Genomic DNA, 72,089 nt, shown 5'->3' on the forward strand with positions numbered 1-72,089 from the left:
TTCTTTTTCACTGATGACAAGCTTTCATGCAAATCACTGTTTTCCTTTTTTTACATCTTGCAGAGCCTTTCGTAGCTCACATGCAGAGAGCGAGGAAATACTTTTGTTGCTCTCATGCTCGACTGCATTTTCTTCGAAAGAAGAGGTACTATCTCGACTCAGTTCTGCAGAGTCTACATGGTCAGCCTCTGTAGCAACAGTTAAGGAGGAGTAGGTGCCTTCTTCGCCAGCAGGTCGACATTTGGCAGGCCGTCTCGTAGGCAGCTTAGGTTGAGCTGAATTAATAATAATAAAAAAAACACAAGCCTCAATGTTTTCTGCATTAACTAGAAATAACTGAAATAGTACGCTGCAGTACAATTATTACTCACATCAAAATCAAACAGCTTGGGCAAAGCTGTAGACTTTAACAGGCGGCATCCATTCTGTCGATTTCTCTCGAACTGGTCCTCTTCAAAGTTGGGCTAAAAAATAAATAAAACACTAAATGTGATTATTCACATTTGTTTGGATTGATACAAACAAATACTTGTAAGAAAACCAGTTATTTAAGGTGCTTAAAAGAAAGTTTTCATAAAAATGTTGCTGTATTACCGAACCTCGCACATTTCCAAACAATGGACAGGCTATGACAGACGCCGAGCCAGAAAGACAAGAAAAAATTTCTCCCATAATGTGCATTAGCTCCACGTTTACATGAGCGCATCATGCTTAGGCATTTAGCTCCGTTACAGAATAGTAACCACGATTCGGAATGAACATGCAACTATAAGGTTGGCTTATGAACAGCGTAGTGCAAATATACCCGCAACCATAACATTGACTACATCGCTTTTGAATAGTATTGTGCAAAGATATATTAATCTAAAAAAATCATCTATGCACTGACATGAGAGCCACAATGCATCTACTGAGAGCTCAGAGAAAACGGCAGGGCTTCGAGTGGCACCAGCACAGCAGCTGCGCTCTCCAGATGAAGCAGTGTATGCCTTCAGTCGCAAATAACGAGCATTTAACCTTTGTTTTGTCTATTTTCACTCAACGCAGAAGTAGCTCCGCTGTCTAAATACTTGCAACGGGAACTTCTCTGCAAAAGTAACACCTGTGCTTCCCGTGAAAATATAAAACAGGTGTGCGACGTTACGATATTTTGCTAATGTTACAGTATTCCACGACTAAAAAGCATCCTTGTCTGACTCTACAATCAGGGCACTACTTGCATAGAAAAGCAAAGTTCAAAACGAAAAACATGCTCGCGCCCGTACGTATGTGTGTACCCATACGCTACCTTCACAGCAGTGGCGAACACGAGTATGCTTTTGTTGCGAAATACGGGTTGATAAGACTTAACTGTCTTGCATTTTACCTTGCAAATATATGAGCTGTCAGTTGCTTTCCAACTATCCTGCTTTACTTGAGCTTCCCATTTCTTTCTTCGCTTCGAGTTCCGGGGGAAGCGAGAACAATGCAGGCCTTTATGTGTTGACCTGGAGCAAAGCAGAAATTTGGGCAAGTTGGTACGTATCCATTTTGAAACAGCGCAACAAAGACGGGACGTGGAAACTGAGGTGTAAAGACAAACATGCGCTGCTTTTTTTGTGCACATGTTAGAGCCCATTGAACTAGAAATAACATTGAGTAAAGCAGAAATTTGGGCAAGTTGGTACGTATCCATTTTGAAACAGCGCAACAAAGACGGGACGTGGAAACTGAGGTGTAAAGACAAGTCAGCGCATGTTTGTCTTTACACCTCAGTTTCCACGTCCCGTCTTTGTTGCGCTGTTTCAAAATGGACCTGGAGCACATTGGCACACAACAGCCCGTCATGATGGCTTGGTGGACTAGACATGCTTGTCAGTCATGCGGTCAAGCACTCTCAAACAAGTAGAACCACCAGCGAGTCATTCGCAGCTACTGTGCCTCGAACAACACTAGCTCAGCTGCGACCACTCCAACTGCCCGGTGTGATTCAATATGGTGTCGTAGTGAGAAAGAGGTGGTGTGGGGGTGGTCAAAGGATGGCACCACCTTGAACGGCAGCGCAGGCGTCGAGGCACCCTAGGTTCGAGAACCACATCTTGCCACCTGGTATCAGGTTAAAGAAGTGAAGTGAACTGACCTCTGGTCCAACCAAAAGGTGGCGCTGCCGGCATGCAAGCAAGTGTTGCCTTTGCCCTATCATCACACCGCTCAGTGGTGTGATGATAGGGCAAAACATTTGCAGCTATGACAAGTGATGGTGCTCACTTGCCATAGCTGCAAATGTTTTTTTTGGTGTCCGTTCTTGATCGTTATCCAATGAAGAGATTCTGCACAATTTAGCTAAATGTTCTATAACAACGGTAGAAAAGACTAGCGAGGAATAAACAACTTCGTAAAGTCGAGTAATTTGTTGTATGGAGGTTCGTTATAGGCAGGTTTCGCTATGTTATGATGCCATGAAAAATCCGAATAGTCAAGCACGTCTGTGAAAAAAGGTGTCCAAGAAATCGATTGTCAACTACAGTTAAACCTCGTTAAACGAATTGATAAAAATCAACAGTTTACTTTGTTATAATGAAGTTTCGTTGCATTGAAATTTTGTACATATTTTTTTTCTCAAAGAGCATAAATGATCCATTACACTTTACAGTGCCAACTGCTGATACAAGGATATCTATTTGTAGCCTGTAGTGTAGTAGACCGAAATGTCTTACAGGGTCTCTGTTACTATCTTTGGTTTGGCACCGCATTCAACATGACCTTCTAATGGTGCCAGGCAAGTGTCTCGGCAGAAATAAAGCAAACAATCATGGGATCATCCAGCATATATTCTGGCACCTTGTTTTTGAACACTATTACGGCTACTTCAGTTTGGCAAGAGGTACAGATGCAACATCCAGCCTAAAAATGTACAGTGTAGCTTACATGACCCGCATTACATCACGTAACTGGAGCTCGTGCTTAATCAAATCTAATGACAATATCGTATGTCACATGCGCTACCGTCATCACGTGAGCGCAAGAACCGCTTACGGATAACAACAGAAGGTAGCGCAGCTTTACCAGGGCAAAGTGGCCTTTTGCATCTGTCAGCATGTGAAGCTGGTGGGGCAGGGAATTCTTGTGCAACAGCCTCCATGTGGAGCATTGCCGCCCCTGCTCCTTGCTTGGGGCAGCCTGTCTGCAAGGCGCCAAGCCTCTGCGCTGCACTGTGCGCGGTTTACATTGGCATTCCCATACTAGGTCACTGGCTTCCCGGAGACGAACTTCGCCGCTGGAGTATTCTTCTTCTGTTCTAGACTTATAATATGTAAGAGTGGCTACATTAGCATCTTTCAGCGCAGTTGCAGTGTAGTGCACACAAGCGTTTTGCTCAAGAGAGATTGAAAGTATTCACTTTCTCAAGTTCTTCACGTTGTCTGCAATGAAGTGCTGGAGAATGAGGTTGAATCTATCTGTGACACTTTGTATTTTGAAGTCCTTTCCTGTGGCGGCACGCAGGATCATGGCAATCTCTGCCCATTTAGTGGCATTGCACATGGCGTTTGTTTCCAAAACGGCCTTTAAAATAAGGGCCTAGTGGGCTGTCCAGAAGCGGCTGTGCTTTATATTGTGTGCCGCAGGTAAAGGTATTGCTATGCTGGTTGCGACCATTGCTTCCTTCCCTCGGGACCCCTTGGGGTGCTTTAGGCTTAGCTTGGCTCGTCTTGTGTGTTTCGATCAAATCTCATGAGGTGCTTGCGCAGCATGTGATGTGTGCGAGGTTATGGTAATTTGGACGGCAGACCCCATACGTCTGCATGCACAGTAGGCATCCGATAAAACGGTATATGTCTCCGATAATATGTCTCTGGCATGCTAAAAATGTCTAATAAATGCCTGCCTGCTGGAATACCCATGATTGCCACCATAATAATGGGCACATACTAACTTACCAACATACCAACTAACAAAATGACTGACCATACTCACTGCATAGTAACAATGGTCCTAAAAGAATCTGAAAAGGGCTCTTCATGGTTGCTGCACCTGCCATTCCATTGTCCTGTATATTGGACATAGTTTTCATTGTTAGATCTCTGGAGGATATGGCATTTGTGAAGCATGAAATTTGCAAAAACAGTAGCGTGAAATCAAATTGGCCTCACAACAAACCATGCCGGCCGAGCTAACATGTGCAAGCACCAGTGATAACTGCACGGGCTTTGTGAACCACATGCTCAACCTAATGAAACATATTCAGTTGATGTCAGCGTTTGTCCTGCGTGTATCTCCTTTCTTTCTTTGTCCTGTGTATTTCACTCTGAAAAAATATGCTGTCCACGTACCAAGACCAACTAGCTTGTCTTACCACTTTAATTAACTGAAAATACATGGGAAAGAAATCAATTTTTAGTCATTTATGGGTGAAACCAACTCCACGCGGTAATACATTGTTACTAATGTTACCGTGCGAAACAAAAAACATGCAGTGGAAATTTTCTGGTCTGCACCCTTTAAACGAATATAGACAACAAAGAGGTGCATTACACTGGTTACCATTATCTCTTAAATCTTGCAGCGTAGTCTAAAGTCCCCCATGGTGCACCTCGTTTGTAATGGCATATCTTCTACTGTGACTCCTCACATTCTGTGAACCGCTACTAGATATCTGTATCGCTGGCAGCTGCTGAGAGCGGTTTCATATTCTTCGCAATTCATGTAATACAGCAAATTGTAAGGAACATCAACACGGCACCTTGGCACTGTAAATTATGAAAGCACAAAAAAAGTGCCATCACTAAGGTGTTAAAATTTTTGAACTGCCTTTCACTGGTTCCTGCTGTCAAATACAGGAAAGGAAACATGTTGGAGCAGTCGAGATTTGATTCTCATCAGTGTGCATAATAACAAGACAGAAACACACGGGCCCCAATGGGCTCTGCATGTTTGCCCTGTATATGGTACGGACAGCAAGTCTCCATATTAACGAGGCATGAATGCTTTTAAAAAGTTTTGTCCCCAGAAAAATTGTCCACAACTCGAGTCGTTTATATAATTGGGGTCGTATTAACAGGGCATGACTGTATATAGATTAGATGGCAGTTAAAAAGGCGCAGTATCACATGTAATGGAAATCAAAGAAAATGCTATCCTTGTTTAGTCAGGTACAACTCAAGAACAAAGTAGCTTTTCCCCACCAAAGGACCGCCTTCCAGCCAATGGCGTCGGCTGATTCTCATGAGCATGCTAGTGTGACAGTGCAGGGAGTGGCAGGTGAAAGGGGATGGTGCCCTCCCTGAATTGTCAGGCTGGCAGGTTCATGAGAATTGGCCGATGCCACTGGCTGGAAGATGGTCCTTTGTCGGGTAAAAGCCGCTTTATTCTTGAGTTGTATCCGACTATATGCAGAGATACTCTCTGTGGGAGTATATACAGGAATGCTGGTTGACGTTACTTGGAGGACAGTATGAAGAGATTAACAGACATTTTGGCGTAGTATTCACATCCCAGCACTTTTTGACCCACACTTGCTAGGCTTTTGCAGTTTCAGCAAAAGCCATGCATTCTTTTCTCAAATTGCAAACCTTAGCCTGCACAAATAAAAAATGGCTAATGGCCTTTGATGCCACATTATGGCATGACGGGAATTTGGCAAAGGACTGGAATTTGCCTTCAGCTGCCTTTTTCAGGCTGTCTAAATGACACTTCGACTCCAGCAGAGAGCCTCATCGGCACGAAAGAGCTGCTCCAGAGAGACCTTAAGTGGGTTTAGCTCTTGCCTTATGTAGCACTTTAGGGCCACGATGTTAGGCACCTCCTTATCTCAATCAATGATGCTGGCACGGCACTGCTGGCACAGCTTGTACGTGTGGACAGCTACATTAGCAACATACGCTAGCCTATCCTTTTCTTCCTTGCATAGCTCTAGCACTCCATTTAGACTTATGTTCACGATGTCGTCCACAGAGTGTTGTGTGAACTCCTGTCTGTTAGTCAAGAAGGCCAGAAGATTGTGTGAATCATCACTTGAATACGAGCTCTGCCATCTAGGTTGTGAAAAATGTGCCAGCACAATTATCCTATATGTGGCCTTGAACTCTCTGGCTTGTTGAATGGGAGTCTTCGGTCTGACAGTGCTTTATAGGTTTTCGAGGACATCCTGGCTCAGCTTGCTCAGCATTGGGAACGTGAAATTTTGTATAACAGTATAATACTCCGTGTGCTGTAAGGCACATAATGCTGATAATACAACGCCTGTTTGAACCAGCTTCCAAGATCCTTTTCCTAGCTTGTCGGTGATTAGCAGGTCTGTGAAAATGGTCACAAACTCTTCAAGAAAGCTTTTATCTTCATCTTCCTTCTGTGGGCAGATTTTGCTTAGGGCAGTTTTTCTTGTTTGTGAGCTCATAATTGTTAACCACCTGAAAACCTGTCCTATTAAAAATTCAGTTGTGAGAGCTTTCTTAGCCAGATGGTTGTTCTGCACCAGGTACCGCAGTCCTGCAGCAGTGGCGTGGTGCAACAGGGTATGTGCTGATGCCACATTCATTTTCTCGAAATGATTGGGGTCCAAGTCCCAGAGCTTCAAGCAAGGCATGAGCTCTAGTTTGTGCCTGGCACTAATTTCACAAGCTTGCTTTATGGATTCCTGCAAAATCCATAAAACAACTTGAGAGCCCCCGCAACAGTGGTAATGCATGGTTACTCTGGTGCATTAATGAATAAAAGTGCCTTTGGCTACATATATCTGCCCTTTTAACTAACTGTAAAAGCTGTAAAAGCAGAGGCCTATTGTGCATGGTGTACAAAAACCTTACTGAAAACATTATCAGCATCAGAACAAAGCCTGATATTTGCCTTTAAATTAGAGAAATGTAGAACGAATTCTATTAAGGGAACAATTACTCAGTAGCATCGACCGAAGCGCAGCCATGCTGCTTCCGCATGAATTTCATGGCTTCAGACGCGTTGAGCAAGGTGACAGTGGGCTACTGAAATGTTCGCACGGAGGGCAGGAAGCTTGAAACAAACGGGAACAACAGAATGATTCAGAATTGCAGAACACATTCAACTCCCTTGAGGCCAGGTGCAACAGTGGACAGTACTTCAAGGATGATAGTGGTCTTCTCAGATATAGTAACAAAGCAGACGAATTGACAGGGCACTCAGTGGGTCCAAATTCTGTTAAAGGCAAATCGTTGCGGTTGTATCACGAGGTGCTATGTGCAGGCCACCCAGGGGCGCACAAAATGCTCCAGAGGCTAAGCAGAGATTACTTGTAGCCTGGAACGAGAAAAGGTGTGCTAGAATATTGCTACCGGTGCCGCTCTTGTGCTGTCCACAAAACACCTAAAAACATGAAGCATGCACCCATGCAGGCATTTGAAGAACTGTCAAGATCATTTCAGTATTCAGCAATGGACATAGTAGGCCCCCTTCCGACTACTACGACGGGCCACAAATACATATTAGTGTGTCGACCACTTGAGTCGTTACGCAGAGGCTTTCCCGTTAACCGACTAGAAAGCAGAAACAGCTGCCCACACCTTCATAGAGGGTGTGGTGCTAAGACACAGGGTGCCTGAGCAACTTTTGACTGACCAGTGCACCAGTTCTGTCTCTCGAGTAATGAAGGAGTTATATGAGTTATTAGGCATGACCAAGCTGCAGACTACCGCGTATCACCTGGAGTGAAATGGGGCTGTCGAAAGACTGAACCAGACCTTAGTAAAGATGTCTTATTACGTTGCACTTGATCGGCACGACTGGGCCCGACGGCTACCTTTCGCTGTATTCGCCTACAATACTTTGGTACATGAGGGAACCTACGAAACCTCCTTCTTCCTCCTCCACAGGCATGATGAAACAATCCCTAGCGTGGCTAGCGAAACACCAGGAACCCATTATGGGATTTTAGAGGACTGTTGTGCAGAGCTAGCCCAGCGACTTTCACTGTCTCACGAAATCACATCAGAGGCTCTAAAGAGAGCTGCCGCGAAGAGGAAAACCCATTTCGACAAAAACGAACATCAGAGTATTCTCAACGTTTGTGACAGGGTATACGTGAGTTGGAATCACAAATGCCTGGTCAGGCAGAGAAACTGGTGCCGAAGAGGAAAGGACCCTTTTCGCATTGTTGAAAAACTCTCAAGTCTGACATGCAGGGTAAGAGGGATTAAGTTCAAGGACGAAAAAATTGTGCATGTGGGCAAACTAAAAAATGACAACGGGTGACGAAAACATAGACTCGGGGGAGATGCAAGAGAAGTCAAGCGTACACGAGTAAATCACAGCTCATCACCTCGGAACGGTTGCCCAGTGACAAGCCCTCCCATCGAAGTTGGGAATTGAAGTTGGCTTTTATCGTTAGAATACCAGCTCCTGATCACAAAAATGCCACTCTTTCTGAAAACAAAGCTCTTGTAAGGTAGAAAATAGCAAGAACCAAAATACAGGTATCGCTGCCACAGGCCAATCTCGCAAGTACGATTGTGATGTCATAGGACAAGAGACGCCACTTTGGAGGAATTTTCCTTACTCCATGGATGCCACGAATCTCTGAGGCTGACAAAGGAAGGTTGCGTGGCTCAATATTGAAGGAAGTTTTGTTTTGAAATCGATAGTGCACTTTTATCACACAAGGAAGACAGACAAAAGACAACCTGAATGTTGGAAGCAAAGAAAACCAATGCTTGGTGGTGCCACACGCGGCCAGGAGAGTTTCGGTTTGTTATGGCGCTTCGCGTCTATGGGCTTTGCGCGCCCCATGGTTTTGTTTTTGACGTGCCGAACAGCAGAGGAACTCGAAGTGCCGCTTCAAGTGCTAGTTAACCTTTGAAGGAGCCTGTTAAGGCTGGTCAGATGATCGCCACGGTCAATGAAAAACTAAGATAGCACGATGGTCGGTGATCGTACAAGGCAGTTAGCAGTATAAAGAGCACTTGTGTCTTCGTATGCTTGCCCGGCGAAACGTTCCCGGCTGTGCCAGTCAACTTCAAACTACATAACGGAAATTGTTTATTAGGGACGGGAGACAAGATACACGGCAGTTCAGAAAAAGAGATTTGGAACCTGCAGAGACCGTGACTCCGCTCTCCTCCAAATGGTTTGTTTGCGGCTCCATTCAATAGCTTTGGCAGTTGGGTAGAGCTGTTCTCTTCGAGTTCTTGGCTAATTTAATCCATTCACAGTACACATCTGAAGGTACCTGCAAGTGGGCGAGAGAGCCCGATCCAGTGGACCTCGTATTTCGTGCGTCGGTTTTAGTTTCAAGCCACCAAGTTTAAATGCGAGTGCCCTTGAGCACCCATAAATTTTTTTTGTGGTGAAAAAAAATAAATAACCTGGCCCTTGCAACCGTGAGAAACCTCCTCGAAGCTGCCTGCTGCACCGTTCAACAGCGCCGTTCAAGAAATCACAATCCATTGCCCCCAAAACCTTAGCCAGCCTCTGATGGGTGCGATGCACCGACCTTGTCCTCGCCCCTTACATCTCCCCGCACTGAGGTAAAGATAATTAATGAGCAACGGCTGCTCACTGAGGAAGGGGGAAACGACCCGCCAGCACCTAATCTAACTGTGCTCGCTCAAAAGCATCGCACGCTCTATGGGGCTGAGGTCGCCGAAATGCAGGCCAGAGTTTTTGCGAGAACTTCATTGTCGTATTCGCGAACAGGATCCATCGTAACGCTGGCAAGGCACGGGTGCAAACGTAAACGAAGCAATGGTAGCGACCCCCAATAGATGCCTTCAGCGTGCGGTGGTGGTAGATTTCATTTCGGCTGCTGATAGATCGAACCGCTAGCCGCCAGAAATCACGGAGTCTGCGTTTATGTCACGTTAACGTCACTCCGTCCTGTGACGTCATAAGAGGACGCCGTGACATCGTAAGAGGGCACCGAGTTTGAATCGGAGGGCGGGAAAAACTTTCTTAACTTCGAATCCAAATTTCTTTGAAATAAATGCATCTTTTGCTCCTGGACAAGCTGCTGCAAAGCCATGAAATGCTGAACTATCAGATTTTGCGAACAAAAAAAAATTGATAGAGTTCCCCTCAGTGTCCCTTTAAGTTTACCAGCAGTTGAAATACTGAACTGATGGCTAATCGAACTGGCATTGAAAATGCCCATGTAACATGGGTATTAGACACCTGAGTTAATGAGGCCACTCAATGATCGGCAGATCTCTCCAAGTAGACTAAAAGCATATTGCTGTGCACAGTGGCAAGCAAAAGCTTTTCGCTCTTCATACTTTGTCTTGGGCAATAGTGTAACATAAGAATAGACTTGAGTAAAACTCATGTTGGGAATGTACTAAGGTATTAATCACAACTTAGAACAGAAATCACTTTTAATTGCCATTTTAAGAATATTCTGTCCATATTCCAAGGAGAAATAAAATTGTCACTCATAATGGCCTTGTGATATGACCTTGTGTGGAACCCTTTATAGTTTCCATTTTACTATTCACACGTTATCAATTTTAGGTTAATCATCAAGATTCAAAGCAGTAAGCTTGGTTAGAACACCGAATTAATTAGAAAGCTACTTAGAAGAGTACTCCTCGACGGTAAACTTTGTCTGGGCTGTACTCCTCCAGTGCCGCTCACAGTTCTGCAAGGTCGATGTGTACTGGAAAACCAAAGACTTGAACCACAGTGATTAACGTGCTGTGGTACACGAGACGTGCCCCGGTGCCAGAAACTTAAGTCACGGGACTTTCGAGGGATCGCTAGATGGCACACCTTGGCTTGAAGGTAACCTTGAAGCGGCCTCTTTTTGAAGGTGACCCTGAAGGTGATTTTGAAGTCTTGAATGCCTCCCAACTCAGACTTCAAAAAAAGTACCAGTTCTTTGCAAATGCCCACATTAGACACGCCTTGTGGCATGCGGCTGAAAATCGTGTACAGCCGGAGACATTGCGCCGGCAACGGCATGGCTGCGTTGCTTGCTCACCAGTCTTGAATCAATGCAGTAGTCCTAAGTATGGTGAGGATATTTCTAATTTGATATGTTACTTCGACATCACAGAGGCAGTTTTGTGTGGCACGTACATTAAGGACTTTATTCCAAACAAGCTGAATTAAACAATGAAGCACTCAAGCAATCATGAACAAGAGAATATATATGTCAGAGCACACTGGTTCCATAATTAATCTTTTAAACAGATGTACAGAAATACAACCATTTAAAATGAAATGTGCACACAATGAAATTTATAAGCTTAAGACTGCTGCATGGAAAGAGATGAATGCTTCACTGAAACCACATAAATAGCAGTATACTTTGAAATCTGGGTCAGTTGGTACATGGTCACGAAAAAAACTAGTCAAAAGACGGAACACGGAAGAGACGAGGCACACACAACGACTGGATTTACAACTGCGCTTTATTGAAGGAAACAGTCTCACAGGAAAAGGTGGCAAAGCATGCGCTGCTCAGTCATCAAAAATCTACATTCAAAAGATAAGCCGTGCTCTAGCGCTGTCGCGAAAGTAAGCTTAGTTCCTTCTGCATAAGGGAAATAGAAGGATTGCTGATGCAATCATCTCCTTGCATACTAATGAGGAACGCTTCAAGAATTTCGCACTCGACTTTTCCCTTGCCTCTGCCAACAATACTGACATTACTGACGGGTAGCAGCCGCATTCCCGGCAATGTCGAGGCAAGTTAGCATCGCCAGTAGGGGACAGAGAGTTGTTACAGATTAATACACCGGCCTGTTTTTTCAATGTACACTTTTTCGCAGGTCAGCGGAATCCTGTATACCACACCTGTAGCACAGGTGACATAGCGGTTTTCATGCTGCGTCGAACAGACTGGACTATAAGTCCTGCCACGTGCAACACGTGAGCACAGGCGTGAAAGCTTGCAGGGAGCAGGCAACACAACGTTGACGCCCTGCTTTCCAGCAACCTTTCTGACGCTGTGGGATTTTTTATGCACATAAGGCATGACTTCAATTTTTCTTTTTTCATCTGTCTTTGGGTCAACCCTTTTAATGTCTCGAACCTTTATCTTTTGCAACAGCGTTTCTGCCACTGCCCTCAAAAGCTCTTTCGGAAAACCAGCTGCCTCCAAGCGTTCAAACTGGTTATCGAAGCTTGCCTTCATGCTGTGGTGGCAACTCTTTTGCTGTGCATTAGGGAAGCAAGTTGTAGCAATCCCTCTCTTGACAATCTTGGAGTGAGCTCACTGTGAGCTCATGTGGAGATTGACCACTTCAAGTCGCTTGTGTCAGTGATTGAAGGAATTCCAGTAGCACGAATTATACTCTGCGACCAGGCATTTCCACTGATGCTGCATTTACTCAAGCCATATCTTAATGCTCCAAGTGGTTCCAAGCAGGCAATCTTCAACTATATTCTGTCAAGGCGAATTGTGGAGAATTCGCCCGCTTCAGTTTTATCATGAAGAGAACGCAATGTAAACTGCTGAATGCAAAGCAGGCCATTAGGGCATCCTGCACGCTGCAAAACATCTGCGAAGCTTTTAGAGATGATATGGAGGAGCAGAGGGTGCAGGACGTGCACAACTACAATGCATTGTACGAGTAACCTTCGCACAACGCTGATGCTTGCTCTGGTGAAGGCCAAGATGTAAGGGCCGCACTTGCCGAATACTTCTGGAAACTGGCCCAGTAATCTCGGTGATATACATGCAGCTCAAGCAAACACTTTGTGGGCTTAATGCCTCAGGAATGAAGGAATGAGGCCACTGCTGCGAACCGACACCAGAACAGAACTGCGAGCCGTGGCTGCACGAGCCACGGCCAGGTGCAGTCATTATTTTCTTTGTCGGGTGGCGCGTGCTATCCGGGTTCCTGGCGCCACCCAAGAGATGGCGCTACAGGGCCCCCTCGCTTAGACTGGAAGTCGAAATGGACGGAGGGCCGGCGATGGCACTGGAGCACCAGGTCAGGCGGCAGTGCAAGACTTTCCAGTGCAGCCTCCATGTAAGCCGGCTTAAGACAGTCTCCTCACGGCCATTCTGTAGGAGGCTGGTGGTTTCCGAAAGTGCGGTGGAGAACGCGGAAAGGTTCGTCGTAGGCCAATGTTAGTGGTGCTCGGACAGCGTTGCGGTGCACAAAAACATGGGTCAAAGTGGCCAGGTCAGGGTGCACGAAAATGTTATGGTGGCGGGACGGACGCGATGGAGTAAGCCGGAGGTCTTGAACGCAGTCCAGAAGGTGTTGAAGGAATTCTTGGGGCTGTCCGGGTAGCTGCTGGGATGTAAAGAAGTCTCCTAGAAGATGCAGAGCACTACCATACACCAGCTCTGCAGCTGAGCACTGTAAGTCTTCCTGGATGACGGCCCTTAGACCAAGGAGCATAAGGGGCAAGGAGTCAACCCAGGTGGCACAATTCAGGCGGGCAGCTAGGGTGACCTTCAATTTGCAGTGAAGGCGTTCCACCATTGCCGTTGGCACACCGGTGATATGTAGTGGTACGGCATTGCCTGGCGCCGAGAATATGATTAAGGGAAGCAAACAGGGAGGACTCAAATTGGCGTCCATGGTCGGTTGTCACGGTGCCAGGACAACCAAATCGAGATACCCACGCAGAAATGAAGGCACGGAAAACAGTCGCTGTGGTGATGTAAGGAATGGGGACGGCCTCCGGCCAGCGAGTGAAGCGGTCGACCATGGTCAGGATATAACGGTAGCCTCGAGACACTGGTAGAGGGTCCACGATGTCGAGATGTACATGGTTGAAACGATGGCCAGGTGGTAGCAACGCTTGGGAAGGCGTCTTGGTAGGACGGCAGACCTTGGTCGTCTGGCAGGGCAAACACAGGCGCGTCTAAGTACATCAGCGTTGATGCTGGGCCAAACATAGCACTGGGTGAGAAGGCACTGAGTAGCCCGAATGCCTGGGTGGCATATGTCATCTAGAGAATAGAAGATGGGGTGACATAGCGAAGCCAGAACAAAAGAGCAGGGAAAGTCTGTTGATACATCGCACCACAATGGCTCAGGTGAGCAGGGATGGGGCACGACCCGTAGTCGAAGAGAACGGAGGTTGTTTTGAAATGCGGCGAGCTCACGGTCATTCTGCTGTGCAGAAGAGAATGTGGCCCAGTCGATGGTGGGAGATGGAGTGTCTACCGTGGCTATAGAGAGAGGGCATCAGCAGTGGTGTTGGCGGCACCTTTCACATGGCGGATGTCGATAGTAAACTCTGAGATATAAGAGAGCTGACGAAGTTCGCGAGACATGTACTTCGATGAGTTGGCGCGGAACACATGCCAGTGGCTTATGATCGGTCAGCACGTGCAATTGGCATCCTTTTACAAAATGCTGAAAGTGCTGTATCGCGGAGTAGATGGCTAGTAGCTCTCGCCCGAAGACGCTGTAGCGGGGTCTCAGCAGGAAGTAGCTTCCGAGACTAAAAAGACAATGTTCTCCACTCGGAGTTAATGTACTGCTGTAAGACGGCTCCGACGGCCATGCTGGAGGCATCCACCATCAATCTCGTTAGGGCATTGATGGACAAGAAGCACGGCGTTTGCGACTGCTTGCTTTGCGGCAGTAAAGGCGGCCCGGGCTTCTGACGACCAAATAATGGCGGAGGACGGACCAGCGGTTGACCGGAGGAGGTCGGTGAGCGGGCGAAGCAGCTGTGCACAGGCGGGATAAAGCCTCAGAAAAATTCACCAGCCCCAGGATTGTAGTAAGTGGCGCAGTGTTGTAGGCTGGTGATAATTCTCGATTGTCTGGACTTGGGATGCGAGAGGGCGGGTACCCTCTGAGGATATGTGATGACCCAAAAACTCGAGCTCAGATGCACCAAAAACACACTTGGAGACATTCACAACCAGGCCGTACTGCTTTAGACACTTGAACAAAGCACGTAGGCATTGCTCATAATCATCAGGCGTAGGGCTTGCCGTGAGGTCATCATCAAGGTACGCGAATACAGTCAGTAGGCCCCGCATGACTTCAGCGATGAACCGCTGAAAGGTTTGAGCCGAATTGCATAGCCCAAAAGGCGTCCGCACATACTCAAACAAACCAAAGGGTATCGTGATGGTGGTCTTAGGTATGTCGGCAGGTTTGATGGCAATTTGGTGATGCGCCTTAACTAGGTCAAATTTGCTAACAATGGTGCAGCCGGCGAGGCGCGACGTAAAGTCCTGGATGTGGGGCAGCGGATAGCTGTCGTGGACAGTCTTGGCATTCAACGCCCGATAGTCGCCACAGAGACGCCAGTCACCGTGATCACGCTTGGGCACTAGATGCAGCGGTGACGCCCACGCGCTGGACGACCGGCGTATAATGCCGAGCTGCAGCATGTGGTCGAACTCGCATTTGGCTATAGCTAGACAATCTCCAAAACAAGCGGCGCGGTCGAGCAGCTGCGGGTGGACCCCGGGAGACGATGTGGCTTGTCACCGTATGTTTAGGTTCCTGAGTGAGGTTACATGGCTTGGTGAGCTCCGGGAAATCTGCCAACGCTTTTTTGAACTTAGAGGAAAGTATCAGCGTGCGGATGCCCATGGGAGCAACGTCGGACAAGTCTCCCGAGATGGAGATATCAGTCAGACCGTCGGTAAGGCGACGACGCCGCACGCTGACGTCCAAGTCGAAGTATAAGAGGAAGTCTATGATCGGGTGAACCACGTCTGCGATGTTGAAGCCCTATCGAAAAATGCGGCGAACGCCGAAGTCGAGGGATCATAGTCCGTACGTGGCTATAGACGAGGTGTTGGTAGTATGGAGCAACTGCCCGGATGACATGGAACGATCAGCCTTAGACGGTGGAACCACGCTGATTTCCGCGCCAGTGTCTATAAGGAACCGGGTGCCGGAGAACTTGTCAGTTACTATAAACAGGCGGCTCGGATGACTGCCAAGACCACACGCTGCCGTTAGTGATTCCGGCGGGCGTTTCCCGGCCACGGCCAGGGCGGTGTACACTTCGTGGCCCGGTGTCGAAAACGCCGTTGGTACCAGCAGAGAGACGGAGGGCTGGGACTCCGAGCTTGACGTGTGCGCGAAAGAACCCAATGATCGAGACGAGGTGGCCGGGTCTTCTGGGGTGGGCTGCGGAGTGCGGCGACTGAGGCGGCAAGCTCATCGAGATGGGCCTCAAGGCGCGAAATCGCCGGGTCTGTAGGCGGCAAAACTGCAGTGACGGACGGGGAGGTCGCCCCATGCACGTTATCGGCGAGCTCAGCCAGGCGGTTGAGGGTGACGTCACCAGCCGCCGCAAGGACGAGGCAGATGGGCTGGGGAAGGCGCTGGAGGAAAAGCTCTCGAAGCAACACTGAGTGGTTGGGGATATCGTGCTCCACGAGAAGCTGTCGCATCCGGTGCGGAAGCTGGGAAGGCCGCCGTTCGCCAGGGTCTTCCTCGGTAAGGAGCTGCTGGAGGCGGGTGCATTCTGACGGCATAAATCTCTCCAGCACCTTGGTTTTTGGGTGCTGATATGGTGTAGCACCCATGAGGGCGGAGAGAACGTCGGAGAGCTCACCGGCAACGTCAGGAGGAAGGCTCGAGATGACATGGTAGTATCGCGTCGTCTCTGAGCTGATGAGGGAAAGGCAAAATTCCGCCTCGATCTGGCGGAACCGAACTTGCGGGTTCTGGGGCTAGAAAGGTGGGAGGCGAACTTGCAGTGACGAGACGTCTTGCGGACGTGAGGCCTGTTCCGGGGATGCTGCGGGATCGGTCATTGCTCGTCCTAGGTCGCCAGTTGTAGGCTTAACGCCTCGGGAGCGAAGGAACAAGACCACTGCTGCGAACCGATACCAGAACAGAACTACGAGCCTTGGCTGCACGAGCCACGGCCAGGTGTTGTCTTTATTTTCTTCGCCGGGTGGCGCGCTATCCGGGTTCCTGGTGCCACCCAAGAGAGGCCGCTACAACTTTATTTTTCTAAGTATTTAAGCATAGCCTCAGTGAAACGTTTTTCTGTGGCGGCTGATTCGCGGAGAATGTCCAGCTTAATTCTTCGAAACTCCATCTCTTCTTTCCGGCTTTGATGTCCAAGCACAACTGCCGGTTGGTGTTCGCCAGCTCCGCCAGCAGACTCTTTTGAGTGGCATGCTGGCTTGGTTTCGGTGCTCGGCGGCTTGCTGCCACTGGTTGGGCCCTGCTGCTGTCCTCTGTGCCTGTTGGTGGTGAAGAGGACGAGGGCAGTGCAGCAGACTCGAAGAGCACATCATCTGCTGGTGACGGATGCGTGCGACCAGCAGTGGCATGTTCCCGGTTCTTCATCACCTGATGATGCTGTTGTCCCATTTCGCATGCTATCAATTATCTGAAAAAGCAAAAAATATACTGCATGTAAACCTATTTGTGCTTCCAAGGATACACATGCAGCTCAAGCAAACGCTATCATTTTCTAAGTACTTGAGAAATAATTACTTCTTGCATGCAGTCTTCACAATCTGAACAGGCGTATTAAACCCATTCCTGTATTTAATATTCTACTCTACTTTAGCATTTTGTGGTGACTGACATTTCTCATGTGCAGTTTTCATTCATGTGTACATTTTTATTCAGTCGCAAGAGGCACTATGGCTAATGAATCAATAAATATGCCAAGTTTCCGTGTGTCACGCCATAGAGGATCAATGCTTCTGCTTCCTGATAAGTTATACCCTTGTCACACGGGCATTGTAACCGCGGTTACGCTTAACTGCGGTTAGATGACTTAACCGCGGTTAAACTGTCAAACCACCCCTGCCATACAGGGATTAGTCTCACCACTTGACGACTTGATGATGATCACGTGTTTTCCACTTCGACATAACTAAAATTACAACATTTGCAGCATTTTTTTCTGAAAAATTGCTTAATAACAATTTGCGGCATTTTTTTTTTGCTTGACTATGCGTGTGTAGCAGCTGCAGGTAACTTCAGTGCGCATGAACTTCAGTCTGACGCCGTTTACTAAGCGCAGTCTTTTAACACTGGGTCTAGTCGGCTTCGTAGACATTATAGTAGCCAACTACCACCAGCTCTACCTGCGTGGTTTGTACGAGTTCATTTACGTGCATCGTTGCTTGTGCCCACAGGATTCGAGCAGCAGACGCTATTACCCTGACGCGACGGGATCGCAGCGCCTGCGATGGCTGCGAGCAAACCGGCTTCCGAAAATCGACAGCGTGAAGATGAATTCTGGTTAATGTTTACGGTGCAACAGGCTGCCCTTCAGCGCCAGGGTGTTCAGCTTATAGCTCTCCTAGCCGAAATTGAGCGGACGGAGGAAGAGCGATGATGTGCCGAGATGAGGTGCCGCCAGCTCAAGGCTGCTATTGTGCAATTGTGTCCACGCGAGCGGAGGGTGTGGGCGTACCCGAGAGGGAACTCTTGGTACGAGACGACGGTGCCTCACCTTCCAGACAGCGAATTCAGGACGCATTTCCGGGTGAATCGCAGTACATTTAGGTACATTGTGACCGCATGTGAGTGCATGACAAGACAAGACACAAATATGCGAAAGGCTGTACTGCTGCACAAACGTGTTGCAATCGGCCTTTACCGTCTTGCCACGTCGGGCGAAGACAGAAGCATCAGCAACGCTTTCGGTGTGGGCAGGTCCACAGTAAATGAAATTTTCTGGGAATTCTGCCATGCTGTTGTGCTGCTATTGGAACCAAAGTTTGTGTTGTTCCCGAGAGCTCACGAGTTGGCCGAGCACATGTGCCAGTTTGCTGCAGTGACTGGATTTCTGCTAGGCGTAGGCGCCCTAGATGGATGCCACATCGAGGTGTGCCCACCTAAAGAAAACGCAGTCGACTACTTCAACTACAAAGGATGGTATAGTATCATTCTTTTGGCAGTGGCCGATCACAAGAACAGATGGCTATACGTCAATGCTGGTGCGCCAGGTAAGAATCACGATGCTGGTGTATTTAAAGTCTCAAGGCTCCCGAAACTGTTGAGCAGTGAGCTGTTCAGCAGAGAAGTAAAAATTCTTGATGGCGTGCCAGTTGGGCCTGTCCTGCTCGCCGACCAAGCGTTTCCTCTCCAGACACACATGATGAAGCCTTACTCGTAACCAGGTGCACTAGGATCTCCGACACAGTCATTTAACTATCACCTTTCATCTGCAAGGCGCGTTGTGGAAAATGTGTTCGGAAGATTGAAGGCCCGGTTCCGCATGCTGTTTAAGGGACTAGAGTTCGACATACACAACGTGACCACTGCCATTCGTGCTGCCTGCGTACTTCACAATATATGTGAGCAGATGTCCGATCGCTGTGATGTGGCTTGGCTCGATGCAGCTCAGGCTGAAGAGCAGCGGCGCCCTCAGCCAATAAGTATGCACCAGCAGCCGATGTGATGCACCAGGGGTGGCAGTTCGGGATGCCTTAGCAAAACACATTGCTTCAAATTGAAATATGCCATCAGTGTTGTGTGTTGAGATAGAAGACTGGATTTGATGCATGAAATTAATGTGCAGTACCCTCAGTGGTGCACTGTTGCACAAAACAAGCATGACACGTCACAAGATGATGATAATGTGCAAATTTGTTTTTATTTCTTTTTTTCGGCCAAGAAATCCCCCATCATCTCAACCATTTTGCTTTGAATGCTGTTGGACTCCTGCAGGAGCTCCACAACTTTCTTTTGTAGTTTTCTACTTTTTTTGGCTGCCCTTGATGCTCTGTTTGCCTGCTCACTATGAAAGTGTAGTAGCTGCTGCACTGCAGATGATGACTGCCTCTTTCTGGTCTTGTCTGCACCTGTGATGGCACGCCGGGCACTGGCTGGGGAAACGCTACTTGGCCCAGGGTCAGCAGTGCTGCTCAGTTCACTAGCGCTTACGTCAGCAGCAATAGTATTTAAACTGCTGGTGTCCTCATTTCCTGGCGATGTCTCATTTCCAGTTACGTCATCATTTTCATTAAATGCGACTCTTTCTCCCCGTGACAGGAGCTCCCCATCTTCAGACATTTCAGCCACCACTGGCACCTGCACAAGACAACCACATAACATATAGCATTGTTCCTAGGATGCAATTCTTGCTATGCTGTGCAATATTTACTGGAGGCAAGAATCATCAATTTATAGTGCTCTCTTGCATCCATAACTGGTGTTGAATGTACAAACTCACCGCATTACAAATGAGAAAAATATTGACACTGCTCGTGAGCACAAAATGCCTGTGCAGAATGAATGTGTTAATAGCCTTCTTAAGTTCCAACCACATGTAATAAAGAATTGGCACTGAAATCTGGTGCCTGCATTCCTGTTATGTTATGCTCAACAATACGTATGTTGCACCCTGTAAGGCGTTGGCCGGCCAATAGTATTGAATATAATATAAAATTTCCTGGAAACACCGAGGCCGATGCAGCGGCTGAGCAAATTGAGACTGTCGCATCTGGCCTTCCATTCTTGAGGTGTGAATTGCCCTGCTTTTTGAAGCCATTGCATACTAATATGAGTTCAAAAGAACTAGTTCCAGCCGAATTACAGACTTTCTCATTTAAATTTTATTGATCCTCTGCCACGTTTCGCCATTCCAGCGACTACTCTCATTCATCGCTTGCAGGGGGGAACAGCATACACGAAGCACTCTACATAGGATTGGTTGTGCGGAGAGCCCACAATGTGCATATCGTGTTGACAATAAGAATGCTCAGAACACAACTTTAAATGGATTCTGACAGCGCTGGATAAGAGGCCTTTCAGTCTACAGATTGATAACTTAAAGCAGACAAAAGCTGCGTTTAACATGCTTAGTCGACATAACGTGTCCCTTTTTTTTTTTCAAGTATACTATGCCTTGTGCCTATCAATCATTAAAAGGCACAAGGGCATTTGCAGACATGATGATGTCTCTCCCACAGCAAATATTCTCTCTCCACTATCGACAAGTACATATCTATGCCCATTTTCCTGACAGCTGTAAAATATGGGTTTCTGTATAGTAAAAGCTGCATGCAATGGGTGAATGGTAGGGAATGTCAAGAGTAGTTTGGCACCCATTAAGCATAAAGCGAAAAATAATCCTTCATTTGCACTTTCGCACTGCATTTCAGTTCTGTTCTGCAGTGAAAACAAGAAATGCATAGCTTGGTCAGCAGTGTTTCCTTTACGTGTCTGTGGTGAACCACACAAAGCTTGCACTAAGCTACAGCACCCTCACGGCTGCATGCCGCTACGCAGCGTTCAGACCAGCACTCGAAAGCAGCATGCATAGAGATTACAACTTTACTTACCGATACTTCTTATGCAGGTTATCTATTTTTTGGCGGACCTGCTTGGCGGTATATGGCCCCTCGCCGTGAAGCCCAGCACTCAGCTCCGCTGCAATCGAAGCGTAAATACGTGCGTCTCTCGTGCACGCACGCAGAGCAGGCAAGTTCTCCTCCCAAAGCCGTATTAACCCTTTCAGCCCTGAATTATTTTTATGGCGCGGAAAATTTTTTTTTTTGCCTTAAGTACTCTAATTACCCAACAAAAAGCATGTTACAATCAAATATTACCTTTTGGACTCATTGGTGTTCGAGATTGGATCATGTCCTATATATAGGACATCAGGGCTTGGAGGTTGTCAGAAATCAAAACACAAAGTTGCAATCTGAAGTTTATTTTCAAACAGAAACAGTTGTTTTTAGCTTTTTCTAGCAAAGGCTTAGGCTATTGCGTATGGAAGGCTCGAAAGCAGTTCTTTGCTGCAGATAAGCAAAGGTGCACATTGCACTTTTGGCACTTCACCTTGGGCTTGCCTTTGCATCCTTCAAGCTTGCATCGCTGCTGCTCTTCCTCTACTGAAGGCCAGTGACCAGTTTGGTCGTACCGAATGTCTTGGATTGGCCTCACTTCAATCAAGTTCGGCCTCTTCAGCGGCTGAAGTGGAGAGGAAAATGGCCGTCCGCGCTTCCGTGGCAACCCGGCAGAGCAAGCTTTTGCCAAGCTCTCTATTACATTCAGAGTGAACTCTAGTAAATCCATTTGATCCTTCATCTTGATTTTTTGGTGCTCGGCATGGCGCCTGTATTCCAACCACGAGTTTGTGACGCACAAATTGAAAAAGTGCGTTATTACACGCAGTGTCCATTTCTTCGATCGAATTGAGGTCCTGTAGAGGGGACCCCAAAAAATCTGTCTTGTCTACTCCCCCCATGTTTTCGTTGTACTGCTGCACAACTGCTGGGCGTTTCACATTTATGAAAGCCCCGTCTGCTTTGCTCCACCTTGTCACATCGCCTAGATCATCAACGCCAACAGAATTCGATGCCAGGTTTACTGCTCGATTGTCCATCTATCGTGTGATCACAATTTTTCCGTCGCTGCTCACGAGGTAGTCTGATGACCCTCTTCCTTCTTTTTTCAGTTGTTTTTCCGTCTTCAAAGGGCATTTTTCAGTTCTGTTCTGGCGAATAGTGCCAGCAGCATAAATTGTTTTCTCAAGCAGCACACGGAGCACAGGCAGGGAGGTGAAATAGTTATCAAAAAACAACTTGTGCCCGATGCCATCAGGTATCCTGGATGCTAAATGGAGAACAAAGGCGCCTGTTACTCCGAACGTTTTCTTGATTTCTGAGCTAAGTTCTGTTGTGGAGCCTTGGTAAACGAGAAAATCATAAATTATTCCCGACGCACCACACAACATGAACACTTTGACGCCCCAGGGGTTTGGCTTGCCTTTGATGTATTGCTTGATATCAAGCTTCCCTTTGAACGGAATGATCTGTTCATCAATGCATAGGCGCTCCTCCAAAGGAAGATTACGGCATCTTTCTTGAAATGAATTCAGAAGTGGCCTCACTTTCCACAAGCGGTCATTATTGTTGTGATCTCCATTTACATCTACAATATGAAGACAGTTCCTGAGCTTTTCAAAGCGATTCCTGCACATGTTTACAGATGCCGAAAGTTCTGTTTTCATTGAAGGCTTCCAATACATGCGCAGCCGTGGGTAGCGCAGAACACCCATTGTCAAATGAAGTGCAATAAGTTTTCTGATTTCTTCTTCATTTGTCAGCACTGATTTTCCATCTTGGAAAACTGAGTATGTGTTGGTCTTGTCGGCTAACTCAATAAACACGCTTTTGGGCACATACTTTGAAAAATACTCGTAAGGCGGGAGAAGAGGATCGCGATAGCTTTCGTTCTCGTCAGCTACCGGCTTGAATTCAGCAGCTGGCTTTTCAAATGGTTTCCTGCACCAGGAGCCGTACTCTCGAGCGCTCTCTTTATCCGGCTCTTCCTCGTCAGACGAGTCAGATAGCTCCTGCTGGTTGTCCCAGTCGCCGTCCACTGCATCGTCTAGCTCACCTGCTTCGTCTACCTCTTCTTCGTCATCGTCGATGTCCGATATATCGCCGTTGCCCAGTGCAGCAAAGATAATATCCGGATCTTCGAGACGTGGCCTTCTTGAGCGAGGCAATCTCCTTGCCGAGTAGAACAACGCAGTAGGTATTGTCGCACTTACATAAAAAACAACGCGAAATTATTGCTCCCGTAAAAGTAAACACCGAACGCCCCGCAGTGAAACCTCCCGCTGATCGCTAACCCTTGAGCCCTGGTGTCCTTTATATAGGACACGTCATTCGTGGCCTCTTGTGACCGACATGCAGCCCAATGTAGAAGCTGCTCTATGATTTTAGCATCTCGAAGGTCTTAAAAAGAATGTATGTAATTCTCAGGGGCAGCATGCAAATTAGTCGAGTAAACCAATCGCAAAATCTCGCTTACCTTCACTGCCGTCGCCCGCGCCGTCCGCCATTTTCGTCGTCGTCTCCCGTTGTTGCAAACGCCACAACAACATCGGCATTGATGCCCATGTCAACAGCGATGTCCCAAGTTCTGTTTCGGTAGTTTTGGTTGGTTTCTAGCCTCATGTCGCGTGTGTTGCTATGTGTCCTATATTTAGGACACCAGGGCCGAAAGGGTTAATGTCATCGTCGCATGGTGCGACCACGACACTCTCTTCATATCAGCCCGAGACTGTTTACTCGCAACGCATGACACTGGCATGGGTGCCGCCATGTTTAAGGTTTGAGCGACGAAACCGAGGTTGCCAAGCTCAGTTTGTGCTAACTGAGGTTAGCGGGCTAACCGTGGTCGGTTCTGCCGTGTGAACAGCAGCAACTGCGGTTAGCGGTAACCACAGTTTTGATAACCGTGGTTAGGAGTGCCCGTGTGACAAGGGTATTACAGAAAACGGAAGAGGCGTTCCTCACGCTGGGTTCACAGCTAGGCACCCTGCATTGAGCTACAGAAGAGTACGCACCATTTCAATAGTGACACCATCGCCACAATTCATCTCGCCTACAAGGTTGCTGTTATTCACAGGCAAGCAGCCAAGAAATCTGGCAATGTCTTCATAGAAGCACCATGGGATGGCACCTTGTCCAGTTGTTTTTCGGCTCAGCAACCTGCTTGAAATGTATGACTGTTGCAGTGGTGTTTATAAGCTCCAGAGGACTCTACATGACTGCTGCTATGAAAACAGTCACCCGTTCTCAACATGCAGTCACTGTTTATCTGCCCAGCAATGTGTTGCAAATGTATGCTGCTTTCAGTGCTTACACTATTACTAGTGCTTCCACTAGGATCAGTCAATGGGAAAGAATTCCAAGTAAATATTTCGGCAGCTCAATGCTTCTGCGCAAAATTAATACATGTGCCCATGTTTTATGCACCAGGCAGCCGCCACGGGGAACGGTTTTGGAAAGGTTTGGCATCTGAGACACAAGGTAAAACCAAGATGCCTTGCAAAAAGAACTAGGAAATCAAAGTAAATGGAAGTTGTGCGATAAATATTACGCTCAAATTCATTAAGCATTTGCAAACCTGGCTTTAGTAAATGCAGATATCACTACTTCATAGCGGTGTATGTCAGTCATGACTAAAGGCATGAATATAGAATGATTGCACATCACTTTTAATTAGTGCGGAGTGAACGGCGGAACACAATAGGATGACTATTTTGTGTACTGTTTTAAAACGTGGCGCTATAGCACAAGCTGCTCAATACCCTCAGAGGTTCGGCACGCGAAAAAAGTCAATCGACGATGCAGGTGTGCATTCTGGCATCTGATAACAGCACTCCTGCGGTGAATGAGCAGCGCACTGTAAGGCAAAACAAAATGAAGGGTGCCACTTGCCGGTACCTGTTTCCAAGGTTTTCACTCTTGGATTTTTTCTCCTTCACAGTCTTTTCAATACCCTGCGCACACAGGCACTCTGCGATGGCAATATATACGTGCATGTTGCGTTTCGCACGGCGCAAATCGCTAAGGTGGTCCTGCCGAACTTCATTAAGTGCCCGCGTTTCGTCGTCAGTCCAATGTGCCTTCTGCTAGGCTGGCGAAGCTGCAGAGTTGTCTTCCATGGTGAGCACTGATGGTAAATGGAGTCTACGACTACGCTACTCAAGGAAAGATGGAGGACGGTTTGTAAACAAACACGGCTGTCTACAGTAGCCGTGAGTGACTGGGAAGAAGAATATAGTTTCGCAAATCGCTTCAAATACGCTGTTTTATATAAAAAAATGATTCAAAAGTTAATTGCAGCAATTAAAAGAACGTTTACTTTGATTATGTTTTCTTCTCACTAATCAGTTTTGCCATTTTTCACAAAGCCGCTGTCGTCGAGATTACACAGGTTGCGTGTGCATGAGTTCGGGAAACTCATTCAGTGGGCGAATGTCGTTAGCTGTGTATCTCATTATCTGTGCCCGTGTAGCAGCAAAAAAAAAACGCCATTCAAACGTAATGTCATTCGCTGCGAATGACATTCAACGTCGTGTGTGACAGGGGTATAAGACCCCAAACTAATCACATAAACACTTACAGCAACAGAATGTTCATCAGCTGTTACACAAAATTATGGTAAGATGCAGCAAGAAAATAGCTTGGAAAAACTTGTTCCATGTTTAAAAACAGGAATGTCAATATTTCTAAATTAAAAGCTACAGCAATTCAAAATCATATGTGCCTGTTGACACCCTGCATAGCTTCGTGCCGGCAAATGGCCTCTTTCCTTTGCTTCCCCACAGGCTGAACAATCTTTGCAGGCCACCCCCATCACTGCACTCATTATGCTAGCCGCCACCTCCTTTAAGTTGCTCCAGCCTAGGCGGAGAAGCTGCTTCCGCTCAAAGGAAAAAAAATTTGCAGTTTCCCAGCTTTTATTTCACGAAAAAAATCAGATCCTATAACCATTTAATTTGTAGAATGCAGTAACAAAGATAATGGTGTGACTTCCAAAGTGATTCTGCTACAACACAGCTGCAATTATAGTGCAGTTTTTTTTATACCTCCTGTGACAAACACCTCTCACACGTTGACCACCGTAACAGCATCAAGAAGTTCAGTATTAAATTATTTAGCAGTCGTAGGGGAATACTCCATGATGATTTATGTGTTTGTCTTATGCATCATTACAGAGAAAATATGCAACTAAAATTGGCATCTACAGTTCTTTAACTGTCCTAGTTGGAGTACTGCACTTCAATTAGTGAAACGAATAAAAAGCAATAGCCAGGCAAGAGGCTGGTGGAAGCTGTCTCCTTAATTGGAAAACAACGAATAATGTAAAAAATGAGCTCTGAAATAGCACTGCCAGTCAGTCGTCTCAAACCACTAATTAAAATAATTTATGTACCACCTTAACTCAGGAAAGATTTGTGTCAAAATATAGACCTTTGAATAGACTTAACATTACACTACTAGCTTCACATGAGGCACAATACTTTGATGGAATGTGCCACCAATTGTAGTAAAGAGCATTACATAGTCCTGGATTAGCTAAATCAAGACAGCCTTGCAATATCTCTTGAAAGCATTGTTTGCAGCACAGATAGAGTACTCTTGTTAATTCAAGGTAGCAGAAATTTTCATCTGAATCATCAAGGGTGCGCCCTTATATTATCCAAGCAGGTAAAACTTGTGTTAGTACCCCATCAGTATCAGTGATGAAGAAAGAACTTAATCATTTGGCATAGCAAGTGCTATGGCAATGACAGCATATAATTACTGAGCAAAACGTTATAATTATTTTTGTTCATTCTCGCCTTGTTTCTTTTGCACCTTTTACATCAGGTGAAATTGTGCAATATACCCCGAGATGCAGTTTCGCTTGCCAAATTTCGAAATGAAGTGACGGAAATAGGAAGCAAATCCAAGAAAACTTTTCAGCTCCTAGGGAGTGGTGGGAGCTGCGTAAGCCGTGAGCACTTGTAGTTTTTTAGGGTCGGGACGAATACCATGCCGGTTCACGTGACCCAAGTACGTCACTTCTGAGAAACCGAAGCATTTTTTTGGTTTCAAGCGAAGCCCAGCAGTGGTAAGGGCTTCGAGGACAAGTTTGGGGTGTCTCTGGTGATCATCGAACGTAGCCGTGTAGACAATGACGTCGTCCAGGTAGACCAACGCCATAGTCCATTTCATATGGCCCAAGACGCGGTCCATGAGGTGTTGAAAAGTGACCGGTGCATTCGAGAGGCCAAAGGGCATGCGGTTGAACTGATAATGTCCGTCAGGCGCCACAACCGCCGTCTTTTAAGCGTCGTCGGGGTGAAGAGGCACCTGCCAATAGCCCGAAAGAAGGTCCAAGGCGGTGAAGTATTGGGAGCCCTTCAGGCGGTCGAGGGCGTCGTCAAGGCGAGGCAGCGGATAGACGTCTAGGTAGGTGACGGCGTTAAGCTTGCGTTAGTCCACACAGAAGCGGCTCGCCCCATCCTTCCGCACAAGGACGACGGGAGAGGACCAAGGGCTGCATGAAGGGGAAATGATGCCCTGGTCTAGCATGTCGGCCACGTGCTGCTGAATAACCTGCCGTTCGGCTGGTGCGACACAACGGCGTTGATGGTGGACGGGCCCGTAACCGTCAGTGCCGATGCGGTGGCGTGTTCAGGTAGCACACCACCTGAGTTCTTCGGCACGTTGTGCGAGGCAACTGCGGTGTTGCTGCAGTAGGGCCTTAAGTGCGGCGAGCTCCGCGGAGGCCAGGTTTGGGGCCAAAATTGCAAGACTCCCACGGTAGTGCCTCAGGTGTTGGTGGGGTTGGTGCCAGGGCCGCAGGCTGCAGAGAGGCAACCACCCAGTCTGGGCCTAAAACGTACGCTGTGCCCAGGGGCGACCCGTGATGCAGTTCGAGCGGGTGACCACCGATGTTAAGGACCAGCACGTGAGCCTTTCCGTTCACCACTGACAGAAGGCACAGAGGTGAGGTCGTCTAGCGAGCTGGTGTGGCACAGCGGACGGGCTCGAAGAGCACATCGGCGGTTATCTGGTCGCCAAGCTGACCCTGTACCCAGGTTGCCACTCCTGGTGGTAGGGTCACATCAGAAGCTGCCAACACTGCGCACATGTCGGACGGCGGAACTTGACGTCGAAGGTTCGATAAGACGCCATGCAGAGAGGCGGGGGCACGCTTGGCTGCCGACACCAGGAAGAGGCATAGCTCCGCACCGTAGTGAAAAAGCCGATGAACCCAGCCTTGGCGACGGGAAGGCCGGTTGGCCTGCTGTCGTGGGGTCGCGAAGTCGACAACGACCCCAACTTGCTGGCACCAGCCGCACTCGAGAACCACTGGCCAAATTGGGCTATCGACGACCACAAACTCGGTCGCGAAGGTCGTGCCGAAAGTACGCACATCCACGATGACACGTCCGAGTTGGTGCACCAGTGTGCCGTTGAATGTCAAAAGCTGGGTCTTAGGGGCCGGCAGAAGCACATGGGGCATGCCGGTCACGAGAGACTTGTCGAGGATGTTCACAGCAGCCCCCGTGTCAACTAGGGCATTCACATGCTGGCCGAGTATAGCCACATCCGCAAATACGTAGGGCGCTGCACAAGAGCGTAGCAGTGTTGAGCGGGAGGAGTCGAGACACAGAAGCATGGGGACTGATAGTGAATTTTTTTCGGCCGATCTGGGACCCCGGAGTTCCGCCAGAGCGTTTCCCGACGGCGAAGGGTCAACGCAGTCCCTTGAATAGTGGCCCCGCTGGCCGCAATGAAAGCAGGTCTGGGTTAGGGAGCCTACATACATGCCGCCTGCCGCCTGGCTTAGGGTGGTGACATCTCTCCCAGTGTTGCCGAAAACGGCCGCTAAACATGACGGGCAGCCATGTTGTTCCCCTTGAAGAGAGCATCCCCGGCTTTCAGTGGCGTGGTCGCTGGGGCGATCTACAACATTAGTTTATATTCTAGTTTATCGGCGTTTCTTTCGAAGTTAGTACCAACAGATGACGCCGTTCCGACGACATAGAGCAGTTCTCAGCGACGGTGCATTACACTCCGAACGGGTCTCTCCTCTGCGCGCGTCATCGCGCCAAAAGGCAGCGCATATCAATTACGTAAAAAGGGTTCCTCCTCACGATGAGCACTAACCGAGCTTAGGTGTTGGGCGTTCAGAATTTAATGTTATGACGGTAATCAAAAGATTACGCAGGCCCACTTTTTAATGCTTATCAATTACTTGGTTCATGCGCGGCCTGTACAGAATGTGGCCGTAGTGGCTGTGTAGCTTATGTCGGGCATAATCGCCGCAAGTGTTCTATCGTTGGATAGCTTATGTCGAGTATAATTGCACCGGACTAATTGTAGGTCTCAATTAATTACCGGTAATTAGTTAATTGTAATGTAATTGAAATTTACGCTACATCACTAAGTCGCTGGATAGCTTATGTTGAGTACAATTGCACTGAACTAATCTTGTCTTACCGACCATTAATTAGATAACCGTGATTAAAAATCAATCGTTATGCTCCATCATCAAGCTATATATCGTTGGATAGCTTATGTCGAGTATAATTCCACCGGAGTAATCGCAGGTCTTAATTACCATTAATTATTTATTTGATTTAAAATTGAACCTAATGCTATAGCATCGTCATATATCCTTGAAAGGTCTCGATGAGTAGAATCGAAAATGTAACGGTAAACCGAGCTAACGCTGGTCTATGTAGGTTCAAAATAAAACCACGCAACAGAAGCAAAACAGTAGCACCTAATGCTTATGCATTCACAGCACGGGAAGAGACTTAAGTGCCCCAGTAGTTCTATTACCGACATCACAATGGCATTTGCGTGTGCAATGTACCATTAGTTTGTGCATTTTGCTCTTCTGTGAGCAATTACACATGCTCTACGCAATGAGCTATGCAACCCCATACTAGCACACTGTAGCTTCAGCAAAAGGTATAAACATACTTAAAAAAATTTAGGGAATCTTGAGGCTGATGTTAACAAATTAAGATCGAGTGTTGTAAGCGTCTTAGTTTTGTACAGATTGCCATTGAGTTAACATTAAAGCAGTGCTTCATTTCACATTGCCTACCATTTTTCCACGTGTGCTGAGAAACTAACTTACACAGGGTGTTCAGTAGGAGGCTCAAATGTTCAGAGTGTAACATGAGACTTGCTGGAATGGAATCAGAGAAAGAGGAGCAATACAAACAATGGGACAAGTGAGAAAACCTAAAATCAAGAAACCAAATGACATTTTCAGACGCCTTCGTGTAAACATTCAAGAAGCTTCTTTTATTGCCGACACACTTCTGGCAACTGTCAATTAAAGGGGAGGTGCTCATATTCTTTCTCAAGCAAACTGACAGAATATATAAGCATCCGCAGCCAGCTAAAGTGCATATGAAATTACATTCTTCCATTATCAGCATCTGTGAAACCAGTGAAATTTTTGTACACATATCAGTCACTCCTGTAAAACATATCTGGTGCGCACACTGATGGTGTAATTGCAAACAGGCTTATTATTTTTAAACATTGACCGAAGTAAAGCAGCTTCGTTGCTCAATGAACACTTCTACATAAAACAAAATATACTGATAGCCATGAACAAATTGCATGAGTGCAGTACAGAGGACACAATAAATGGGCTAAATTAGCAGGACTAGTAATGCAAACAACTCAAATGATAATGAGAAACACCACGGCAACTCTGTGGGAGCGTATGTTTTACAGCCCCTAAATAATGCAAGGCATGGTAGTGATGCTCCAGCCACAAAAATAAGACTGTTACGCACTTCACAAAAGACTTGAAACAGTGGTTTACACATTTGCATCTAGTTCCAACACTTGCTCCTAAAAACTTCACCTTTGATGAACACACTAGTGGCACGCACTGTAAATCAGTTTGCTATTTCCAAATGCTGACTGAAGCAAAGCAGCTTCATTGGTTAGTGCACACAATCTGCAAGCAACAGCTTGCTACAGAGAGGTGACATAAAAATATGCTGAAAGACGTGAACAATTTACAGGCGAGCAAAGTACACACGACATACACAGTGAAAGTGTCAGAGTGCTGTATTCGGGTACAACCCAAGGAAGTAGTGGCAGATGCCCCCCGACCGTTTCCCTCCAGCTAATAGCAGTGACCGATTTTCATGACAACGCGGTCAATCCGATTAAGCCACGGTTAACTGCCGTTCATCTGCCACTCCCAGCGATGCAACTTCCCAGCATTAAACATGGTGTCATGAAAATCGGTTGGCGCCATTGGCTGGATAGAATTCTTTAAGGACATCTCCCCTATTTTCTTGAGTTGTGTCAAACTATAGAAAAACAACGAAAGCAAGGCCAAATCATTAACTAGCTGACTGCAAGCATCTAAGCATATGATGTTACCATCCTTCTCAGAGTTCAGACCAGGTTTGTTGCGGCACATGTTTTGCTAGACATTCCATCCACCCTCTGTGCATGCTGCTGTCGTAGATGGATCCTCAGTCTTGTCCTCACATATTTTGTCAGGAGGACCTTCCCTGCCTGAGCATGATGTGTTTCACAGCAACCTAAGTTCAACTTGACAGCCTTGCACAGGGCATTCAGAATGCTAGCAAATGGGGTTTTGAGCACCATGATTTCCTTCATATCTGCAAAAGTCTTAAACTGCTCCTCACATTCTATAAGGACATTAATCACTGCTTGCGTTGGATAAATGAGGTTCTCAGAATTTTTCACGTACTCTTTAAGCTTAATAAGATTGCTATACTGATTTGTAGCATCTCCAACAAGGGCATTTTTGCAGTCACTACAGTTACCAATGGACTTCATGACAGACTTGACCAGGAATCCTCCTAGATAAGCAAGAATGTCACATTCTGCTTCTGTGAGAGCACACACAAACAGGTTTTCTAGCTCTTCAGGCTCTTGGTTTTGTCCTTCATGTCTCTGGATAGTTGGGTCAAGGAGGTCAGCTAGATGCAAGCTGTCATCAACCTCGTAGCTAGAATTTGTAGGTGTGTGCATGAACTGTCCAACACAAATCAGCTTCAGTGCACACTTAACGTCGTATGCACTAGGGACCGGCTTCTTGAGTCTCAACACAGAGAATATGTTTTCGAGACAATCTTGTACGAGCCGGCCAAGAAGCACATACTTGTAGCTTTGGTTGTCCAAGAGGTCTTGCGACAGGCTGAGAGCAACAGTGGTCGATGCCAGAAGGCCAGCTTGTGAAGGCTTCCAATGTGCCGTTGCTCCCATTTTCATTTGACGGAAAGTGCTGCACGTCAGTTCCAAAAGCGCAGTGGCCTCTTTATGCTTTGAAGGATCTATATCGCTCAGAGCAACAACCGGATGTCTGGCCGACATAAGGGTGTACCACCTGCTCACGAGGTTAAAAAACCACGCTGTAGCCTCTGCTTCGGGGGGCAAAATTTTTTGTTGGATTAAATATCGGATAGCAGCAGGAGCCTCACGGAACAATTGCACAGCAATGTTCACTTTCATGGTAGTGAAATGTCCACTGCTGATGTGGATTTCCGACAGCCTATTTGCAATCTTCAGCTCACTTTGACAGTCGTACTTCAACACTGCTTCAACATGCTCCACCTTGACAGTGCCAGAAGGAAGACTTTGTTCCTTAACAGTTTCTTCACCCAGAGTGAATTCTCCCACTTGGAGTAGTTGGGCACGGATGTTCTTCAAGACGTGGGCGGGGTCAGCCATAAAGAATAGTTGCCTGCCACGGAGGTGCGGGTGCGGAATACAGCAGACAGTCTGTGAGTTTCTGTGGTTGGACAAGCCAAGCAGGCGCCAAACTGCACGGTTGGCAGCTCCCATGTCACTTGTGACAACAAGCACTCTAAGCGAGATTTGAAAACAAAGCTCAATCAAGTGGAACACAATGTCCTTCAAAATAGAGCCATCTATCGACCTTCCAGTGAAGTGATAGGCGATAACCTGTTTCCATCTCGTGTTCACGCCACCAACCATGAACACAAGAGCATGGTTGGCAACATCTGTAGCGGACTCCGGCAATGTAGTGCTCCCAAAAAAGCAATCAAGCGAGCGATCGTGGTCAAATCCTTGGGAGATTTCCATCTCATCCATGAAGAGCACACAGTCTTTTTCTATGTCTTGCATTGTGGCTACTTTGGATTTCAGGACATTAAAAACTTCATGAAGAACTCCAGGCAAAAATTTAATATTTTGAAGCCTTCGTATTAATGTCCTATTGCATGGCAGTGGATATGATAATGATCTTAATAATTCATAGCCTGCTGTTCCACATGCGTGCTTTATTTGAAGGGCCTCTCGAATAGTCTTCTCAGACCACTTAAGGCCCTTCGTAGTTTTCACCGTCAAAGCCCTTCTCTGGTCGTGTTTGAGGAACGGTAATTGTTCCAAGGTTATCATTTTTTGTTGTGGCGACTGTGACTTCTTTACAAGACTGCGCAGTTTTCTCTTTGTTTGCTCGTGAAGCCTCTGTAGGTTTCTGTACTTTTGGGCCAAGTCCTTATTTCTCTTTCTCAGCTCAGCATTCTGTCTTTGAAGAGACAAGTCAGTTGAAGCCGTACTTGAACCAAGTGTGAATGCAGCTTGAGGTATTTCTTTACTTGATCGCTCATTACTATGCTGTGACCTTTCAGCGCTTAAGGATTCGGCCTCCATGGGTGAAGCTGCGGGCAGAGGAAGTCGACTTGCATCAGTGGAATCTTCCCCACTGGCTTTATCTGTTCTCAGAAAGGAATGGGCAACGCTGTCTGCATAGATAACAGTGTCGACAGCTTTGGGCGGCAGCAAGGTGGTTGTTAAAGGTAGATCATACCCTGGTACCTGAGCACATTGTAGTGGACTGACAGTGTCCTGGGAACTCATGCTGTCACTCACAGCCGAGTCTTGTGTTTGTTCGGCTGTTGATGCGAAGACAGGCTCTAGAGCAGCACTACCACATGGTTCATTTCCGGTGGGGTCAAGTACTGGGCTTTGCGTTGGCGTGGCCGGACGAAAGCAAGACCGCTTCTTCGGAGGCTTCCGGTGTTTCGGGATGGCTGAAATAAAAAATTCAGTCAATAGGGTAGCACTACACTCAAGAACTGCAGAAATTCTGCATTTACAGAAGCGCAACCTAGTACCTGCATAAAACTTCCAAATAAACTTCAGGAGTAGTAATATCAGTTGGGTTTTAAGATCCCAAAGCTGTACTGGGGGGCTTTAGATTTCTTACCGCCAGTGCATATTTAACAGCGTCGGAAAGCATGCTACAACTGGCAATGATTCAGTCGTGCAAAATTGTGCTCAACAGCAGGTTGTGTTAGCAGCTGAGGTACCATTGATGCAACTAGAATTACTAATCGTCCTGAATTTTGCCATTTTAGCTTCTGTGCCAGGTGACATAGAACAAATGAGACAGCACAGTATGCAGTCTGCTTTAGGATATTTGTTTGATTCTAGACGCCCCCTTTCTCGCAGGCGTCGAGTGAATTATAAAGAAAAAACGATGCTATACAAAGTATAAACACACTATAGGTGGCCTTGTGCTCTTTGAATACAAGGCTATATCTGTGTGTTACGTTTTGGATCTTAGTATCATATATATGAGTGCATTCAATGTGTAGAGAAGATAAACAGTAGTCCCTTAGGGAAGCAGTGGGTGTTCAAGAAAAGCAAATATAGTAGGGGTAGGCAGAGAGTTAGGTGGCAAAAGTTTTGTTTAGTGCCATACTTTATACCTTTATGGCTTACACGGAAGATTTCAATTGTCATTCATTCATTTTTTTTTCAATCTACAGTGAAAAATGAGCCAGAGGTAATGCAGAAGCCGTTAAAACACGGCTTAAGGTGATTTTATGTTTGACGGTGCTGTTCGAATGCATGATCCTACAATAACGTGCAATATACATATTTTTTTATGCCCGCGATTTAGTTTTACAAGAAATGAATTGCATGGATCCCAACAAATTTCTAGCTAGGGATCTAGATGCTGATGCAAACATGCGCTGTAGGAATGCTTGGATATAAAAGCCATATCAATAGACCAAGAAGTTTGTGTGGATAATGTGGCCACAGATGGCACAGGAACCGGTTAAAGGGAAGTCAGTAGGATAGGCTTCGTCCTGCTATGGACCTTGAAATGCTGATGGTGATGAACCTTTCTTTGCAGCCTTCTAAAAGCAGATGAGCGCACATTTTTGAGCTTGCACAAAGCAACCACAGCACTACCGTATACGTGTAGACAAATTTCTTTGCAAACATTTCATATGAATGAGGCAGAGTTGTATTTAAGAGATGGATCAAAATTAGAAGCTTACCTCGATAAGTAAAAAGTGTGGGAACCGCATCTGGCCTTAGCTTCTTTAAGCCATCCTGTCTGTTTTGCTCGAAACTTGTTTCTTCAAAATGTGCCTGAAATGAATGGCAGAAAGTACTTCATAAGCATCAAGAAGTATATTCATACCTGCACATAACTGTGACAAATGCTGCAAACCGGAACATGACTAGCGTTACAACTACAGAGCTGTTTCTACCTGCTGTAATGTTTTCACATGCTGTCTTTTACCAGGCTATAGTGCCAAGCTAAAAAAACTGGATAAGGGCTTCCTAAAGGCTTCATATGCATGCCAGTAACCGGGCATATACAAAATGTGTTCCTTTAGTCTGATCTTGGGTTTCCAATCTTTTTCTACCGAATAGCGTCGTACAGCAGAACGGTGCCTAGATAACCAGACCTGACTGAAAATAAGTTCCTCCGACCACAGCGCTCACGAAACAGCGAACGCGTACAATGTCAGAGAGATGTAGAAATTTATTTTCACTACCTCAGTCATGTTCTCTGACATGAGTCTTGGCGCATGTATTACAGCGCAAACAAGGAAGCGGGCGCCAATATATCGTGAGTGCACTCGCGTGAGAATTACAGTCAGCGAGGGCGAATGCGAACCGTTGCTTCTCGCCCTTGGTGCTCGAGACACGCCGCCAGCGCATCTAAAAACTAACGAGAAGATTGCACCCACGCCCGCAATGCGTAGCCTGTTATCAAACCCACGCCGCGCACGCCGTTCGAGGCGGCCATGGTTTAATTATCGTAAACGTGAAGCACAGTACACCAAACATGGCAAGCGAGCAGGTAACAAAAGAGAAAAAGGTACGGTACTCACAGAACATATGCGAGAAGCAGCAGTGGGTTCCCAGCAGTCTCGCTTTACTTGTGCCAGCCAACGTTTTCTTCGGTTGGAGTCAGCCGGGAAACGAAACATCCGTGTGCCCTTCCTGCAGTGGTTCGAGCACTGCGGAACGCAACACCCGGGCATTGCTGCTGCGTAAGCTTCCTGGCGCACTTAGTGCAACAACCGACAACATATGACTGTCCCACTCAACGATGAACGGCGATGAAGACGCAACTGCTGCAGCAGCTAATGCGCGCCTATGCACGGCGGGGAACAAGATGGCGCGGCGTCTTCCCGTAACCATGACAACACACGCGCTGGCAACATGGGTCTTAGCGGGAGGCGGCATGTGCTGTGTCAAAGGAAGTCACCACCCTAAGCCGGGAGGGGGCGCGACATGTAGGCTCCCTAGTCTGGGTCAAGCTGGTGTGCCCTCTGCGGGCAGGAGCCGCAGCGGTGCCCACGGACCGTGAAGCCCACTCTGTGGTGGGGATACAAACAGCCGCTTGCTCCGCGCGCGTGGTTTTCAAGATCATATTAGCCTCGACAGCGAGGTTCACAGCTGCGCGGACGGACACAGGATGCCCGAGGCGGACCTGACGCTGGACTTCTGGGTCCCGGATGGCGTCGACGAAAGCTTCATGCTGACCAAGCCCACGGTGGTCGGTGGCGCACCAGGCAGCGACTGCGACGGCAACCACTGAATAGCTGCGGAAAGGTCCTGGTAGCTTTCCCCAGGCTTCTTCCAGCGAGCACGCAGGCGCTGGTATTGGAGCTGGGGCTGGCCCGACCCATCATGGTCGGCGAGGATGCCCACGATGGCGGCGTACCGGCCCAGCTCAGCACGGGGCAGGTTCGGGAGCAGCTCTTCCGCTCGGCTCCGCAGTTTGGAGACGAGCATCAGAGCCGTCGTGCTGGCGTCCCATCCCTGCGCCGTTGCGATGGTGTCCAGCTGTACCTGGTAAGCCTCCCACGAAGCAGTACCGTCGAAAGTCAGCAACTCCACCGCCACCCCAGCTGGCAGACCGGAAGGGATGCACCCGCGCCGTGCATCACACGATTGTACTGCGAGGACAGCCCGACGGGCGCTGGTGCGGATGATTCCATGGTGGTGACGGAAGACTCCGGCCCGCCCCGCTTTGGGTGGAATGGTAGAGCACGCCGGGGCCCACGCTCGTCTGCCTCCAACCTTGCCTCTTGTTGGTCCAGTCGCCGATTGAGGCGCTCAAAGGCGGCCTCCAGCGCTGGGGAAAGGGGCAGGCCGTCGGAACGCCCGAGATCAGCGGCACCGTCAGCCGCGCCGCGTGCCGTATCAGCTAGAGTTTGCTTGCCGTCTTCAGCCCTTTCCGCACCCTGTTTCAAAATTATGGCCTCAACCAATATCTTGCAGAGCAGCTCACCTTTCACATTTCCATTGAAAGCAAAAACTGCCAAATTTGAGAAAATTTTCCAGCAAAGGGTACACACATAACCATACCATGGTTACACGGAAGCTGTGCATCTTCAGGAGGAGTAAACTGACCAATGTTTACAAAGCCTCGCAGCCGCCCACATTTTTCCAGAGAAAGATGCTCAGAAAGTTTCATCTCGTTGATGAAGATGCCAGCATGACGGCTGAAGTTTTCCATAGTGCCTGTTCTTTGATTCAGCGTTTTCAGAACTTTGCTGCAAAAACAGAATCCACTCCTATACGAAGCAGTTTACTTCCATAGGTCTCGTATCGCCAGAAAGAACAAGGGTGTTATGTCTTGTAATATGTTGGTACAGCTTTGGGCTCTTCATCTTCATCAAAATGCACTGATGCATCCAATAATTTGTGAAGCGCAGTGCATTGGTGCTTTTTCTTCTTGATGTAGAAAAACAATGTCGTGCGGTTTCCTGTCGTTTTGGTGGTAATTTAGATTTTCTCCTTAAGTACATCTTCCATAACAGTAGTTTGGCCTTTTAGGCTGAGCACCTTTTTGGAAAGCCACCGGCGCTTTTGCAATGTCGACCTCAGCTTCTGGGCAACTAACTGTCTTGTCCTGTTTGCGCCGATGACTCTTACGCCAGGAGATTATCGTGAGAGGATCTCGTGAGAGGATTCTCGTGAGGCAGGGCACTCCAAGAAAAATATGCAAGTGCCATTTTGTTAGCAAACAAATATGCTACAACAAGGGATCGCTAATAAATTAATTGAAACAGTGCTTCTGTACCTAGGTGGGAAAGGCACTGTAACAGTACAATTTGACCTCTTTAACAGCAGTCAATGTTTGCAGCTGTTACATCTTTTGTGAGCCCCCTATGGAGGTATAGATGAAAATAATGTGCAGATCCATGCAATTGATAGTTGCCCGCTCGACATCTGTTTTTTGCAGAAGCGATTTGGTCAAGTCCTCTATCACAAGTGCAGATGCAGAAATGGCACCACGGCACGTAACTAGATGCGAGGCATAAAGGTGTGCTTCTTCCGCTTCACTCACAGTTTTTACAATTCCTTTGGAAACCAATTTTCCTCCGAGAAATGTCTTGAAGGAGACATGCTGCATTTCATCGAGACTAAAAAAAGACTGCCCTGTCTGAGCGCACCGTTACAGTGCATGCCTTGAGGTGTGTCAGCACGTAGACGGTTTCTTGGAAGTTTCCAAAATGGTGTACTGACCACGTGGTCGATGGACTGGTGAGATTTTTCAGATTCTCCGCGTCAATGCTTGGCAAACCGAAAATGTTGCTATCGTTGCTTTTTAGCTCATCTCGTAAAGTGCATGGGCTCTCGTCTTTCTTCTTTTTCTGTCTTGCACCTTGCAACTGTTCAATGGCCTCTTGTTTACGAGGCACACGTTTGATTGGGGGCGCCTTGCTGAGGCACTTGGGGGCATTTGGCAGTATGGTCGGCACGGCAACACTCGCAGCGTCGGCACTCCGTGCAGAATCCTAACTTCTTTCACGGCCAAAATATGTACGTACCCACGTAGAATATAGCGCTGCTCAAAATGTAGTTCACACACAGCTCATTTTTCATCCAGCGGTTTGTCAGCGCGATGCAGGTTCTTTTCCCATAGCTTCCTACGTACTTCTTCGTTAGGAACACCTTACAAAGAAAGTTTCCGTGTGGATTTAAGACCAGCGTAACTGGTGCGACAGCCAGGTGCATAGCAGTGCTGATGCCGGTTTTTTGGCATACTAACCACATCATAAGCACAGCTGCGTAGTGAAGAAATTCCACGCGAAAAACAATGCACGATGCTTCACAATCGTGCAGCCATCAACACTTCTTTCTGAGTGGGACCCTGCGCTTTCCAATCCATCTCGACTGCAGCGCCCCCGTACCAACTTTCCATGTGCCGAGCGCCACGCAAAAGCAAGGGCGGCAGTGGGCATTTGCGGCACTCAACCTATTTCTAGCGCACTCTAGCAGCACTGTTCCCCAGTCGCCTTTGCGCTGCCAATTGCCGGCGCAGTTATTCCTGCTTTTTTGTCATGTACTCCTCTCATGCAGTGCTTCTGCATATTTTGTTCAGTACCCACCTCACGTGCATATTAGTTCTTCTATTGCGGCAGCTCAGTGGTGTCAAAGTAATATATCGCACCTCGCCTCACAGCGGCCACGCGCTGGCGAGACAGCACACGAAAACAAAAAAAATCTGCATGCACTTGTTCTGCGCCAGCTTAAAATGAAAATGTATTACGGAATATATTGTGCCATTCTCCTTGACTTGGTGAAATTTTTGATGGTTTCCCTGACATTTCACCGATTTTTCCCGTTGCGTAAAATTTTCCTGCCAATTCTCGGTTCCCAGAACTCGATGCAGATCCAGCGTTGCTACACGGCGAATTCAATCGCGATCGACTGCGATCCTGCTCGACTGCATGGAGCAGGATCGAGGCGTCGCTGCGAGCCTCGTTCCCAGACTATACGATAACTGACAGAAAATATTCGAGCTAAAACAAAAGAGTACTGAAATAGTTGTCTAGAAAAAACGCACAATTTTAAAACAGCATTTTTTTTATTTGCGAGCCTTGTTTTGCAAAGCGGTGTTCATACTCTCGACACCGCATACCCGGCATGCCCGTTTTGCCAGTGGTAAACAAACGCCAACCCGGCTCGCATGTGCGTTGGCTGCCGGGTGTTTTTGCTGCTGTTCGCAATGGTGCTTCGCGTCCTCGGAAGCTATGGTTGGAAGAGGAGACTTCCGTGCTGATTGACCTGTGGGAGGACCGCCTGGACGATTTAAGGCGCCAGAAACGCAACAGCGGCGTCTACAATGGCATTGCAGAGGCAATGGGCGCGGCTGGTTTTCAGCGCTCTGCTGTAGAGCTTCGCCATAAAATGTGCAACCTGACACGCACATACCGGTAAGTGCCATGTCTCTGTTTAATAATCAAGCGATATACGTCAACGCCCGCATCCTTCATTGTACAATTGCGGCTAGAAATATGAAGCATGTTTCGGTGTTCCCCAACTCCACACGTAGTACATAAAGGCTTCTGCCGTTTATACGCGAGCGCACCAGACATCTGGCAGCCTATGTATCATGTGGCACCTAATTTTCGCTAAATAAGGTGTGAAAGCAGTTTCATCACCGATGCTTGCTCCATATGATTATGGCCATGATTTTTGCTGTCAGTGCTGGGCCTCAGCGGTTCTGTGTACAAATAAGCACTTTCGTCTCGGCGAGTGGGTTTATTTTGCATTAAATGAATTACACTTGCACAAAGAAAGGTGGAAGAAAAGAGACGTGGTGACAGGACAGAGTTTTGTGTAGCACATGTTTGCATGGCGAGGTGTAGGATACCTCTAACCTCCGACTGTTTTTATGCAGTGTCAATGGGTGTCACAGCAAAGCTAGCGAAAAAGCCACGTTGGTACAGTTTGTCGAGCCCAGTTGACGTCCACCTGATAACCATATTTACTGTGTACAGACTTACAGGAACAAAAATTTACGGGATGCGGGTTCACGGAAAAAATGTTGTTCGTGCATAGTGCACAAAATTCGAGGGGACACACCTTCTCCATCCTACCAAACGAATGCAAGCTCATTAGCTAGCGAGGCAACGCAGAATTTGACTCTTATCTGCGAATCTGCATTATGAAACTTTTTTCCCAGTTTTTAACAAGAGCTAATGTCGGGCTAGTTGGTGATCATCTACAGAGGCCAAGTTATAATGTGCTAAAACCACAACACAAATCCCTGCGCTATGTGCTCTCTTTTGTGTTGCGGTTTTAGCATGGTTTTTCCCAGCTGTAGGCACGGAATCCTGGTCTCATTGTGCCGGCCTCAGTTTTCAAACACTCCTTTTGCAGCTGTTTTCTGTAGTGCGGTATGTGTCATACAAAACATTCAATTTGTGCAGGCACTTTCTCAAGACCGGAAAGACGACCGGTTCCGGTGCCATCAGCTGGCCGCATTTTGAGCGTCTTCATTCTTTTCTTGGGTCTTTACCGGTAAATGATCCTACGCTGGCCCAGGAGTACAGCTGTGGTGGCCAGAGTTCTGTAGAACATGTAAGTAGCTTGCATTTGGTTGTACAGACATCTAGCAAAGGGTGGAACAATGATTTTGTTGTCTCATATTGTCCTGCTTTATAAAAATCCATTTTGCTTTGGCTGTCATATCCTACAAAACGTGCAGGATATTCTCTGTATAAACTGAAGTACACTTCGTGGTTAACCACGCCTCTCAAATCCAGTGAAATAAATTGCCTCGTACATGCTATAATCACCTGCATAACTCAAAAAGCTACTTTTTATTTGTGCAGCTCATTGGACAAATGGTGCATGGCATCAGTAGTACCAGCAGCCGTACTGCCACGCCTGCAACCACCTCCACAGGAATTCTGTGGCAGCACGGTCCACAGAATTCCTGTGGAGGCAGGTTATGTTGAAGCTGACCGCCACTCCTCGTCCGGCAGATACGTCAAGCTCGGTCACAGTTTTAGGAGGAGCCAGCATCCCAAAGGATATCGAGACCATCCTGGACAAAGGCCCCAAGTACTGCTTCGAACCACCATGCTCCAGGCCAAGCCTTCTCGGGTTAGTCCACGGCATCGGCGAGAGAGTGACCGAACAAGAAAAGGAGAGAATCATCGGAGAGGGTGTGGAGTGCGCCTACCGCCATGCGAGTAACAGGACATCTTCTAAGCCACCTGTCAAGAAGGTCGTCAATTTTCTTAAAGAAAATGGCTTAACGGTCATCCAGTCGGACAAGGAAGGGGTTTTGTAGTCTTACCGCAAGGCTTGTTCCAGAGCAAGGCGATGGATGCCGTTACAAAGAACTTCACGCCAGTCAAGCACGATCCGAAGAAAAGAAAGCGAGAAGCCGTGAGACTTTTAAAGGATTTGAAGTTAGAGCATTTGATGAAGGCCGTGAAAAACGAGGATGCCGGAACCCTTGAAGTGTTTTTCACTGGAAAAACGCATAAAATTGATTGCCCCTTTCGACTAATCGTGTCGGACAGGAACTGCTGGCAGAGGAAGCTTGGGAACTTCCTGCAGATACATTTGAATGTGTTATTAGGCAATGACCCGTTCCTCGTTAGAAGCTCCAAAGAGGTCGTTGAGCTGATGGGAAAAGGGCTACCAACTTCCACGACGGCTTTTACCGTCGACATCGAGGACATGTATTATTCCATTCCGCACGAAGGACTGTTCGCTGCCATCAGAGAATGCGTGGAGCTTCACGGAGAGACGAAGTTCCGGAACTCAGTTGGCCTCAACACTGGCAACTTCTTGGAACTTATAGATTTCTATCTAAAGTCTTCCGTCATCCACTTCAATGAGAGTTATCATATTCAAAAAGCAGGTATTTGTATAGGTTCGAGCATAGCTCCAGCCTTAAGCGACATTTTTCTGTCATCCTTTGACCGACGTCTTCAAGAAAAGCTGCGAGGGATGGCTGTCACCCGCGTGTGCAGGTACGTCGATGACTACCTAATCTTTCTGACCCCACCGGGGGACGGCAATCTTCAGGATTTGGCCTCAAAGATCCTCTCGGCATTTTCATCTGAATCTTTCGGGCTCCGGTTTACCAGTGAGCTACCGCTTGACGGTCATCTTCAGTTCCTGGATTTAGATCTGCACTTTGACAAACAGCGTGTGTGCTGGTCCTTCAAACCCAGGTCAAAAAAGGCTTTGCTTCCCTACACTAGTGCCCATTCGAAGTTGGTCAAGCGAGGCATCATTTCCCTATGTGTTGAGTCGGCCCTAAAAAAGTCCTGTGACCACAAAGTCCAAGAGAGCTTCCAGTACCAGCTTCAGCGTTTGCAAGCAGCTGGATACCCTCCGCACGTCATTTCGAGTGTGTGTGAAAATGTGCTTCAAAAAATTAAGAGAGAACGCAAAGACAAAGTAGACGCCGAGCAAAAGAAGGCCCATGTCATTCCATACATCCACAAATTCTCGCACAACATCAAGAAAGTGGCGAGAAAAGGAGGCGTCAACGTTGTCTTCTCGGCTCCATGCAGACTGTCCAAGGTGTGCGTGATGATGAAGAACACTAAGACCCCTTGCAAAATCAAACATCTAAGGAAGTTCAAAGATTGCGTTTCCGGCGTTGTTTACCGCATTCCCCTTAGTTGCGGAAAAGTCTACATAGGCCAAACCGGCAGATGCTTTAATGAAAGAGCAAGGGAGCACCGGTTGAGCGTGGCAAACAACGATGGAGGGTTTTTGGCTAAGCATTGTGCGGACTGCACAAAAATGAAGCAACGGGACTGTGTACCAGGGTTCGAAAAGACGGAATTTCTGGCCAGATTGAATGACAAATGGGAGCGTCTCGTCGTCGAAACTTTTTACATCGGCACCACGGACAACTGTATTAGCAAGGCTTCCATTTCCTTATCATCCAAAGAATTTTCGTTTTTGCGGGGGCATGTGTAGCCTAGTGGCCTGTTTGTGCCCTGGTGATTGAGCAGTGCCTCCTGATTGCGTTTGATGCTTTCGTTGTTCATTTGATTAGCGATCTCAGTTTTGTTTCGGGTCTGTCATGGTTTGAGATGTTTTCCTACGCTTCGGATTTCATTCACCCCTCCCCCTTTTTTAAAACCGTTGTTGTCTTAAACTGTTGTCCCGTCTTTCATCTTTTTGTTTTTTAAATGACTTGGTGCCTATTTTCACTGTTTTTGTGACGTAGCTTCTTGAGCTGATTCTTGGTGTTTTTACCCTTTTGACCTGGTGCCTTTTTTCACTGTTTTTTTGATTTTGACGATAACCGATGTGGTTGTTCTTGTTTCCCGTTTTGTTTGCTTTCAAAAGGGGGTGTGCTTCGTCTCTTGGTTTTGGTGTCAGCACCTGCGCTTGTAAGCGGTTCGAGCTTCAGTGGTATCAGATGGCTACAGTGGTGTGGTTTTGTTTTGAATTTTCTTACTTTGGAGTACGCGTAATTCTCAAGAGTGCACTGTCGCTAAGCGTTCCTTTGCTTTTTGTTTTCATAGAAAGGGCTGGCCCGGTATAAGATTATCTTGTAAGCGTTGGTTCTTGTGTGGTCTGTTTATCGCCTGGGCAGATTGTCACGTGCCATATTGATCAGATTTGAAGTGCGTTGGGATCGCTATATATATTTGCCTTGTATTCCTTCCTTTAGTAAAGTTGTAAGTCTGCGTTAGTGTGTGTCTGCCTCCCTTTCGTCCGTGTTCTTGTTGCGCAGTTCGTCTTTTTTGCATTCCACAGGAAAGCTATGATCATGAGCATGTCAGCATGGAAGCGATTTCTCAAGGCAGATGGAGTGCCTCATAACAATGTGCACACACACTTGCATTGCTGGTGGTTAATGGTCCTCGATGCAGCTTACTGGGATACAACTGCTTTCACCCACACGGCATTAGGTCAGTTTCATCTGCCAGACGTATGCAACATCAGGGTTTAACGTTGCAAAGTTCTTACATGAGTACCAGCTGGGCTGTGTTTTTAGAGGGGTAACAGGGCGTATCGGAGACCATGTTCATGGCGCAATTACACAGGAAGCAATGTCGAATTTCCCGGGGCTCGATCTGTCCGTTTGCATTCTCTTGTGGAGTTCACGCGCAAAGTGGCATTCTCTAAAACCACATGTCTGAGATCTATGTGGCCGCTACCATCATCGTTGTACTTGAAGGCATTGAGCGTGCTCATTAGGAGCAGGTGGGCGAAAGCAGTCATTTTTTCTTAATGGAGCAATAAGCTTGAGCTCAGTTTACCAGTTTAAGTATGGCAGATACCTCTCTGCAACAACAACACTGTGTTAATGGTTTACAAATAAAGTTCTCCAAAGCATTTTTGCATGTGCTCACCAGCTATGTTCGATAACTTAGAGTAATGTGGGAAAAAAAACAAAATAAAAATGCAGTGAAACTATATGAGAACAAAGAATGGAAAACAAAGCACCAGACACTGCAAATGTGTTCAATATCCTGCAGTCACATGGTGGAAATAAACTGTAAACAATAAGCACAATACAGAAATGGTAAACAAGGCATCAGACACTGCACTCATGTTCAATAACCTGCAGTCATGTGATGGAAATAAACAAACTAAAAGTGTTAAGTGCACTGGAAACAGCACACCTGCCGCGGTGACTAGGCGGTTATGGGGCTCGGCTACTGAGTCAGAGGACCCAGGTGTACTATTGGCTGCAGCGGCTGTGTTTCGAAGTAGGCAAAATGCAAAATGCACAGGTGAGCTGTGCAATGTCACTGCACATTAAAGAAGCCCATGTGATCGAAATTAATCCAGAGCCCTCCAGTATGGTGTCCTTAATAGCCCATGCGTTGCTTCACGATGTTATACCCCACAATTTACAATTTACGAACACAGCACAACACTGCACAACAGACTATATAACATATTGCACAACACGAAATGCATTTACATTACTGTTGTGCCCGTTCCTTGTAGTACCGGACAACAGTGGCTCGAGCTGAAACTCCGCTTGTGGTTGCAGTGTGCGTGACGTCCTCTGGCTGCTCATACAGCGCGTTGGTCATTCTGACAGAGAAGACCCACTGTGGCATGACAGGCTCGTTAAACTCCTCACAAATATTGTTCAGCACACAGCAGGCGCGAATCACATCAGCAACATTGACCAGGTCACATTCCATTCGCTTCATGCAGTATCGAAATCGAGCCTTCATCCTCCCAAAGGCATTTTCTACCACTCTTCTCACTTTTGAGAGCCGGTTAATAAATTCCTTCATTTCATCATCCAGGTGGGCCCTGTGGCTAAATGGCTTGATTAGATGTGATGTCAGGGTGAAAGCCTGGTCACAAAGTATGAGTGGCCCGACTGGTGTACCACTGATGTTTGCCACAGGCGACTGAAATTCCGGGCTTTCCACAAACTCTGCCAGGTTGGACTGCTCATATACGTATGCATCGTGGCAGCGGCCGGGTGTGCCAACCCTGACAAAGCGGAACTTGTACTTGTGGTCAACAAGGGCCAGCAGTATGAAAGTAACAACAATAACATAAGTCAGTCATAGTTCATCTGTAATAATATTTGTAATGCCTTATTTCTGTCATATTGCACTGCATGCAGTGACCAAAGCTGTCTCAAGGTGGCTTCCTGGCTCAGAAAACATGCATAAAGACAATTCATCTGTTTTGCAAGAACACTGCTGTGCAATCTTGAAATATATAGTATACAGTAGGGGTGAAAACTGCTGATGCGCTAATATCATCAGCAGTATAAAGCAACATTGAATGGCACTATTTTACGCAAGCAAAACCATTTAAGCAGTGATAAAGTTACTGCAAAGGCTAAACAGACAGTAACTAATCATATGTTCGCTGCAAACGGCGTGTCAGCGTCGGCCCGCCAAGAAAAGAAATAAAAATGATTTAAGCTGGGAAACCTTACCATCCTTAGTAGTTATAATAGTCTGTTGCCTTCTTCGGAGGCGAGACTGGAAAATGACAGCCGTCCAACGCCCCAACTGCCTGTGGAAAGTCCAGCACGGCACTGCACTCCTTGATGTGGTCAGTGAGCCGCTCCCCGCATGGCATCGTGAGCCAGTCGGGCTCAAGGTCAGCAATTACTGCCATACAGAATTCTCTGTATATGGTGTTTACTGTTGACCAGCCGACTCCAGAGAGGTTCGCGATCAACCGGTCTTCCGCCGACGAGCACAGTTTGTACAAGCTTATGGCGACCCTCTTTTCGACGGAAATCACCGGCCTCATGACGGTATCCTTGCTCAGCAGCAAGGGCCGGCACGCTTCCACTATAAAGCGGAAAGTAGCTGGAGAGCGCGGAATGATTGCTTGAAAAAGTTCTCGCCGAGGTGAGGCAAGGTGTCCTCAAACCACCTCTCCTTCCGGATGAAAATCCAGCGCTAGCGGTGTACAGCACTGCTACAACTTGCGGCAGCAGCGGCAGTTGTAAGAGCACTTGTGAGGAGGAGGTGTCTTTTCAAGCTTTCAGCTTTCAGTCCTTGCCCTGGCCACTTCGATTTCTTCCAAGTTTGCAGACGCGGCCATCATGACGGCGATTTTGCGCTTTTTTTCGGCACTCATCGCTCTTGACGAAACGACACAACAATTGAAGAAATGAGGCACGAGAAACGAACACAGATGGCACAGGATCGAGGACCGATCGGGGAAAGAGTCAGCGACTGGACGCGGATATGGCTATTATTGCCCGCTATCACAGAGTGCCAGGGCATCAGTGCAATGTGCAACCATGGTTGCCGCAGAACGTTATTAAGCTGCTTTTTTGCTCACAAGTTGAAATTTTCACGAGAAAGTTTTAATAACTATTGTTATTTTTAATTCACTACAAACCGATCGCAATGATGATAGTACGCGCAGCGCCATCTTGTATGCGGCGATCTAACTAGTTGATGGGAATCTAGTGGATATGTGTAGCAGCTGTCAATCTCGATCGCGCTTCAAACGTCAACCCGATTGCGCTCCGAAGTGCCCGTGTGACAGGGGTATTACACTCATTTTAGAGCTGCTTTATTTGAAGAAATCGGTGATTTTCTTTTGGCATGTGCAGCAGTGTGTGCACAGGCACTTTGACAAGACCTGCTTTTCCCCAGCAGTTGCTAATGGTGGATGCCTTCAAGTTCCACCAAGCTCCCGTGAGCATGTCCTCTGCCTGATGAATGTTGATAGCAGTCGGCTGCTTTGGGCGGAGGTTGATAATCAACCGCCGCACAAGGCGCTTGCGGAATTCCGCCTTCACACTCTATAATGCCTTGATCCAGCTGTTGCAGCAAAGACGTGTTGTTTGGCGACAGAAACTCCACGCAAACATGCGTCAAGTGAACATTTACAATGTGATTGGAGCAGTTGTCGACAACCGAGAGTTTTTCGACCATCCCTCACCTGCTCGTCAAGTTTGATCAGCCACTCGGAAAACAATTCTCTGGTCATCCAGGCCCACTTGTTCGCACGATAGTCATACAGTGCCGACATGACGTTCTTCATGCAGCGAGGCTTCGCATACTTGCTGATGACCAGCGGTTTAATTTTCTTCGTGCCTGTTGCATTGCAGCAGAGCAGGACCGTCAGGCAAAGGTGCAACTTCTTCCCTCCTTTGTACTGCTGTCCTTTGAAGCGCATCATCTGATCTGGCAGTAGCTGGTAAAAACACGCGGTCTCGTCCGCATTGAAAATATTGTCTTCAGTGTACGATTTGGCTACCTTTTGGAAACGATCATTTCGCCAGGAATTCGTGCCTTCGCTGTCAGCAGCCTTTTCCTCACCTGATACTGCCTGGCAAGTTATTCCGTTTCTTTGACGGAAACGAAAAAGCCAACCCGCACTTGCGTTGAAGCCAGTTACTTCAAGTGCATCGGCGAATTAGCGCGCTTTTTCTTGCAGAATTCGGCCAGACATAGGAACGTTTTGCACTCTGGCATCTTTAAACCACATGAGAACAGATTGGTCCACATTATGAAAGTTTCCTAGTCGCAGCCATTTCCTCGTAGGCGCAAGCTGCGACTCTTGGTGAAGTTTGACGATCTTGTCTCGATCTTTCAAAATGGTCGTGACGGTCGATGGAGCAATGCCTCACTGCCTGCAGAAGTCGATTTGCTTTTTTCCTGCGTTGATTTTTTGCAATATGTCCACTTTTTCCTGCAGCGAAAACTGCTTTCGCTTCTTCTTGGCGCTGTTGCTAGCCGCATTCATTGTCAGATCTCGCACGAACTTTGCTGCAAGATCACTCACAACAAAAAACTACCTTGTCAGCAAACGTGACTAGCGCTAGGGTCCCTGGAAATATCTGCCAGTCTGGCGTCCGCCGGCTGCAGCCGAATGACCGCCGCGGTGGCGCTGCAAGCAACCGTTGTGCCTTGCCAGCCACGGCGCCTGCGGTGTACACGTGCTTCGCCCCGCGAAGGACTTGCGCATGGGATTGCACCGATTTTTTCTTTTATTTCAGCTTAGCCGTGGTTTTTTAATGCGCAGTTCAGTCATCGGCGTAGCGACGCAAACGATTTAGTTCTTTTTTTTTTGCAAACAAATTTTGTGCGCATACTCTAGAGTCAAAGGCGAAAGAAACCCGCTTATTTTTACACCCTAATCTCCTTTCTGAATACTGCTGTCATGCCGTATTATATACCGTCTTCTGAGGAATTTAAATAAAAATATCCTTGCATCAAGAACATTACCAACGATTCTAAACCCCATGACTGTGTGTGCGCACAACAGAGTGCTATTGACAGCGGCATTTTCATTCATACTGTTGATTTGATCTCAACTCCTACGGACTCTGAAGCTAGAAAAACAACACTGGAAACTTCTAGATGCACGCACAATTAAAACATATAGGATGAGAACCTGAGCCCTGTAAATCAAGTGCTTTAGGCAAACTGCAGGAACACATTCCTTAATTAGTGCTTAGGCAACCGAATTACAGAAGTAATGAACACAAGCATGCATTTTAAGTAGTCCTTAGAATCCCGTGCATGGTAAAGTAGCATTATTAGCCCATAATATGTAGGTGACACATACTGTCAGGGAAAAGATACCCAAGGATCAGTAATGTATAGCACAAAATAAAAATGATTGTTAAACACATTTATTTCCATCACTTTGCACTCAGGCTGCCCACATTTTTGTTTGCACCACCTACTGGCATTTTCTCATCTAAGGAACTAAGGAAGTGACCACTTCTGGAGCACAATTTCCCGATGGTACGTGGTAGTTCTGCAAGATTGTAGAATGTGAGTGCATTAACAGTAACAGCTGTGGCTGCTCTTTCTTGGCAGCCCTCTCAACATTGATAGACTTCATGTAGAAGGGCAGGCGAAGCAGAATATAGAATTTGATTTCCATGTTTCACACAGGCCAGAGGCGGAAAATGTACATGTGTTGAGTCAACTATGCGAAGTCAACTATGCTCTTCTCGTGCAACTTGTTCAGACTAAAATAAGTGATGAAGCTGTCTTCGAGGACGGTGATAATTATGTTCTTCAAGGGGCCAGTCGGATACAGTAAGCCACGATTTATCAAATTTTGCAGTGAAAGCTGCAACCCGATCACTTTCTGTATAGCCACTGCTTTTTCAGTCAAGGCTGATGCACAGTCTATGCACTGGCTTTTTTTCAGCGCTTTTGTGGCCCGAGATATAATTAACACCTCATGGCTTTTTCCTGTTACACAGGCACTGTCGTCAGAGGTAATACTTGTACGTGGAGCGCAAGAGACCAGTGCAGTTTTTGCATCACGAGCGCTCCTTTATCAATTAGTCTGTCGAGTATAGGCAGCATATTCTCGCTGCACGACTGTTTCTTAGGCACCAAAACTAAGGAAGTGAACACTTCTGGAGCACAGTTTCCCGATGGTAGTAGTTTCGCAAGATTGTAGAATGTGAGTGCATTAACAGTAACCTAAAGCTGAGCGGCATTCGGATGGTCATAGATCCTGATTGCCAAACAATGCTAAATACGCTTTCAAGTCTGTCTTGGCTCAATTTTGCAGTCATCACATACTTAAAACGAAACGTGCTGAGATATGCAACTAAACTATAAGTGTGCTCTGAATGGAAACACGGAGTCCCTCTGCTGTGCTGTTGCTCATAAACCTGCCGAATGTGGCCTTTGCATGAATTTCCCACTTTGTGAGGTGTTCAAGGAACTCTTTAAAAATGCAAAGCTTGGTGACTGCAGGTATAACGCTGCTTTTGGCATACACGCAGTCATTATCCTGATAAGCTTATTCATTCTTTTTACAAAAATTCAGTGCCTTCCATGAAGTCATAAGAGCGTCCTAACTGGTTGCAATAAATAAAAAGACCTATAATTAAATCATCACCAAATAGCTGGAATGCTGCAGCAACTCTCATTTTCTCAAAAGGATTGGGATTCAGGTGCATGCTGGTGATCTTTGGCATGGCTTTAAGTGGAGCCATTGCTCTTTAATCTAACTCCGACAGTTTTTATTGTACATTGATGAAATTAACATATCTAATGTATTTTTGTGTTGTGATCACAAATATGCAATTTTTTTAGCTATCTTTTGTAGATTTTGAAATATTCATTAATTTATGACTAATTATGTTGCCAAGTTTTTGTTAAGTTCCTCATAAAATATTTATTAAAATTTGATGTCTGTGTGTTCTACAAAAGCCAGAGTGTGCAACCATACCATAATTATAATTTTTGGTTTGCTTAAGTAGAAGTTACGGACCTGTGAAGTACACCCATTAAATATTGCTAATGTTTGAAAAATAGTCTTCCCATTTTAATTAAATTTGGAAAGAGAAATGTTACATTGTTTTCATTTGTTGCACTGAGTAATTCACAAGCTTTGAAATGCAACAGGAATTGTCCAAATCTGACCGCCACATCTGGAGATATTTTAGGCAACAGTGTGTGCAGTGGTTAAAAAATCAGTTTTGAGAAAAGAAGGAAAGAAGTTTGAAAACAAGTCCAGAGTTTACTTTCTGTAAATTCAGACTTGTAGTCCAATGGATCTTATGCTAGAATCCTCCAGGCACATAATCGCCATCAATCTCTTTCCCTCATTTTTTTTTTCATTGCCTGCCGGAAGTTTTCAGCATCTGCATGCATCCTGCCAGATGCTACCAGCCGACACTGGTCCTTCTCGGTGCATCTTTGGAGCATCACACTGCTTTCGTTGACATGCAGTTCCCTGAGGATGGCCTCACTGGCACGCTCTTTGCCAGCGTTAAACCTTGCGACAGCCTCTGCCATCGCACTCTCAACAGTATAAAGAGAGGCGTGCCTGTGTTTTGGCACGAGTGACCATATCACTGAGTGTAGGCACTCGTTTGAATTCTGCGTTTTGCCTCTCTGGCATCGTTCAAGCAATTTCTCGTCAGAGAGGCGCATGTATATAGGCAGCAGTGCCTCTGCAACATAGTCTGGCAGACTGTATCGGTGCTTAGGTGGAGGTTCCTTCTTTGGCCACGGCCATGTTTTAGGTGCACCAGCTTTCTTCACCTTTTGGGCACAGCGAATGATTTGGCCTTGCGTCCGTGGAGGTTATGTGATGATAGGTTGCGAGGGCAGCATTTTTCTTTGCATCAATGTTGCCCTGGTTTGCTTTTAATGCCCCTCCATAATAGGTGGACAGTTTTGTGATAAGCTCACCTGTGAGATTGCCCTTTCCACCAAGGCTCCTCTTGCCCTCTCCTTTGCTTTTTTCCAACAGACTTCTCAGAGCAGCACCCATGCGTTTATGGATATGGCTAATGCAATCTTCTTTCTCGATTTCCACAAAGCCATAAATTTTTTCTTCATGCAGGGCGTTGAATGCACGACCATCACCGTCGCACAACATGGTTGTGTACCGTAGTCAATGCTTGGTCAGTGATTGGCCAAACAGTAATTTCGCAGCCTCCACTTCCATTTGGCCGGGCTTGCTCGAGCTGTTTTTTTGACACAGGTGGCCAGCTAGCCATTCTTCATAGTGAGGGTCACCTTCTTTCGGGCCCAGATGGCATCCTGAACAAAAGTTGGAGAGTACTACAAAATCGAGCACATACCCGGTAAACAGTTCAATGACTGTTCCCACACAGATGTGTGAGGAATGGCCTCTCGTTAGCCATGTTTCATCATAGGAGACTGCAATATTGCCGGGGTTTCCGAAGTTTAGCTGACCGTACAAGGATTTCACGGCATCCGCACATTCGCCCATCACATGCGCGGCAGCATTCAGGGAGGCAGGGTCCAGCTTCCTCTTCACGTATTTTTGGTACGTCTTGGTGTAAACCACGCCACGAAATGTTGAAAGCCGAAAAAATGTCGTTGAGGACGGTTTGACCGTTTCCTGTGCTCATAACAGCACGAGTTGCAAGTACGTTCGCTTCAAACGAGTTGCACGTCGCGTTCCCACCTGCTCTCGGTGAGCTCCACTCGGCCTTGAGTTCTCCGCAAGAATCGCAGTTCACAACGAGCTTGACTGCAATTCCGTACTCGCGGCCCATCTGTGACAGCGTCACAGGACTACCGCACGCTCTGCACTGCACGCATTTGAGCAGCTCGTTCACAGCTGCGGGGCTTACAACGGTGAACGCCGTCCCACTTCCCGGCGCCTCGTCGAAGTCTCTCAAAAGAGATTGCTTGCGGCAGGTAGCGGACATCAAAGAAAGCCGTTGCTCTTCTTGTGCGTGAAGATCAATTTTCATTTTTTCGCTTTCAGAAAGAAATGGTGTCGACGCCCACTGTTTTCGACACCGCAACGGGTGCCTGTGCCGCGTACGCTACCGCTTCCTTCGGAGGTGCATTGCACTGGCTCGAGGGGATCGTCGCTGCTGTGCCGGGTCTGATGGCTCCTCGCCGAATCAGTTCAACCAATTGAGCGTAGGAAGTGAGAATTAACGGATTCCCACTGTATTGTAGGCGCAGTGGTACGCGTGTTAGTAGTGGCACGGGGCTGCAGCCGGAGGGACACTCATCAGCGTACTATTGTACACGTCATCCGCTGGTGTACGCGGAAACACCTAATACTCCCCTCCAGACAGTGGACTGTTAGTATTTTAATATCTTGGTTAGAACACCCCAGCATCTTTAATGGTTTTATTGACTCTTTGGCCCAAACCCCCCTATAACTTATGGTCAAAGAAGTCACTATTGGTCTACAATTGTATTTTTTAGCTATTTGATTGACTACTTCGTGCATCATGTACTTAGCAACTTTACTTTGATGTGCCTGGTATAACGAAATCCCGCCACCAACCACCTGGACATCTAACACCATGTCCTGTTCACCCCTTATGATGACAAGGTCCGGTTTCCGGTCCCCTAAGGATGTGGCATAAATAGGCTCTTCAAGTACTTGATAGCCTTGTTTGCGCTTTTTGCCGAAGGCATGAGCCGTCCGAAATTTGCGTTTTCCTCCAGCCATCGCGACGGAGAGACGGCCGCAGGGCGGTGCTCCGCTCAAAATGGCGGACGACAGATGGCGCTGCAGCACGCTTACACGTCAGCTTCTGCGTCTTCAGCGAAGGTAATGCGCACTTTGCACGCTGTGGCCATGGTATTTGCTTGATCATGCTTATATGGAGCTATCCAACAGAATGAGATTGTGAAATATAATCTGCTTTTTTGAACACAGTTGAAATTAATATTAATTTGGCTCCCAATTCAGACATGTCAAGAGATAGCAGTCTTACCGATTCCATGCTTCATCTCGCATCAGTGTTGTTTCGAAACTAGTTGATTTTTGCTAAACACAACACATTTGAATGCACAACAGTTCTGAAGCACAAGCTTTATTTTGCTAAATAAACAGGCCTTGGCGATTGGGAAAGTGAAACCAAATTATGTGCTGGCACTTGGAAATGAATCTTATTTCAAGTACCTCTAAGTGACCCGCCTCAGTTTCAAATGCTTCTTTCGTTCGCGAGATGACTCCCTCTTTTTGGTGAGAGATTTTACAAAAAAATAGAGGCGGGTTATTAAAAAAAAACTTGGTGATTTGGTTGGTAATATGCAACCCATGAAGTGCACAGCCTACCAAGACATTATTTTTTTTTAGACACGACGTAAGTCCATCAAGGCTATCATGATGCAATTTGTTGTTGCTAAACCACATAGAAAATGTAAGTTCGAGTGCGTCAAGAAATGAATAAAGTTCCTGGGACGGGTACAGCAGGCCACCGTTGTCACAGAACTTTGTGAATGTAGACAGTTCTTTGTCAGCATTCTCCCAATCCACAAGGAGCAGATCAAAGCACTCCTTGCAACTAGTTTCTAGAATAGTCTTTCTGGCAACGTACCCTGCCATAAAATACCAGTCTGCTGTCACTTGTTTTTTCGTGGTACAGCACTTCGGAAGCATCTTCTATTTGTCCTCTATCAAGTTCCCATCCAACAAAAACTTCAGGGTGCCTCCTTCACAGTTGCCACTCTTTGGCGCTTTCACTAAGTTGTAAAAACTTAGGCAATTAACAGTGATGAGGAAGTGGGTTGCGTTAGGGTGACCATTACACCCGGAAAATTGACGTATTATGCCAGTTTTTCTATGCTGTCTTGGCAAAGGCGGCTTGTCAGCAAATACTTGTATCCAAGTTTGTCATGGACATACTTCAGGATATCCAGTGTCGCATGAATAGTAACTCTCAGGCCCTCAGCAGTGCTTGCTGACAAAAAACCCACTTTGGAAGGTTGCAAAGGTGTTTCCCATTTGCTCAGGTATTCAATGAAATCCTGAATGGTTTTTTCTTGAACGGAACCAAGTCTGAGAGCTTCTGACGGAACACGTGCTGTCCTTGCACTTATCAGCTTCGCCATAGCACGGACAAATGTCTCAGTTGGTGCTGGATCACCCCAGCTCCTTCTAATTTGATCCCTGTAAAAGTAAAGGCCACGAACCACTTCTGGGCTGAAAAGCTGAAATGCCAAGTTTACCCTCATTTTCTCAAAATTATTGGGCTTTACGTGGCATGTAGTAATTTTCGGGATAACCTCCAGAGTGACTGCGCATTTATCTTCTTCGTGTGCCACTCTGATGTGCTCAAGTAGACAGCACCATCTGGAGTTTTGTATAAAGCCTTCAGGAAACCATTCCTTACGCATTTCACCAAATGTGGGAAATCAGAAATTAAAAAAAGGCATCTTTCTTTGTGAACGAGATGAGGAACAGATGGCTTCACGGAGATCGAGGAACCAGATATGCCAAACATGCGCCACATAGAGCGGTTCCATAAAGCCCCATCAGCTGTAATGAAATCTACCTTTAGGCCGGCTTTTTCAGCAAGTATCACAGCTTCTAAGATAATCTTAGACAAGAGCGCTGCCTTCACGTTGCCTCTTGAGGCAAAGACGCCGAGTATTTGATGCCAAGACCCTGTTAGAGGCTGAAACATGACCACTAGACCGTGATCACATGACACGTTTTTCACTTTCGGGCGTGAATTTTTCCAAATCCACAAGCTCCTTAATTTTTCCTCCTCCAACTACATTGAAACACTCTGACAACTTCATTTCATCAATGATCAGGTCACCGTGGCACCTGAATTCGTCCATGGCTTTTGTTTTCTTTTCAATCCCTGCAAGCACTGGAGAGTTGAAGCCAAACCCGCTCTTATACTTGCGCATATACATCTTCAAGCAGTTTCTGCTTGGAAGCGTCAGTATTCCTTCCCTTCTTACATGCTGGTAGAGCTTTGGACTTTTCATGCGCATTATTATGCACTCTAGTAGCCAGTCTGCGTTATATTTCATTCCTCGTGGTGATTTGCGACGAGTGGCTTGGAAACACTGCATGACAGCAAGCTTTTGGTTCGGTGGAAGAGCTTTCAACCTCTCTTCAAGGACACTTTCTTCCAATTCTACACTTTGCCTTTCAAGTTCCTGTATAGTTTGGGTGTACGATGACAACTTGGCTTTGAGTCACCGAACAGCCTGTGTTTGAATCCTTTTCTTTCTTGAAAATCTTGGTGATGCATTTTGGCTACGACGCTTTGTCCATCGTTGATTCAAAAGGGCTTTTCTTAGGTGCTTGCACATGACACATGGCTTGCTCTCATGTGCCACACGCTGACACTTTAAGCTAGAAATGACTGTCAAAAAACCGAAATTTCTTGCTTCCCAACGCAAATGGAAATTCATTGACCGTGCCGGCTCTGCCACAGATGCACATGCTATCGACAATCGTTTAGGAGAGAGTTCCGATTGTCGTACTCCCTTCAAAAGCACGTCTTGTTTGACACAGTCCGCTTCTTGGGTGAACACAACCAACTTAGCGTATAGTACACTTTTACCCTGCCCCGAGTGGCACACACTGTAAGCGACAGTCAAAGGCGAAGTGTTCAACGTGTGCGTGCCCCACAAAGACGACGGTAAAGCGAGGTCTTGAAACGATGCACTGCACGGCACTTCCTCGAAGTCGACACTCACAACAGAGGCACTGTCTTCTGCAAATTTCTTGCAGGGTGGAGTTTCGTGTGCAGGCTTTCCTGGCCGCTTTCTGTCGGGCGGCAGTTGCTTGGATAAGTACTTTGGTAAGTTTGGAAACAGCGTAGGCACGGCTCCAGGCAGCAACAAAGCCCTACTTCTTTCAATGCGGACGAGCTCTCCATTCACTTTGTGCTCAAAATGCCTTGAGACGTACCTTTCGTCGAAGTTCGCACACTGCGCAGTTCTCCTCGAGTTGCTTGTCAGCACGTGGAATTGCCCGCTGCCATTGCGCCAACGCCGCCTTATCATTTGGGACACCAAACAATGACAGTTTGCTCTTGCAAGACTTGTAGCCTGTTGTGCACCCAGGCACAAAACAGTGGCTTTGCTTTCTAGGCATTGGTGAGCATGTGACGCACAGAAAACAAAAAGCGCTTCTCTAGGCAAAACTGACAAAAAACATGCGTTGCACGGCGCATGCCGATGCGAAGACAAGGTGGCTTCCCTTTCGACTGACGTGTAAACATCGACGAGCGCCGCCTGGCGGTTCCCTCTCAAAGGCCTCAGCGCGCCCCATACGGATCGCGCTTGCTCCTCACACTTCCCCCTTCTAGCCACTGTAACCAATGTCGCTTGCTTATTTTGTATTTTTTTTTGCGCCGGGTAGCGTCATTGTTGCCAGACGGAGAAGTGTTTCCCGCCAAAAAATGAAAAGCAGAAGAGCGCAGCTTTCAAACGATACCAAAATGGCCGCGCTCCGTTGTGACGGGGCGAGAGTTTGAATTTGTCCAATCTTGAGGGCTTTTTATGAGCGAAAACTGTCGTTGTACTGACTTTAAAATCCAATAAGGCGGTAAATACTTGTCAGAGGACCATAATATTTCAGAAACAGGTTCTTCAGAACCTGAAGATTCCTAAAGAAAATATTTCAAAAAACTGATTTTTTCGCGATTTTTCGGTCTTAAAGAGCCGCGTCTCCCCTTAAGCGAAACGCTTTGGCTGTCCATTTTCCAAGCTTCTCTGATCGGTTCGAGTGTGCACCCGCCCTTCAGGTGTGTTAAACCATTTGCCTACAAATGCATTTCGCACATTTTTAACTAGATGGTGGAAATCCGAGAGAAAGTGCAGATGGCGCATTGAGCTGGCAAGATGTGGCGCTTGTCTCGTCTAGACATGACGCGATCACACATCCATAAGAACACACACATCAACACACATGCGAGTCAGTGTTCATGGATTTAGCGAAAAAAAAACACCTGTTATGGGCTTGCGACCAAGAAGCAGCGCGCACCACATCCGCAGCCACGGCATGACTGCCTCTGCAGGCATGACGTTCCGAATGGGTGCAGCGCCTCCTGCGCATTCATCCGAGGTGCGGCCAGCCGGTTCCGTAAAAAGCTCCGTGCGAACAGCAGACTAGCAAGTTTTTCTAGGGACCCTACTAGCGCGAACAATGACCGAACAGCCAACGACACCCAACACAGAGAAAAAGGAGAAAAAGGCAGCTAGGCCTGCTAGGCTACTGCACTTCAAACCACAGCTTTGTGGTGGCGCTAGCAGTAGGCTTTATAATGTTGATGATGATGATAGCTGCTGCCCTCGGTGCATGTACACAGAAATGGTGGTTTCTGTCTCGTGCGAGAGTTGAGGCGCAATTACTTTTAGCCGAATTTGTAATACTGATGTTCCTTGATTATACAGGAGAAAATAAATTACGTATGTTATTCTGAAGTATGCGTTATACTGAAATTCATAGATATTTTTAGATATTTTTACATTGAAAATGGTGGCAACCTGGTGGGGATTATCAAAATATTTGTAGATTTGAAAAATTTGTTAATGTGGGGTTAGCAGTAATGAGATTTGACTGTAATGTACAAAAAGTTGAAGAATAGGAATAGCATCAAACTACAACATTTCAGGTTTCCCTGTATCTTTGTCTTCAGTGTTCTTGGGCATGCAATTACACATCGGAAGCCATGCATGGAAGGTGGCTGGATAAAAAATAAATGAATTGCATTGCTTACCAGTGGCTCTGTGCTGAAATGCACAAATAAATAATAGTAGCTCCATTCACAGTTTCCTTCACACCTGGGCTCCATCCAAGCACGAGGTCTGTGCTGGTAACCCAACAACGGGGGCACTCTCAGGGTGCCTCGGAGCATCGGTGCTGTGGATGCCAGCTGTGGCGCTTGTACAGAGGGACCGTCTTGCCTTAAGTGTCCTTGTCTGGTGGGGCTTCTGGCACGAGAACTGGAAAACAAGTGCTGCCCTGCTGCCCAGCTCAGATTAGTCATAATTTTCTATCTCAATTTGTTTTTGTAGCCCTCAGGTCATTGTATTGAATTGTGCAGTACAATGCCAGAAAATGTGGTGTTTTTGACGTACAGTCATTGAAAATTGTGGTTGAATCGTGCTGGTTGTCGCCCTGGCACTTCGCAAATTCTGCAGGTTTTGATCAGAAGTTGATTTGGTTGCTATCTCGTAAATCTCTAACAAATAGCTGAGACATGAGGCTGTAAGCTAGCAAATAAACTTTAAGGTTCGTTTTGCCAGCTTTTACCTTTTTTCGATTGCTGTCACTCATCCTTTCGGCGTTTCGTAATGAATGACTGTGAAATTGCTGTTTTTTTTGTGCCTGAATCCTGAGACCTTGAGAAGTACAATAAAGCTCTTGATTTTGGTAGCGATAGCTACATTATGGTAGCATTTCGAGCCTTCAGAGTGGCGGCGAGCAACCCTGCAGCTGCGCTGCCTCGCTGTAACGTGATGCGGAGCAGCTGCTGGCGGCCCGCCGCCGTGGCTGATCACGTGGTTCGTCACGTGGTTGATCACGCGACCAAGTTCCATTCAGCCAGCTGTAGCTATTGCGTCACTCCAAGTTTAACCAGAGCTTAACCACCTCCAATTTTTTTTTCTCTGTACATGTGCAATAGTTTTTCGAACTTTCTTTTGTAAGAAATGTCTTCATGTAAATATGCATGCTGGACTTTAACTTCTGTTTTTCATGAGCACTAGTAATCTACAGAAAAAACATACATTTATTGCACAGAACAGGGCTTAGTTAACATTCTGATATAAGCGACTTCTGAACTTAAATATTTGACGCCCTGGCATGACTTTATGAGGGTATGCATAGTAATTACTCAATAACTGCCAAACTGCACAGATATGTACTGTCATCTTTGTTATTGTCGTTTTCGCTGCTAGCCAACTGGCATATAACATGGCTCAGAAAGAAGGGAGCTACTTAATTTCGTGATGACGGGAACTGAGAAAAAGGGGGCTTATAGCTGGCACATCATGCTTTAATAAGCCTCCTTATCACAAATATAAAGAGTGAGCAGGGAGAACTTGACTGTGGGCACACGGTTTGGTTTATGTCTTATAGTTGTTTAACATCCCAAAGCGACTCAGGCTATGAGGGACGCCGGTCGCACGGTTTGATAATGATTTGCATCGATTCAATATTCATTCGAATCCATTTGCGATTCTATGGTCAGCGTTGAGTCATCCCATCTGAGAAGTCCTCCTTGACGGAGTCCTTGACATATTGCTGCATTGCCAGTGTTAGTCAAAAGTGTGCTTCCTGTGTTAATTTCATCTCGGCTTCTAAGCTCTGGTGAATAGCTCGTCAATCACTCATACAATGACCTGGCATAGCTGTTCTGTTAGGTCCATGATAACAAAGAAGCAGCTGTTCTTCCTGGCTTCATGGATTGTAGTGGTTGAGTTGCAAATATGGCAAGCAAGCTTGCACTCATTCGTCTCAAAAAGGGACGTACACACCTCATAGAAGTAATGAGTGTTTACCATGGTTGGCTCAGATTCACCGTTTTCTCTTAAAATGGCAGTGCTGCAGATATCCTCAATTGCCGGGGCAGCATGGAATCAGACGGCTCTTGATCACCACAAGTCCTGCACAACCGAGAGGTTCCAGCATCCTTCTTTACTGCCCTTCAGAGCCTTCCCACGCAACAGCTGTTGTAGAAATTGGGTTGAATGTTTCAACAACCGGGAGCAAAAATGTGTTCATCACAATCTTCCTTGGACCAAACCACAATCCAGCTAAGAGCAGGTTTTTGATTCGTTCTTTGAATGGCAGTTCATTAATGTGCACTAGGAGAAGCTAAGTGCCAAACTACTACTATCAAAAAGAGGCACAGAATCTGGTGAGTCGCGCTTATGTCATCTTGTTTCATCAGCAGTTTTCTGCTCCCCATGCTATTTGTAATACTTGTCATGTTGTATTTTTCTGTTGATTGAGGCGGTAGCTTTGTTGCTTTCAGAATGTCTGCAATCTGAGTTCCAAGGTCAAGCAAAAAAAAATAAAATGAACTTTTCATGAGATCCATCACATCAGTCGCAGCTTTGAAGTCCTAAGGCATAGTACGTGTCATCTCTTCCAGTGTTCCCATGTATCTGCAGTATTTGCTGCAGTAAAAATGCTTTTTTTTTTACATTCAGTCATATCGACGGTCTTGAAAATTTTGCGTACTTGGACATTTGGAAATAGTGTTCTTTTAGGCAGGTGGGTGTTGACAAGCCTTAACAGATTCTCAGTAGCCTCCTTCGAAGCATCATGGCAAAGACTGCATGCCACAATGAGCAAGAAATTTTTGGCTTTTGAGATTTTCGGAGTTCCCAGGTTCGAACCCGACTGTGGCGGCTGCGTTTTTATGGAGGCAAAACGCTAAGGTGCCCCTGTGCTGCGCGATGTCAGTGCACATTAAAGATTGCCAGGTGGTCAAAATTATTCCGGAGCCCTCTACTACGGCACCTCTTTCTTTCTTCCTTTCTTTTACTCCCTCTTTTAGATAAACCCTTCCCTTACGGCACAGTTCAGGTGTCCAAGGTTATATGAAACAGATACTGCGCAATTTCCTTTCCCCAAAAAACCAACCAAATCAACCAACCAACCAATTTTGGATCAGGATACAGGCACTTGCCCTGTAAAAGAATAGAGAAGTCAAAAGAAATCGGAACTCCTCAAAAAGTCATAGAAGGTGATATTTGTACAATGCACCTACACAAGCAGCCTTCGATGTGCAAAAAATTTAACACACTTAGGATGTGTTGCACAAGTCGCAAAACTCTGAGAGCAAGGATGGTTGTTGTCTGGTTTTAAAATATTTGGCCCTTTCACCCTTTCTTAATCCTTTCTCGATGTTGTCCACTTGTCCATCCACTATAAATCTATAATCGCACCTTATGATCGCTTGTAACCCCTACAGGTATGTGCACGGAGCAGCTATGAAGTGTAGGGGTATGTGCACGGAGCAGCTAAGAAGTGTTTTGAAGTGTTTGGTGGAGTGTTATGACCAAGCATCCAACTCAGTTTCTAAGTTCTTTTACAGTACGGTTCAGGCATCCAAGGGCACAACTTGTTTACTGGTAGCATGTGCTTGGATTTCTGCCATGCTTGCTCGATGTTATGGTTGTACGCACCGGTGGGCAGGTCGACGAAATTGTGATGATGAGGCACTTTGTCATGTTGCAGATCCATACTGGTGGGCACGTCCTGCAGCGCTTCTAGGTTGCTGTAGCCCTGCCTCTCCTCAGTGATCACCCGTGTCTCTGGCAGAACGTTAGTGGCAGTGATGACCTCCAGGGTGTCGCCATTCTCCTTGTCGACCTCGAATAGTCATGTTTCTCCAGTTGATACCCAAAAGTGGCCAAAGACCCATGAGCCACAGTCCTCCACACTGCCATAATTTCCGTTGAAGCTACTTGGAATGCCATCCCCAGCCACTAGCTGACACCAGTTTGCCTTGCATTGACCGCAGGAGAGCTACTCGTTGACCTCAACATCTTCCCGGGCCTATCTATGTGTCGCCTCTTTAGCAGGCCCTTGGCAACAACTTCACAAATGAATAGCCTCCGGTCCAAGCTTAAACTGCCCCCACCTCCACTCTAAAGCTATCATAGCATTCATTACTTTGACTGTTGCATACATGAGCTAAAGGATTTCAGATCTCATCATTTTCACATGGGGCCAGTTGGCGGTGTCCCTAAAAGCGAAGAATCTGGCCGTGGCCTGACGGCCGTGAAGGACGGCTTCCATTTTTTGGAGGGAGAGTTGTTTCCGGCTGGAGTGCTGCAGTAGAAGATGGGCTGAGGACCATTCGGACGCTTTTGCATCTACATCACCACACAGCCCGTGCAAAGTTGGCTAACCGAGGCTTCAGGTCTCCGCAGATCCCCCAGAAGTGTCGAGATGTCTACAGTCTTCTGCGGCACTGCAGGTCCGAAGGCAGGGCTGTTGGCACCGCTGGGAGCAGCTCTTGCTCTCAGCAAAACTCATCTGGACTTTTAGACTTTTGAGTTTGCATCTTTAATGCGAGACGACAGTGGATGAAGCGTCGAAAAGAGCTGTTTCACGGAAAAGTGATAGCTCTGGAGTCCGACTACCAGCATACAAATCTACCGATGCCGCGGACACTGCGACATAAATCCAGCTCAGTAGTACTCTGTCGCAGAGTGGGTGTGGGAGTGCAATTGCTATTATAGAAGCAGAATGACAGAAATTTCGGTGCAGTTGGACAGTAGTCGCAACCATGTTAGGCATGACATCCTGCTGCGGAACGGAACACTATCAAGCCAAGGGAATGAAAAGTGCAACGTGTGCGGGTTTGTCTGATGTTAGCCACATTGTGTGAGCGTGTCTGCATTGTGCCTCTTTTATATTCTGAAGCATTTACTCTAGGGACCTACAGAAGTTGCCCTTAGTAACCGAGCGCTCTTGGAACTGTCACATGCGTATGGTGTTGTTAACATGGCGAGCATAGGAAAACCAACCAAACTATTCTGAAATGTGCCTTGTAACGAAATTTTACTGTATATAGTTTTTTACTGAGGAGTGCTACCTTACAGCCGATCGCTCTGAGGCAAATGCAGGAATATTTACGAGGTAGGCAACCAACTTGGGGCACTTCATTGCCATTTGTGTCCAAGGTACACTTTTTCAGGCAGGTTTGAAAGAAGGCACATAGGACCTAACTGTACAATGCACTTGGATATGATTTCACGCTGCATCTAATGCAATGATGGCCTAGTAACTGTCAGCTTGCAGGACAGGTAGGCTGGGTGAGACCATACGCCCGCAGGGTCCACTGCGCTCCAAAAGTTTTTATCTAATTCTTTGCACAACTGCGCATTGTGTATCCACAGCTTGTGCGGTTTTGGGAGTTGAATGCAACTCTGCTGGAGAATACAGAGCTCTGACAGGCACTCTGGGCGCCTTATTGGTGCCACTGTAGCACAGAGGAAAACTATAAGGAGTGGAAACTCCATCGTCTGCGGCGACCAGAAAAGGTCACAAGCCCGTGGTGCCACTATCCTGCTGGCGGCCTGGAAAGAAACTGCTGAAATACAACGTCACGGTGTGCCCGCTGAAGCAAACACTCGTGTCGGCTGCTTTGAGCGCGCGCCGGAGCCGCCTGCCCGGGCGCTGCATTTTTAATTTTTTTTCCCTGCTGCTTCTACGAGGCGCTGCAAGGCGCCGCCACTGCATGTGCCCCCGTCGGTGCATACAGTTCTGACTTTATCTGGTCGCCTGAGCTTGCTTGCGCAGACGGGAGTTTCATCTCCTATGTAATCTTGCTCCGTGTACTGTAGCGACATTTTCTTGCTGTACCGAAGAGACAGAAGCATGCAAAAATTTCTTTTATGTTCTCACAGGCAGTTGTTAAGAGTAACCTACCTTGGCGTGACACCAAAGGAATATTGGCCGCTGCAAACTGCTGCTTGAATGCGAGTGAAGGAAAGAAATGAAAGCAAAATGCAACTCTGATCGCAAACAATTCCTTGCGACACAACAATACAGAAGCATTGCATCTGAATACCAATCTGCTGTCGGGAAGCAAGCTTGGTTCATGGATAAAACAATGGTATGAGAAAGAAATATGGCCGAGGTTTTGAATTACAGTACAAGCTCATTAATCCAGATTTCAAGGGAGCAGGAAAAATATTAGAGTTAACCAAATTGCGGATTATTGAATGGACCATTAAAATCGCAACAAAAATGCACTTCACATTAACGTACCTTTATTGCATGAAAAACTGCATTATTTTTGTTTGCCTCGTCGCTGGAAATTGCACCAGAACTATCTTTTTCAACCCCATCAGGTGGTGGTGCACACACTATCATGAAAGTCCACACACAATTCCTCTTGTACAGAGTTGACTTCGGCAGCCTCCTGCACAGTGCGATATCGCAATGGTTGATCAAGAATGTTATCATCGGAACAATGATTTCTGTCCTCATCGGGCACTTCTGGTAATATTTCGTCGTCAGCAGTCCATCAATGGCAACATCGTCTATTGCAATGTAGTGAGAAAGCTGGACACCATTAGGCAGGAGAACCTCAAAATGCTTGTCATTCACCTCTTGGTCATCAATCTTGTCAGTGGGCTCTGGAGTGTCTCCGGGATTGGCCTCGTGAGGAACATCGCAGTCATGAGGGCATACAAACACGCTGTGCCTGAAGGAGTTTGCTATGACCTCAGCCAGAGTGTTGTTCCGGGCATGCGCTAAAATGTGAACTGCATTATGGAGGCTCAGGTAATGCCCGCCAAAAGGCCCATATGTCAACAGGGCCTGGTATCAGAATGGAGCCTGAAGCAGTCACTGAAGTGTTTCCCCATTAGGCTCGCACTTGCACATTCCTGGCCCTCTCTCCACGCTCGTCTTCCCTTGCGCCTTTTCCCTTCCTATACTCAATGTGGATGAGTTGCTGGGCCAAACAGGAATGTTGCAGAGACAGTTCTTGGGGTAGTAGTACCTAGTTGTAGCTAGACTGTACGCTCCCACGAGAGCATACTATTCCATGGTGCAAAACCTAAGTGTTAGGCTGTATACTCCCACCGCTGAATACTATTCCAGTCTTGTGCCTCGCGAAGTTTTCGCCTTTCCTGATCTTTTTCCTTGCGGTGCCTTCGCTCCAGAATCAGTTCCCATGTCTCGTCTTCCTCCTCGACTGTTACCACCTCCGCCCACATAATGTCCAAAATCGCTTCTCTTGTTTTAGTGGGGCCTACTAGAATGCCCAAATCTTCCAGAATTTCAAGGAGGTCCTCTACCTTGAACTTATCCATCGCGGATCACACCTTGTGCCGCTAATCGCCACTAAATTATAAACTGTTGCTGGAAACGATCAAAACAAAAATGCCCAATTTTCATTACCCAGAAAATTAATATCCCACACTTAACATCTGCCTGTGCCAGTGCGGTCTGGTGAAATGAGTGGCAAACACCGGGCACTCACCCTGTCGAGGTATGGCTGACGCCGTCAGTCCCGTAGCTTCCATCCAGATGTTGTTGACTGTGGCTTCAGATCCTCATTGCTGATCCACAGTTGTTGGGACTCCCAGACTTCGGATCCCCAATTCCTCACACAACAACAACAGGTCCGGCTTGTGCAGCATCCACACATGTGGCCATGTCCCGAGACAGCTGCTCTCTTGCTGGCCGACTGTTGTTTCCGTTTGTAGGTTCTGATTTCACCGCTGGTCACCAGTTGTTGGGGCGTCCAGGGCTTCGGATCCCACCACTGCCACCAGTTCTTACGGCCGGGTAGCATGGCCAGTTGTCTTGATGCAGGGTAGCGTTGTTTGGCCGGAGAAGAGATGAGGAAGGATGAAGCTGACATTTGGGACAACAAAAACACAAACACGTTTACTGGCACTTAGGGAAACTTATTTAGATATTTTAAGAGATAAAGATCAAACAGTCAAAAAATTAAGAGTTGGGGATTTCTGCAGCGGTTGCTTTTCTCTTGTTTCCAATCTGAAGCTTTGCCTAGCTCTTGTGAAGTGTGTTCTGCTGTCAAAGTTTATGCCACAGTTCGTGCCATGTTTTCGCTGTTGCAAGCATAAAATACACTTGCGTTTTTCACAACCAGATGTTATTGCAGCGTGAAGGGGACTAGAAAGAGGCCTTGTTCTCCTTGCCTAAGTAAGGGAGGTGTATATGCGTGTTGTTGGCCTGTTACTTGTATCTTTTTCTCATTTGTCTGGTTTTTGTGCAAAGTAGATTTTTCCAACTGACGTAATTGCTGAACTTCTACACTCTTACTTTTCTACAGTGATTGTATTCAATATTAAAACCATTAAACCCAATCATTCTTGCATCAATTACATCAACTGCAATCACTAACAAGCAATCCAAGATAGACTTCATGTGACTTTTCTCTGCACGCAGCCACACCTATATATCACCAAAAAAAGGTAATTCTTCGATGGGAAGTAATAGTTGGTGAAAAAAAAACAAGTTCTGTCCTGAAACAAACAAAGAAATGTCTGCCGAATCAAAGGAAAATAAAAACCAAAAACTCCAACCCCTAAATATATGCCAGTTCTGCAGTTGCAGTTACAGGTGGCATGCGCTGGAACCTGACTTAGCCTCTGCCAAGTCAGGTAACGTGCAGTAAAGTAACATAAAATGAGATTCTCTGACATCTTTTCTTGACTTGCATATGTCTCAGCTGTCCTGGACTTTGGTCTTGATACTTTTCAGAAGAAAGGCGAATGAAACAGTATCATACCTCTGCCTTTTGCCGTCAGTCAGCTGATGGCTGTCCTTGTGATGCAATGGAGTTCGTTTTCTGGCGGTGTTGCCATTTCACTGGGAGGGAGGAGGTTCACTCCACTGGAGCGAATGGGTTCCTTTTCTACTCCAGTCATTAACATGAAGAACCCGCATGGAGGGCATCTGTCCCCAAGTGCCAGATAGCCCAGCTGGGTCCAGGCAGTGGGCGTTAATGAGGCAATAAGCCGCCAAAGGTCTTCTGCGCAATGACCCGATGCTTGCACTATTCCTCTTGCCTTCCTCCCCAGCAGCTACATACCCCTATCTCGGCCCGTACTTCATATGCCCCTTTGCCTCTGGCGTTTGGCACATTGTGCAGGATTCCCCTTGCCTTCTTCTCAGCAGCTACATACCCCAATGTCAGCCCGCACTCCATATGCCCCTGTGCCTCTGGCGTTTGGCACATTGTGCAGTATTCCCCTTGCCTTCCACCCCAGCAGCTACATACCCCAATGTCAGCCCGCACTCCATATGCCCCTGTGCCTCTGGCCTTTGGCACATTGTGCAGTATTCCCCTTGCCTTCCACCCCAGCAGCTACATACCCCAATGTCAGCCCGCACTCCATATGCCCCTGTGCCTCTAGCATTTGGCACATTGTGCAGTATTCCCCTTGCCTTCCTCCCCAGCAGCTAAATACCCCAATGTCTGCCCGTACTCCATATGCACCTGTGCCTGTGGCATTTGGCACATTGTACGTGACTTTGCCCAGTTTTGTGATTGACCCTGATTGATATTCTGCCTGGGAACTTTTCTAGATTTTCGAAGCTTCATTCAATGTGAGAGCTCTCTTTGGTGTGCATGGTGCAGAAGTTATGTCTAAAATTATCTTTCTCAATTTTGTTTATCAATTCAGTTAGCAAAACAACATTGCTATACCTTTGTGTGGCTAAGAATCACATCTTTAACTATTCGGACAGACGCCTCTGAATAGTTGTTTGTGTTCTGTCCGCTTGTGGTGGCACCTTGACAATATAGGAGAGCCCACTTCTCCTTATACTACAGGAACATTTCTGTTATTCGTACATAGCTTGCATAATGCAGAGACTACATGCATACTTACTGCAGCCTTTTCCATTTCGTTCTTTTCTTTCGCATACAAGATCTGAAAAAGGCACATGAACATGTAGCCATGTATCAGTCAAGGGAGTAATTACTCATTGGTATCCACCCAAACGCAGCCGTATGGCTATACAGCTTTCTCAGAAACTTCGTAGTTAAAAATTCGTCCTGGTTCGGGGGTTCGAACCTGAGACCACCGCTTTACCGGAGCAGTCGCTCTACGAACTGAGCTAACCAGGATGGCAAGCTTATGGTAGAACGACTGCTCCGGTCACCAACACTGTGTTCGCCAACATTGTTCCCACTTCGAGTTATTGATCAATTCGCTCTCGCCCTACCATAAGCTTACCCTCCCAGTTGGCTCAGCTGGCAAAGCGACTGCTCCAGTGAAGTGATGGTCCCGGGTTCAAACCCCCGGACCAGAACAAATTTTTCTTTAACTACGATGTTTCTGAGAATGCTGTATAGCTTTTCTTTGTAGCCGTATGGCTGTGCTTGGGTGGATGCCAATGAGTAATTACTCTCTTATTAATGGTGTATTGCTCAACTATATACTAAACACTGTGTTTAGCTTTACGTTTAATGATCAAGCTTACCTTTGGCTCCATACCCTGCTACCTTCTCGTGCAGCTTCGATGTGGGGTTTCCTGATGGACCATACTTAGAAGCCCACCGTTCTTGGTGCCAGCAATATACAAAACCCTGGATTGGGTTAATGCTGCCACTGGCAAGTAGTAGAGGGCCATCAGGCTTAGCAGCAAGCAGCCCTTCATGATGCCACATGGCTTCGAAGGGTGCTAAGCCAGCTTCAAAGTACTGAAGGAAAGTGGACTTTGTCTCCTGGGTGGCACGGAGCATGCGTAGTGCATCAGCAGTCAGTGCTGTGATTGTGGTTCGCGGTAAGTTTAAAGAGGCCTTGCTCCCACGTGCGGCGTTTGTCATTCATGTTATACCAGAGGCTCCAGCAATGTTCTAGCGGATGCTTCAAGGGTGGTTGGAGAGACGTGTTCGCAGGATCCTTCTTGGACTTCCCACACTTGCAATGTTTGACTACAGCCGACATAGTCAGCTCAACTAGCAGGCAGGTTTATGTGGCTCTGCATGGCAAGTGAACAAGCAACTAACCCATGGCACATGAGTCGAATATTTACAGAGAGGCGAGAAGCACTCAGCAGAGGGTCGGGGTATGCCTGCAATAGTGTCAATGTTTGAATCTGGCTCTACAATTGGTCATAAACGCGGGTTGCTGACCCGAGGAGTAGGAGGAGCTTACCGCCACATTCTCCGTTGATACGGTTAGTGACCACAGCTGCAAAGGGGACTGGCCTGCGCAACAGTGCATCATTTTTTTCGTGTCCCTGCAGACTCTTTATCTTGAAGTCCACTTTGGACAGGCATTTGGTGTTGCGCCTTGTTCCCGTCTTCTCACATTGATTGTGCTGGCAAGGCGAGAATTTGTGAAAGACCATCCTTGAATAAGAAAAATGATTTCATAAATATTAGTTTGTATCTTGAACAAAGTATAAATGCAGCATGTATCGCTTGCAAATGTATTACTCAGAAATGTGAATCATAAGTGCAATGATAGGCAGTGCAGCGAGATATCTCTTGCCCCTCATCATGTTTATTTAACTGCACTACAACTGCACTTGAACTTTTCACAGCGTTTTACAGCAAAAACTGTTATAGGTTTGTTTGAGCTGCTATATCCCTGCATTCTACTTGAAATCTACTTTAGCCATAAGACCTTAATTACTTTGTGATTTAATTTACTTTCACTTAATTCATTGAATTGAATTAAATTATGCCACAGCTGGTAGCCATTGTAGTGAATTCAATTGAAGTTAATTGCACCCTTTAGCTACCACTTGCAACAAATGGCAGATGGCTTAATTAAATTACATGGTCGCTATATGCTAACCATGGCAGGTGGTGGCCACAATTTGCTACATTACCTTAATACATTTTCAATTAATTAAATTCATTTAACTGGAAGATGGCAAAGGGGAGAGAAGGGAGAAAGTGCTTGAGCGACAACAGGGAGTGAGTGGGGAGGGTGCCTAAATAAGTAAACCAGAGCAATATAACAGCTTTCACTGATTATTCGCTATGCTCGTAAGCTTAGCACTACAATGTTTTGATGTTGATCAATAAGAAATTGGTATTGTAATCACTTTTTAAGATATATCTCATTGGAAAGTTGGTGGAGTACCGTACGCAATATGCGGAGTTTGTGGGTTCGGATATTGATGGCAAGTGCATGGTTGTCTTTTCTACTTTTGTAATTAATTATCTTTCCGGTAAAAAGTGATTATACTGGATATTTCTGGTATACTAAAAAAAGGCAGTCATTACATAATTTCAGGCGAGAGCAGCTTTGCTTTTTTGCGCATATATTTCACGTCAAGTAAACTCGAATGCTAACTATACGTAAAGACAGGCAATATTTTGCATTTGCTTTTGCGCATGCTGGGTTTTCCTGTGTCGCGACGGCAATTTTCATGCTGTTGACTGCAGCGTCGTTGGTCACAGCAAAATACAAATGGAGCATGCCAATATGCATGCTTATCTTAAACCAAGCGGCCGTTCTGTCATCACGCCAGTAGCTATTTGAGTCTTCTGTTTGTTATCTTAAGCTGCTTAATGTCTCCGGCATCAGACTGCGGGGAAGTTTTCGCTTGGCGCCAAGAATTGTTCCCATCTTTGCGCATCTCCATAGTAGTTGTCAGTCTGGTGTACCCATTCTCCTGATTACACCAGTGTGTTGCGGTGGAGCTATCTTGCCAACTTTCTGAGTCTTCTCGTATCTAGGACCGTGCGATCCGTTGCTCGGGCATGTCACGCGAGCTGCGTCGTCATATTACAGTGAAGCTTGACTCAGGGGGC

At 46.7% G+C, this 72,089-nt stretch overlaps 1 protein-coding gene and 2 pseudogenes across 1 annotated transcript in view; all 3 read right to left on the reverse strand.

Moving 5' to 3' along the window:
• Nucleotides 1-21,747: 21,747 nt before the first annotated feature.
• Nucleotides 21,748-28,778, reverse strand: LOC144102676 (uncharacterized; annotated as a pseudogene).
• Nucleotides 28,779-52,169: 23,391 nt separating this feature from the next.
• Nucleotides 52,170-54,559, reverse strand: LOC144102677 (uncharacterized; annotated as a pseudogene).
• A 15,289-nt stretch (nt 54,560-69,848) lies between these two features.
• LOC144102046 (uncharacterized) overlaps nt 69,849-72,089 on the reverse strand; it is a 5,951-nt gene continuing 3,710 nt past the window's right edge. Inside the window, exon 1 of the mRNA XM_077635312.1 lies at nt 69,849-72,089. This exon is cut by the window's right edge and continues 3,710 nt beyond it. The gene's annotated coding sequence lies outside the window, so the exon portion shown is untranslated.

This window comes from Amblyomma americanum, chromosome 8 (genome assembly GCF_052857255.1).
Source record: "Amblyomma americanum isolate KBUSLIRL-KWMA chromosome 8, ASM5285725v1, whole genome shotgun sequence".
Taxonomy (NCBI): Eukaryota; Metazoa; Arthropoda; class Arachnida; order Ixodida; family Ixodidae; genus Amblyomma; species Amblyomma americanum.